Here is a 72,089-nt window from a genome sequence, read left to right as displayed (position 1 = left end):
GGTAAATTTCGCGGCCATCGCGCCCTTCAGCTGATTTCGCGATTATTTTGCAAATCGCGAAATCGCGAAAAGCTGGAGGGTCTGACTAAAAGCCTGCCTCAACGCAGCGGCAAGACTCATTACGGGAACGAAGAAATTCGATCATATATCTCCTCACCTGAAAGCACTAAACTGGCTACCTTACGAGGCCAGAATTCAAATGAAGATGGCCTGTATTACACATAAAGCGGTTCACTACAACACGCCTAGATACCTAGCCAAGAAACTTAAGCTATCAGGAGGTAACAGAACAACTAGAAGCGCAAAAGAGTTGCTATTGCGACCAGCCTTTTTCCACAAGATAAAGACCTACAACCGAGCATTCTCAGGAGCTGCCCCCAGAATCTGGAACTCACTCCCGCCAAACATCAGGAAGATTCATAATACAGTAACATTCAAACGAGAACTTAAGAGCCACTTGATGAGTAAATACCCTACATAGAGAAACCTACGGATTACTGAGATGATCATTTACGCTAACAGAGGATTGTCCTCTTCATGAAAATTGGAAGATCAATACCTGACAATTGACTGTTGCCTTGTTCAAGCCGAGGCTAGACACATTACTGCTACCTCATATACTTGTGAACTTATAACTATATCTCACAGACAAAACTATATAACCTCTACCTCACTTTATTTATTTATCCATATTATCCTTGATATGCACTGGAATGCCATATAACCCTACCTCACCGAGCTTGGTTTGATACCATGACACAAGCCAAGCCTTGCTCGCCATCTAATGCTAATTGCACAGACATTAGGAATTTATATATCTAATCACGTCCATACATTATATTGCCTTCTACCTCATATCTATTTTGTTGTTATTACTGCTATTATAATGTCTATATGTTATTCTTTCCTTGTTAAGCGCTCTGATACCCACGGGTCTTGTCCGCGCTATACAAAACACTATAAATAAATAAATAAATGTGGCTTTACGGCTCACCTGCAGTAGTCCTGGGTTCAATATTCTGAACTGTTATTAGTATATAGAGCTAGCACTCCTGGAGCTGCCAAAACCAACCAGTGTAAGCCTATAGATCAGTAGAGGATGGCCTCTGATGGAACAATAATAATCCCTCACATTTTGGAGAACTGAGCACCCTGAGGTGTCCAGGATGGTGCAACTTTCATTGATTACACTCACTTTCACACAATATCCTGCAAACTTCAAAGTTTGCCTAAATGGATAACATCATGCAATTTCCTTGGACTTCCATTGACCTGGTTTTGCACCATTCTTCTCGGGTAATAGTCCCAGCAACACAAATTGGGGCAGAGGTTTTATCAAGACAAGTGGGGTAGTTCTGGTTGGTAGGAATTTTGTGGATTCCTGCTGATTCTGGAAGTTTCCATCACAGAAATGTAATGAAAATGTGTGATTTTAGGCAAAGTTTGAGGTTTGTAGGACATTGTGGGTAAGACAATATTGTGAGATCCATGCAAGGCACACTACCCCGGAATTCCCTAGGTGTCTAGTTTTAGAAAATGTCTGTGGTTGTAATCTTTCCATGGGTGGCTGCTGAGCCCGGCGGCATATACCACAGCTACCCACATCACCTTGCTCTCCATGTAGAGATTTAGCACTGTTTTTTGTCATGGTCTCTTGGCCCATCCACACAAGTGGAGTACCGTTGTTATCCAGACATGTGTGGGTATGCTGGGTGATAGGAAGTTTGTGAATCCCCTCACATTCTGGAACTCTCTAGCACAGAAATGTGAGGAAAATATGTGTTTTAGTCAAAGTTTCAGGTTTGCACGGACTACAGGGCAAGAAAACCTTGTGAAATCCACACAAACAATGCCACCCTGGAGTCCCCTTGTTTTATATTTTTCAGAAATGTGTAGGTTTGGCTGGTTTCTCTGGGATGCCAGCTAAGCTAGGGACCAACATCCACAGCTAGCCAAGTTGCATTTTGAGTGGGATAATTTGGTCGGTACAAGTTGCGTTTTGGACCCTTTTCTATCTTACCAATAAAAGTGCAGCATGAGCGGACAACCTCTCTAACTCTATGAATGAATAGGACACTTGTAAAACCCAGCATCTACCCAAAATAGGCAGCCCAGCGCTACAGTAAGTAGGAAGAGGCACAATGAGAGCATGTGAGCATTGGTTAAGCAGATCTAAAAAGCCATGTTTTCAATTATGTTTTTGAAGCAAACTTCGCTGTTAATGCCATGTAAGGTAACAGGAAAATCATTGCAAAGTTTTGCACCATGAGGGGAAGAAACGCCCAACTTTCCTCACCTGCTAATCGTAGGAATTGTTAACTTTCTTCAAATTGACGATCCTAAATCCCTGATGGCACAATAATGTTTTACACGTTCAATCAGAATAGCCCGGTATCTAAAGACTAAAGACCTGATTCATTTCTTGGCGGAAATAAGTCCCCCTTCGCAACGGAAGACCTGTAATTCCACCTACCTAATTTGGATGGGTGGCATGAGAGGTAACCCTGGCAAACCACTACGCTACGCCCGGGTAGTTTGCGAAGTGTGTGCAACTTCGCACTACGCGAACTGCACGTAGTACAGTGCAAACATGCGAAGTGTAGCGTAGTGCAGCGGTCATTTTTTGCTTGCTCTTGGTCCTCAACGTCAAGTTGGCGACCGCGAGCAAGCAAAATTACATTGTTGCGAGACTTTTACCTTGTTCGCGATTGCGAGCATGGAAAATAAACCTTCCGGCGAGATTTTCAACGCGGGGAGCTTAGGTTTCTCATTGCGAGTGGTCGCGCATGCTCGCGACCGCTCGCGATGAGAAACTACCAGTCCGCGTTGCGAAAGCTGCAGCGCGAGTAAAAATCTACTCGAGCAGCAGAAAAGTACAGTTCACACTGTGCAAGAAGCCGTTTTCAATGATTGCACAGTGCCGGATGCTTGTCCGCACTGTGCAATCATTGAAAACAACATCTTGCACAGTGCGAACATGCTACTACGCAGTTCGCGAAGTGCTAAGCGTAGCTTGCGTAGTGCGAAGTGCACTTTGCGTAGCTACGCATAGCTCTACTTCGCGAACTACGCCCACCACTAATTAGAGGTCACTTTTCTCTGCATGTCACTGGCAGGAAAATCCTAGCTGTAAGAGGACATGACTCCAATAGCGAGGGGACCATTTTCTTATTTCTTTTTGAAAAGAAAATTCTGCTTCTGGATTTTTGTCCTGCAAATAAAAAAGAATACAGTTTGTTGCAGGGCTCCGTCATGTTGACCGACCCCTCGACCAAAATGTAAAAAGCATTGACAGGGATTGCAGTCACATCATGTTAACTTGAATTCTTTTGCTCATCAGAAGCCAGTGAAGGGATCTGAGATGGGGTGTTATATGTTGTTGACGTTGTGTCTTCAAAATCAGCCTGGCTGCACTGCATGGGGCTGGGTTGAGGAAGGCTAGATGAACTGAAAAGGGTAGCTAGGCTCCATGGTGCCTGGGGCAGCTGGGGCAGCTGGAGCATTCAAAGTACCCTCGCCGCATTCTTACCAGGTGCATCCTTCTCTTCTTTCAGGCTGTTACTCATGGTTCCATCTGGATCCCCGTTTTAGTTCTGGAAAAAGAGGTAAATAAGAAAAATTCAAAGGGCAAGCAAAATCCAATACTACAGAGCTGCTGATGGATAACTGAACCATGCACACCAACAGAAGCGGGTGCGCTGCGAAAAAAGAGCTGTCTCTGCTGGCAAATGCAAGGTTAAACCTCTCCTCTGAGACCTTAAGCAAAAGGAGATTTGGCTAAAGCTATTACTGATGGATCATCAGCCTCAAACAGACCAAACAGGTCTTTCCCAGGGTTATGGGAGTACTAGTGTTTCATGGAGGGATTTGCTGTAGTTAATGAACCCTTAAAAAGTGTTACATAAGGGAGTGGCATTTAGATAGGGTTAGGCAGAAACATTTGCATTTGAAACAACAAAGTAGTTGATTATTGGTGCTCCAACACTGAATCTGTAGCAAAAAGGCGACTCGTATATTATAACTGTCAATAGCAGTGCTCTAGGCATTAGTGCGGTGCTTGCCACAGGACTCGTATTGGGGGCAGGCTGTGGCGTTTGCCTCCAGATGTCTGCGTAATGGTGAGCTACATCATAGCACCATAGAAAGCAAGACATTAGCCTGTGTTTGGGGCACAAGCATTTTAGAATGTGCGTCTGGGGAAGGAAGTTAATGTGGTGTTTTGATCTTAAGGGGCTACACTAGTTTCTTAGAGATAAAGGCCTGGGGAAGGCTTCACCTCGTTTGGTTAGTTTGTTGTCCAGAATACTGGAGTTTAATTATGAATTTGGATATGTGTCTGGAAGGCATGACACTAGAGCTGCTTTTTTTGTCTGGATTTCCCCTTGCATGGGAAGACGATGAAAAGATTAAGATGATGATACAGAATGTGTGGCCGAAGTGGTTGACACTGTGGGTGACAGGAACTCCATGATCTCTGTAGATAATTGCAGTGTGTGTTCAGGTTCTGCTGAAGTTATATTCGAGGTGAGGAAATTTGAAGTCAAGAGTTGGCCAAAGGAATGTTGTTAGTTAACTTTTCAAAGATTGAATATGAAGGTAATTGTATATTAAGAGCTGAAAAGATTGTTCCTCTTATTCCTTTGAGGCATAGCATATGTCGTTGATACTATATCATGGGTGTCATCACGTTGTGTTTTAAATTAAATTCAATTCAGTTTCAGCCCATCCCTTAATTAAGAATACATACACATACCACTGTAAATGTCCATCAAAGACGTTTTACTTAGCCTTGATTTACATACAGCAATCACACACCAACAACATCAGCAAAAAGATCATCATCCCACATCTGGCAGAAGAGCTCTTCCTCAGAATCCCAGTCTGTCCACAACGATTCCTTTGATCAAGTCACAAGCTCTCCCTACCTCCTCCTCCAAAGGCTACGACCCCTTAGTCACATAGCCTTATCCCTATCTCCTTGTTTAAACATTAACAACATGTCCTTGTCACATCCTCCGCTTTCTTCTTACACAATCACCTGTCCTGCAGATATGTTACTTGAAGTGTAATTAACATGTCGTCGCCACACTCATAGTTTCCTTTGTACACAATCACCTGCTCTGCTAATATGTTACTTTGGTGAGAGTTTAAGCAACATGTCGTTGTGACATATACAATCGCCACCTACTTGCACACAATCCTCCCCTACTTTCCCAAATCCACTCCTGAATAGAGTTTATTTACTCTGCTGTGGCTTTGTCTCCATGACCTTGGTTGTTCATAAATTTATTTAACTCACAATACACATTGAATGAAGGGACTTAAAAAAAGTTTTCATGACTATTGTAGGTGGCCTGCAATAAACAATGCAGTGGAGCTGCATATTGGATCTTGTCATGTCAGAATGATGATAAGACTTTGGTTACAATGAATACTCAACTAATCGTCCTTGGGTTCCTCAAACTGCTTGCAAAAAAGCTGGCAATTGATTTTATGGGTCGTGTTCAGGGTTTGCCGCATGTAAAAAAGTTAATAATTGTAATAGTCAACTCTCATTATAAATGGGTAAACTTGTCAATGGTCAGAGAGACCCCCACACGTTTTTATTGAATTCTTGGCGGGTGTTTTCACAATTGAAAGTTAGAGACAATTTATTGTGCTCGATAATGGGGGTACAGTTTGTCTTCCATTAAATGAAAGGATATGTAGCTTGTTTAGTCATTAAGGAGTTGACGATGGCTTTCTATATTCTGCAAAATAATGACATAGTGGAAAGAGTGAACAGAATTTTAAGAAAAACAGTACAACATGTTTTTATCTGCTTTATTTAGGAGAAAAACACAAGTGCCCTCTCTATACAAATTGTCATAACGATTCATTTATGCAATAAGAGCATAACTGTTAGATAACATAGTTTATATAGTTTCAACTCTTTTCCTGTTTATTTTCCCTACCATTTCCCACCCACCGCCATGGTTCCCCACCCAAACATTTTGCATTTCCCGACTAACAGAAGTGAGAGTTCACAGCATCATCATCAGAGTACTACTAGGACAGGATTAGTTGCAAATATAGAAAGATATTAAATATTACAGGGTGTCTCCCACTACTGCATACATAGGCCTTTTGGCTTTAAACAGTCGATTTCCTCTTACTTCTTAAGGAAACAACCCCAAAATTGATCAAACTTAGGTATTTGATCAGACAGTGTGTTGGACCTGGCCCTTTTTGAAGGGTTATCTTCAAAAGTTTTGCCTTCCTCCTATTTTTTCTGTCCTGTTTTTGTTGGTGTAAGGAATCTTGGCATTTTACCACTGCTAACCAGTGCTAAAGTGCATATACTCTCTGTGTAAATTGTGTTTATCCATGATTGGCATATTTGATTTACTAGTAAGTTCCTAGTAAAGTGCACCAGAGGTGCCTAGGTCCTGTAAATCAAATGCAACCAGTGGGACTGCCGCATTCTTTGTGCCACCCACATGAGTAGCCCTGCAAACATGTCCCAGACCTGCCACATCAGTGTCTGTGTGTGTAAGTTAAGTTTGCCATTTTGACCTGGCAAGTGCACCCTCTTGCCAGGCCCAAACCGTCTCTTTTACAACATGTAAGCCACCCCTAAGGTAGGCCCAAGGCAACCCATTTGGGCTGAATGCAGTGTACTTAAAAGTTAGGACATGTACTGGTGTGTTTTACATGTCCTTATAGTGAAATATTGGTAATTTCGTTTTTCACTATTAGAAGGACTATCCCTCCCATAGGGTAAAATGGGGATTCTATGTCAGGACCGGAGGCTTCAGATTATGCTATATCTTCCTTCGCTTTATTAACATACAAACTCCACAGCAGCTTAGGAAAATATGTAAACAGTGAACAGAAAATGCTTTAAGTCCAAAAGCATTTGAAGGAACGTTTTAACAGTCCAAAAAACCACAACTCCCGAGAGTCTCTCTTGTATTGCTAGTCCATAGTCCTTCCATTATGTCCATCACCGCCATAAAACCGGCCCTCTCTTCATCTTCCTCCTCTTTCTTCGCTGCTCCCGCAGCCAGATAAGTGCTTTTCATGTTTTTCTTTTCTGTGATGTTTACTGGTATATTGTGTATACGATTATTGGGGGCTCGTTACGTGGTTTGTTTTTCCATTACAGAGTCCCCGGTCGCGGGAGCGTCCTAACGTTCCTACGCGACCTTTTCTTCCCATTTGTGTGCGGTGACTGATAAAGCCGCCAGGGGCGCCCACGCGTCTCGCCGGCTCTTTGGCGCGTCTCCTCAGTTACGGGGGCCGCGCTGAGGAGTCTGCCTGCGCCGGAGCCTGCCCTCGCTTACCCCTCTGACACCTGGTCTCCCGGGTCTGTAACCCTTGTTTTGACGCCCCGCTGGGGTCTGTATTGCGGCGTAGACCGCGTGAAACGCCTTCGGGCGCCTTTTTTGTGCACCTCATTATTGTGTGTGGCTTGGCGCGCTTGAGGGGTAGCAAGACTCGGTCCCGGTGAGGAGAGTCCGCGCGCTGGGGGGTCGGTGCAGCCCTACCTGCCACACCTGTTGGCCCACAAAGTGATTGCAGTCGGTTCGTCTGCCTATACTCGAGTGTTCTCTCGATTAACGCCCTCCTGGGTGCCTGTAGGGTTGCTGTGTTTCCATTATGGAAGGGGAATATGAAGAAGAGCCATGCCCCTACCTACAGGACGATGAGTTCTACCAGGCGGTGGATAACTCCATTTACCGCTGCGTGACGGAGGTGGTGGGGCCTATGGAAGACTGCCTCTCCGCACGCATTGTGGAGGAATGCGCGAAGTTAGCGTCCGCGCATTTGGGGGCGGCTGCGGACCCCCCGGGGTCGTCGAGCGGGTTGCCGCCCGCGCCGAAGAAGCCCTGCAGAGAAGGCCCGTCCTCGGAGTCACAGGGAGTGGACAGGGGCGCCTTTGAGCGTCTCCGGGACGCCTTTTTGGCGAAAGCAACGGCGGCGCCCCCTGCTCCCCTAGCGGACCCTGATGCTACGGGGGACGTGTCAATGGCCCCCGCTTCCCCAGTGTACGACTCGCCTGACACTGATGACGACGGGGAGTCGGTACGTTCTTGGCGTCCATCGAGCTCGGCCAAGGAAATGCCGCGGGATGCATCGGGAATGTTGGACCCGGACGAGATTGTTCACCCGCGTTCTGCAGCTTGGACACCGGGTGAGACGGTGGCGAAGTTCGTAGCTGGTCGGCTGCGCAAGCCGTTGGAGAAGGAGGCCAGAGGTTGTCTGCGGGGGGAATGTCCTCGACCAACTTTGGAAGGGAAGGTGGCTATGACCCCCGAGTTGGATCCGAAGATGGCCACCTTCTTGGCAAAATTTATGAAGGATCCCCGGAAGGGTATCGATCGGTCCTGGCGTTCCTGTCAGGATAAATTGCTAGACGCCGTTGGGCCTGCCACGAAGATCCTCGACATGGCGGAGGAGGCGAGAGCGAATGGCACGGTCATTTCCCCGGAGGTGCTTTCAAATTGTGCACAACGGGTCATTGTGTTCCTGGGCAATGCCAATTGCGCCCTGTCCACCGAACGCAGGCGCTCCTTGTTGATTAAATTGGACCCTAAGCTGGGGGACTTGGCCTCGTCGGAGGCGGGCGCGGTGGCCCAGGGAGGCCTCTTCGGCGAGCCCTTCATCAGAGACCTGGGCAAGTTTGTGTCCACTTTTACATCGCTGGACAAGACCCAGTCCAGCATCAAGCGCGTGTTTCACCAGCGTTTCTCTGGAGGGGCCGGTCGCGGTAGGGGCCGCGCGACCGGCCGTGGTCAGCAGACCAATAATAAAGGACAAGGCTCCGGCAGAGGCCAGTACTAGACCTCCGCAAACTTTAATAACTTCTACCCCACCAGAGGGCAACGCTTCGGCGGCAGAGGATTCAGGAAGAATTCCGGACAAGGTAATACCTCCGGTGAGTGTACTTTGTTTAGATCAAGTTCCGATAGGAGGTAGGCTGGCGGCCTTTTACGGGGAGTGGGAGTTGCTCACTGCCGACGCTTGGGTTTTGCAAACCATACGTTGGTTCCACATAGAGTTCTACGACCAACCCACTCAAGCAGTGCCCCCACGTCCGATTGTGTTTTCAGAGTCCGACGCGCGTTTGATAGACGAAGAGGTCTCGGAACTGCTTTGCAAAGGGGCCATTCGTCTATCAACGCGCCACCCCAACGGTTTTCTCAGCAATGTCTTCCTAGTGGACAAGACATATGGGGGAAAGAGGCCTGTGATCAAGCTCAAGGAATTCAACGGGTGGTTGGTCTACCGACACTTCAAGATGGAGGGTATCCACCTCCTTCGAGACGTACTCCTCCCTCGGGATTGGATGGTGAGGCTGGATCTCAAAGACGCCTATTTTGTCGTTCCTATCTATCCGCCGCACCGTCGTTTCCTTCAGTTTGTGTGGAACGGCAGGGTGTTCGAGTTCACCGCGCTGCCGTTCGGCCTTTCATCTGCCCCCTGGTGCTTCACGAAGGTGCTCCATCCGGTGGTGGAGTTCCTCAGGGGTCAAGGGGTGCGGATGTTGGTATACTTGGACGACATCCTCCTTATGGGACAGTGTCCAGTGATCTTGGCTGGACAGCTGCAACAAGCCGTACAGCTTCTTCAGAGGCTGGGGTTCGTTATCAATGGCTCGAAGTCGGTTTTGGTTCCCACTCAGAAAATTACCTTCCTAGGTTTCGTGGTAGATTCGGTGGAGGCGGTTCTAAGCCTTCCGGCCCGGAAGATCGCGAAGATCCGGCACCTGCTTCGGCAGACGATCACCAAGGATCGCACGTCTTTGCGGCATGTCGCCAAGGTGGTCGGGCTTCTGTCGTCCTCCATCCAAGCGATCTTTCCGGGGCCCCTGCATTACAGGGCGCTTCAACGCCTCAAGGCGCAACACCTCCGGAGAGGAATGAGTTACGACCAGTGGGTTCCGCTCACGGAGGTGAAAGAGGAAATGTCTTGGTGGCTAGCTCACATGGAAGCGTGGAATGGTCGGGCGATCTTCGGGTCGGCCCCGGACCTAGTCATAGAATCCGATGCCAGCAGGTCGGGCTGGGGCGCCCGGTGCGGGGATTTCTCCACCGGCGGCGCCTGGTCTTCAGACGAACAACGGTTACATATCAACTGTTTGGAGCTCCTGGCGGGCTCCTTCGCAGTCCGTTGTTGGACCAAGGATTCGGTCAGGGCCTGTGTCCTACTGAGAATGGACAATGTTTCAGCGGTTCGTTATGTGAACCATCTAGGGGGTCCTCGTTCCCACGCTCTGGCGGATTTGGCGAAGGACTTCTGGGACTACTGCCTGTCGCGCCACATTGCGGTGACGGCGGAGTACCTGCCGGGCCAGGCCAATCAAGTAGCGGATTGGCACTCCAGACACCTCAGGGATGCCAGTCAGTGGAAACTGGATCCGGGGGTCTTCCGGTGGTTGCAGGATCTCTGGGGTCCCTTCTCGGTGGACCTGTTTGCGTCCCGTCTGGACCACCAACTGCCGCGTTTTTTCAGTTGGAGGCCGGACCCTCTAGCGGAGGCCACGGACGCCTTTCTACAGGACTGGAGTCGGGAGCGACCGTTTGCGTTTCCCCCGTTCTCCATGGTAGTGCGGACGGCGGCCCAAGTACGCCGCCAGGGAGTGGAGCTGGTGTTGGTTACGCCGCTCTGGAGGTCTCAAGTATGGTTTCCGGTTCTTCTGGAACTTTCTTGGGATTTTCCAATCCTACTCCCCCTGTTTCCCCTGCTCCTGAGGAATCCGGATCAGGAACCGCATCCTCTCATCTCGCGGGGCTCGCTCCGCCTCGTGGCGTGGAGGCTCTCAGGAGACGCTGGTCGCTCCCAGGCCTTTCGGGGTCAGCTGAGCACCTGCTCTCCAAAGCATGGGCCGATAGTACGATGAAGCGCTACAGATCCGCTTGGCTTAAGTGGATGCGTTGGTGTCTACGAAGGGACTTGGATCCCCTGGTCGTGGGCCTCGTTCCCGTGCTGAATTTCCTGGCTGACCTGGCCGACAAAGGCCTTGCCTACAGAACAATTAATGCGATTCGTTCGGCGATTTCGGCAGGTCATGATAACATTGATGGCTCTCCCGAAGGTGAGCACCCCTTTGTTTGTCGGCTTCTGCGGGCTATTAGACTCGTGTTGCCTCCTGAACCCAGGTATTCCGTCCTTTGGGACGTCAATTTGGTCCTGAACTTGTTCCTTTCCTGGCCGGCCAACTCCTATCTGTCTCTTAAGGAGCTCTCGGCAAAATTGGCCATGCTGTTATGTTTGGTTTCTTGTAGGCGTGTGTCTGACGTGCGTGCTCTGGATATATCGGCACGCATCTTTTCCCCGGATGGGGTTACTTTTACCGTGGGTCGACGCACTAAAACGTCGTCGCAATCCATTTCCTATCCAGCTTTTCTTGACACTCCTAAGTTGTGTGTTGTGCAATGCCTCAAAGCATATGAGGATCTGACTTTGGAATTACGCCCTCCGGGCGAACGTCAATTGTTAATTGCCTTGCGAAAGCCACACAAAGCTGTGTCCTCCCCTACCATTGCTAGGTGGGTGCGTTGGGTCATGCAAGAAGCAGGCATCAATACAAATCTTTTTGGAGCACACTCTGCCAGAGGGGCCATGGCCTCTAAGGCGTTCTCTGTGGGTGCTCGCTTGGAGGATCTTATGCGAGCTGCGGATTGGATCTCGGATTCCACCTTTAAGAGGTTTTATTTTAAGCCCATGGTGGATTTGGCCCAGTTGGTGGTAAGTAAGCTTTGAACTACCATAATCTGAAGCCTCCGGTCCTGACATAGAATCAAAATTTGCCTAGCTTATGTAACGGTAAGTTTCAATTCTATTAAGGACACGGAGGCGAGGATTATCCCACCCAGGCTACACAGTGGTTTCTCTACCCACCCGTATGGCAGTAAGTAAAGCGTTTTCCTTTATGTGGTTTCCTGTACTGTGCTAGTCGTTGAGTACTCCTTTGCCTGATTATTGCATTCCTATGCAACCTCGCTTACGCTGTCCCTTTTTTCGACAGGCAACGAGGGTGCTAAGCAGGATCAATGAGGGGAATGCGTGATCTGCGCGAAGAAAGAGGAGGAAGAGGAAGAGAGGGCCGGTTTTATGGCGGTGATGGACATAATGGAAGGACTATGGACTAGCAATACAAGAGAGACTCTCGGGAGTTGTGGTTTTTTGGACTGTTAAAACGTTCCTTCAAATGCTTTTGGACTTAAAGCATTTTCTGTTCACTGTTTACATATTTTCCTAAGCTGCTGTGGAGTTTGTATGTTAATAAAGCGAAGGAAGATATAGCATAAGCCTCGCCTCCGTGTCCTTAATAGAATTGAAACTTACCGTTACATAAGCTAGGCAAATTTCGATTGCCTTGCAATATAATTTAAGTGTAATTTCCCATTGGGAGCAGATGGTGATTTGGAGCTTGGGATCTCTTAACTCACAGTTTAAAAATGCATCTTTTGGTGAAGTTGGTTTTTAAACTGCGTGTTTGAAAAAAAACACTTATAGACGGTGGGCATTTTCTTGCCTAACCATTCTGTGCTTCTACCTGTCTGTACAATACATGTCTGGGTTGTCTGACATTTGGGCTCTTGTACATTCACTCTAGACAATAACACAAAGGGAGCTGAGGTGTGCCCTGCAAATCCTGATGGGCCATCACCAAGCTGATGGGTTTCCTGAGCTAGAGTGGTTGGAGGAGTTGTCCCTGACACCTGAATAAGAATATGCCTGTCCTCACACAAAGCTGCCCCCACCCCCTGTCATGTGTCTGGAGCCTGGTCAGGGAAAGGCAGGGTATTGTGTACTACAAAGACGTTGCTTTCAAGCTTGCCTACCACAAAGGCAGAAAGTATTGGATCTCTGACACCCCAAAATTAGAACACTTCTGGACTGCGGACATTCTTCCAGGATGAAGAGCTGGATGCTATAGGAGGGACTGCAACTTTGCCTGTTGCTTTGTTGTGCTGGCCTGCTGATTGCTGCTTCTGTCCTGGGAATTAAAGTACTGGACTTTGCTTTCTACTTCATGCTTCCAAGGATCTCCAAGGGCTTGTGTATTCCTGCATCCTGTTGGTAAGTCTCAGGGTCATCAAAGACTTCACCTGCCAGTGCCTTTGCTCTTCTGCTGACAGTCCTGATTTTCCAAGTGGTGCCAAATCCAGTTCCTGGGCCTTTGGAAGTGTAGCCTGGTGATATTAAGGAGAAAATACATCCATTGACTCCCAGTGCCTTTTTTCTTGATGCATCGCTGTAAAAGGTTGATGCATCGCCACTGCCTGCCTTAAAGCTTGGTCTGCGCTCAACGCATTGGCCACAGCTTTCACCGCAGGCCCCAGCTTGCCATCGCCGTGCGTCAGAAAAAGTGCTGCATCTTGAGCCTTGATCCCCGTTTCACAGAATTCCTTGGCACCCACTCCTACTCTGACACAGCACCTGCTTCGCAGCTGAGGAATCAATGCAGCGCCTGCTTCACGGATGTGAAATCGATGCATCGCTTGCTTCATCGCTGTCGCATCGACACAGTGCATCTGGATTTTTGGTGGACTGTCCCTTGACACCGATTCGTCATCAATACTGCACCGCTGTAAGGAACGAAGGCTGCCGAAGCATCACCTCCCCTGCCAGTAAGGACCCAATGCATCACCTCCCCTGCCAATAAGGAACCGATGCATCACCTTCTCTTTCTAGCAGTAAGGAACCGACGCATCACCTCCCCTTACAGTAAGGAACCAATGCATCACCTCCCTTGTGTATTAAGGATCCGATGAAACGCTTTGCTTTTCCGACGCCTCACCTCCCCTGCGCCTTGCACTGTCTATGACTTTTGATACATCTAAGGTATTTTGTGATCAAATGAACATATCCATTGATTTCTATGGACTAAACCTGCTGAACCTTTTCCAATTGATATATTGACTTGTGTATGTTGGATTTTTGTCATTTTGGTCTTGTTTTATTTAGATAAATATTGGCTATTTTTCTAAACTGTTATGGACTCCTTTTGCAGTGTTTTCACTATGTTACTGTGTGTGTGGGTGTGTGTGTGTGTGTGTGTGTGTGTGTACAAATACTTTACACATTGCCTCTGAGAAAAGCCTGACTGCTCTTTCCAAGCTACCAAGTGGGTGAGCAGTGGTTATCTTAGCTGTGTGACTCCCTTACCCTGACTAGAGTGAGGGTCCCTTCTTGGACAGGATGCAAACCACTGCCAACTAGAAACCCTCTTTCTAACATAGTTGATATATAATGTTTTAATAGGAGACTATGCAGAACACATTCGGCATCTTCATAATTACCAACTGCCGTTGCGCCGTTCTCCACAGTCTTAGTATACACAACTTGGCCTCAGGCATTGCCATAGCAAACCATCGTCCAAACTGAGTTGTGATCTCATAGTACATGGAGGTGTCATGGAGCAACACTGCTGAGTCTGTTAGTCTTCAGATATGCTGATGAATCTGTCACTATTTCCAAACCCCAGTCCAGAAACTGTGTAGCTGCTGACACTCCCCGAGTATGTGCACTATCACAGTCCGACTGGTCGCATCTCCAACATGCAGGGCTGTGGTACAGTTTCCCTTCCTCTAGCCTCAATAGTGTCCAGTGCCACCTTTGTAGAGCTTTATAATATCCTAGTCTCAACCTGGCATTCCATAGATATTTGTCATGCATCTCTGAGAGTTCTGACCAGTCTTGGTCTGTATATTCTGTGCGGAGTACTTGAGATCACCAATCCCTATACCGAGAGGCTACTAGGTGTCAGAATAGTCTATTTATCAGAATGGAATATAGGCCCAATACTACACCTTTGTGGTTCCCTCATGTCTTTGAGTTTAGAAGCAATCTTGGGTGACATCCAAACATTGTATCAAGACAGTGTGACCATTGTTTGTAGAGCTAGTTCTCGCTCTATGCACACTAAATTCAGTTTGGACGATAACAAAAGTTTTTATTTTGCCGCTATTAGTTGATTGATGGGGTGCACCCCTTTACTGAAAAAGTGTGGCCAAATAGCTTGCTAGTCCCCTTTCCATATCTTGCCATTGCTCCAAAGTGGGGCCCATGTATGAATCTATCTCTGTTCCATCAAGTTATGTGCTGTTCGCCAGGTAAAGGAAATTGCATGTAAGACTGGGTGATCACAAAATATGTTCCTTCTGTCACTATTACAAACAGCCCCCAGGCCTTCACTCCCACCTAGTAGTGCATTTTCCATATTAACCCACTGTGGATTGTCTAGGTTGTCATTTGTTATTATTTATCTGTTTTTTGTTTTTCTACAGTTTTATTTATTTTTTAGTCAACTTTTCAAAGTTCTGTTGAACTCTGGTTCTTACTGTTTTTGTGAGTCTATTTTGTATTTATGGAAAGAAGATGCATTCTTCTGAGATTACTGTATGTTCCGCAATCTGTGTCGCTCAATCCACAAGCCTATTTGCACTTAGAAAGTGGATTCTTTGGCAGTGAGGGAGCAGCGGCTTGGGACGAAGCTGCTGTGTTTACTAGAGGCTACACATAACAACATTGGCAAAGCCAAATGGGCTCAGCAATGCCAGAGCTATTGGTGTTGTCCATGTGAACGTCTTTTAGTCATGTTGTATAGTAGCATATCTGTTGTTCAGCATGGCTGAAAGTCAAGGAACAAAGTACTATAATGCGGCCAGTGCAGGCCACGTCATAGCACTTCTTTGTGTGTCAGGCGGGGTGGGACAATAAATTCAACTCAGGGGGCGAAGAGACAGTGCATGCTTTGTCAAGCTGAGACCTAAAACTAAACTTGTAATGTATTTTTTTTATTGCAGTTTTATAAAGCACAAACTTAATCCGAAGGTATTGCAGCATGAGCACCAGTTATACTACACAAGAACACATTCATTTTTGGTAGGCACAGAGAAATTGGGTGATTAGCCCAGAATCACAGGATGCTGATCCAATGCCAAGACATAAACCTGGTTCCCTACCTCCAAAGTCGGTAGCTCTGGCTGGTACGCTACATCCTCTTTGCAGGAATATGATAGGACTTGAGAGGGCAAAGAAACAACGGGATTAGGGTTGGGTGGGGGGAGAAGAAATTGGGATTGAGAGAGGAAAGAAGCAACAGGGATGGGGCAGGTGGGAGTGGGAAAGAAGCAACAGGGTTGAAAGACCTTCATACAAAGGAGGAAAGGCAATGGGTCGCTAAAAAACTTGAAGAAACCTGGTGAAATCTAAGCCTACATGAATATGATACCCAAGAGGATGATGGACGGAGCGTTTGAGCAAATCAAACACTCACCCCCAGTAAACTGATCTGGTTTTAATCCATCATCATTGTTTAGCTCACTCCACCACCCCAGTTCAGCTATGGCCAAATGCAAATTAGTCTGACCCTGTGCCTCATGGGAACAGTCAAGCCCGAACTGCCAATCCATGTCTTCCCTGGACCGGAAACAAGCATCCTGGGACCGGTTTCTGGCTAATCAGCCGTCATCAGCCAGGCTAACTTGAATCCAGTGGCAAAGTGAGCAAGGGACCCATGTCTGGGCATACCCTGCCAACTTAGGGCTAACAAAGTGATACCAAAGGGGATGATGGACGGAGCACTGGAGCAAATCAAACACTCACCCCCAGTCACCTGATCTGGGTTTAATCCATCATCATTCTTTAGCTCACTCCACCACCCCAGTTGATACATGGCCATATGCAAATCAGTTTGACCCTGTGCTTCATGCCTCCTGTGTTGTGGTTCATTCAGAACTGCAGACACTCCTGCTGTGACTGAGTGTCTCTTTGACAAAGGATAGGACAGAGGAGAGGGCACTTCAAAGGAATCAACACCCAGAACAAGAATTTCAAAGGAACAGACAATAAATCATATCTTTGTCTAGATATGGACAATAAAAGTAGGAGCATGAGTCCCACAAGTCGTTCTTCAGTGTGGAAGGAAGAGTACCAAACCTTTGCGCTGCTGTGACCTGGACTGGGGACCAAGGTCTACTATTCTCCCTGCTAGATGAGGGACCATCACCTAGGAAGTCAAGACCACTTGCCCTAAGCCTGGAGCACCAGTCTTCTGCCTCCCAGACCAGGGGACCCTGTGAGGATGAGGACAGCTAGGGCCAGAAGGTATTGTGTCGAGTGAATCCTGGTGAGTGAAGTGTGAGATGTCCAATATGATCTGGACAGTTGTGAGAGTGCGGGCTGTCTGCCTCTCTAGTGGAAAGTCAATTACCCGCATGTGTCATTAGGGGGTCGCCATGAAGTTTAGGTCTGTCACCTTGCTGGAGTCATTTGGATTCCCCAGTATTCCGGATGAGGGCCACCCTCGTATGCTAGATGGGGGCGACCATGAAGTTTAGGGCTGTCAGCCTTTGTGTTGAAAGTCGGCGACCCCCATATGCCAGGTGGCCTACTGTGAAGTGTAGGGCTATCGCCCTGGATTACCCTGCAAATCCCTGATGAAGATCAACAAAGAGAGAGCTGACCTACAGACCACCGCCAGTAGTAACACTTACTAAAAGCCAAGGAAGCTGCTGAGGAGACCTCCAACACCACCGCAGGCTGTCAGATACTGTGATGGCACAATGCATCATCCAGAGGAGACCTTGAGATGCTGTGGCATTCCTGCCTAATGAAGCCGTAATCCTAGATGATGAGCCTCCTTGAACTCACTGGCTGCCCATGGTCAAATAAGACTATTGCCTTCCTGGTTTTCCTGGGACTTGCACAAACGTAGCCTGTAGTACTGCTTAAACTGACTCTTAAGCCAAGAAGTAGTCTTTGTAAATCTGAAGTCACTTCCATTATTAAATGGGGAGTAACCCTCCCCATTAAAAAAGGAGTACTTGGTGACACAGTGCAGGATGACACTAGTGTGCCGATTTTAAGAGACGTGTGAGTATGTTTTAGTATGCCGTTGACACACTTTGTGTGCTTGTGTTAAATGCTACTATTATCACAAAAGCGATTATTTGACAAGCCATTCAGCTTATTGAGGTGACTGTACATACTTTTTGAATCTTATGTCTGTGTGTACTTTTTGAGTCTAATGTCTGTGTGTGCCTTGCACCTACCTCCTCCAAAGAATCCTCGTACTGATCACCTCACACTACCAATGAGAGTCAAGCCCCTAATGGGTAGTACTTGGCCCAACTGTTCAGGGCCCATAGCAAGTCAGGCCCAGGGATAGATGGAGTAAAAGGCACAACCCCCACGGTTGGACCCTGTAACCCCTGTGTAAGGGTTGCTGTTGCTAGGATGGTGAGCAAAGAGGCAAAGTCACAAAAGACGGGTGAAGTGGTACTGGGGTTTATTGAATATACAAAGGAAAAAGGCTGTATGTTGGCGTAAAGGTTCTTCTTCTGTTCTACCAGGGCTCCCCAGGTGGACGTCAGGTGAAAGGTCTTCTCACTCGAAGGGGCGTTGTGCGGAAAGGAAAAGAGAGAAAGAACACGCCATATTACTGGACTGCACGTTTTATCTGATACGGGCGAGGGTCGGGGAAAGGACGTGAGGGGGATCACCAGGGACCATCACCGGTGGCTGTGTTTCCTTAACGTGGAATGCACTCTATGCGTTCCCGTCCCTTATCCACCCAGCCGCCCTCTACCCGTTCCCTCCCTCTGACTGAAAGAGCCCCCGTATACGAGCCCGTACCTTGCGGTGCCACACTTCTCCAGGTGAAGTGTGGCTGGGCGGAGCGTGGTCCCGTTGGCCTCCTGGCTGTAGTGCTGTCGGTTTCTCCTCGGCTCCTGTTTCGGTCTCCCTCAGCAATCCGGCTCCGGGTTCCTTCCGTCCCACGGCGAAGACGTCCGATGCTTCCTGCTCTGCTCCGGCGTTTGCGCCCCTCTGTTTGAATTCTCGCGTTATCAGCGCTGTTGAAAGCGATCATTGGAGATCAGGGGATGACGTCACTGACGAAGGCCCCGCCTCCGGGTAAGCCCAGGCGGCCGTAGAAGGGTTGCGGACATCGTGTGTGTGCCGAGGCGGAAATGAAGAGGGACAAACATCAGCAGCAGAGTCGTGGCATGTAGGGACCCCCTGACACATCCCCCCCCCAGGATTTCCCCGATCGGGGGAAAGAGGGAACCGGGACAGGAAGTCAGCGTTACCCTGGTCAAGACCCTTATGATGACGGACCTCAATTTGGAATGGCTGAAGAGCGGGAAACCACCTAAGGATGCGGTCGTTGTGGCCACTGTTGCGTTGCAGCCACGTCAAAGGGGCATGGTCCGTATACAGGACAAAAGGACGACCCTCCAAGTAATACCGGAGCTTGTCCACACTCCAGCGGACAGCCAAACATTCTTTCTCAATTGTGGAGTAAGCCTGTTCCCTGGGGAAGAGTTTGCGGCTGATATAAAGAACCGGTCTTTCTAATCCATCGGAGTCCTCCTGGGAAAGAACCGCGCCAATACCCACCCCAGAGGCATCAGTCTGGAGAATGAAAGGTTTCGTATAGTTCGGTGAGACTAAAACAGGTGACGTGGTAAAAATAGTCTGCAACGCCTGAAAAGCTTTGGTTTCTTTAGGACCAGGGGCTGACAACCTAGGGGATGACTGAGATTTCTTCAACAAGTCTGTGAGAGGACTGGCTATTTCTGCAAACTGCGGGACAAACCTTCTGTAGTACCCCACTAGCCCTAAGAAAGCCCTCAGCTCCCTTTTGGTTTTGGGATAGGGAAGTTCTAGGATAGCCTTCACTTTCTCTGTCTGTGGTTCAATAAGGCCATTCCCTAAAACGTAGCCTAAGTACTTAACCTTTTTGAAGGCAACTCTGGTTTTCTTGGCATTGATGTGGAAGCCTGTGGTTCTTAGGCTACAGAGGATTTTCTCGAGATGCACTTTGTGGTCTTCCCATGTTTTACTAAAGACGACGATGTCGTCCAAGTAAGCGGAAGAATACTGTTGGTGGGAGGATAGGACGAAAGGAAGAACAGTGAACTGATAATGGCCTGAGGGGGTAGAGAAGGCTGTTTTCTCTTGGTCTGCTGGGTGTAGGGGAATCTGCCAATACCCCTTGGTGAGGTCAATAGTTGTAATATATTGAGCCTCACCAAGACGCTCCAGCAGTTCATCCACGCGAGGTAGTGGATAAGCATCTTGTTTTGAGACCCTATTGACGGCTCTAAAGTCAATGCAAAACCGGATACTACCATCCGGTTTGGGAACAAGTACAACCGGAGAACACCAGTTACTTTTAGAGGGTACAATCACACCGGAACGTAACATCTGGTTGACTTCTTCCTAAAAGGCTTGTCTTCTGGCCTCAGGGATCCTATACGGTTTTTGTTTCACTACAGTTCCGTGTGGAGTGGGAATGGTGTGAACCGCTATGTTAGTTTTTCCGGGTTGGTCTGAGAAAACATCCTTATAACGGAGAAGTAGAGTTAGGATCTCTTCTCGTTGAGTCTCCGTTATTTCTGGGTTGATAGGAGTGTTGTGCACAGTATGAGATTCGGACTCAACTGTTTGCACCAATTGGGGAGGTTTTCCCAGCCATTTTTTTAGCAGGTTAATGTGGTACATTTGGGTTTTGTTTCCTTTTACAAGTAAAATATAGGTGGTCTTTCCTATTTTTCGGAGAATCTCAAAAGGTCCTTGCCACTCTTTCCTGAGTTTGTGTGTAGAGGATGGTAACAACACTAAAGCACAGTCACCCACATACAATTCTCTCCATTTTTTCCCTTTATCATAAAATGTCTTTTGTTTTTTCTGGGCTACAGCGACATGCTCATGGGCCAGTGTCCTTAATTTATGGAGCCTAGTCTGCAGTTGTCGTGTATAGTCCAAGAGAGCCTCCGCCTCTTGGGCCCCCTCCTTTTCCCAACTGTCCTCTGTGATCTCGAGAAGTGTCCTTGGAGCACGACCAAACAGTAGTTCAAAAGGTGAGGTACCTAGACTAGCTTGTTTTTGGCTTCGGAGGACAAAAAGGGCCAAAGGTAACAACTGGTCCCAATTCTTGCCATCCCCGGACAAAAGTTTCTTCAGGGTGAGTTTTAGGCTACCATTATACCTTTCAACAAGGCCATCTGTCTGGGGATGGTATACAGAGGTTTTAATGTACCTGATTCTTAGTTGTTTACAGACTTGGGCCATCAAACGAGAAACGAATGGGGTTCCTTGATCCGTGATAATTTCACGAGGAAAGCCCATTCGAGAAAAGACTTCTACTAACTTCTGAGCGATGGCTGTAGAAGTAGCTGCTCGGAGTGGGAATGCCTCAGGATAACGAGTGGCATAGTCCACTAAGACCAGAGCATACAAATGTCCTCTTGTTGATTTTGGCAATGGACCGATAAGGTCCATTCCCACTCTGTCAAACGGTTGCCCGATGATGGGTAATGGGTTCAGAGGGACCGGTGGGGGAACATAAGGATTCCTACGCTGGCAAATTTGACACTCCTGAGAATAACGTTGTATCTGTGCGTATACTCCAGGCCAAAAGAAATGTTTTAAGATGGCCTGCCCTGTCTTTTCTGCCCCTGAATGACCCGCCAGTATGTGGGCGTGTGCAAAAAAGAGTATCTGGTCCCTAAAGTCGACAGTAACTAAGAGTTGTGGTATATCATCAGGCTTAGCTAATCTGTACAATAACCCGTTTTTCTCAAGAAATGTCGGAAATGTCCTCTGCGAGGGATCCTGACCAGAACGGGCTATTTGCCAAGCGTTGGCAAGTGTGGCGTCATTCAACTGTGCTGTTCTGAAGTGGGTGTCTCTTGCCCATGGCTCAGGAACAAGCAGTGCGTTACGTGGATCAGTTTGCAAGGCATCCTTTAATAGGGCAGAAAATCCCGGGTTATCGGTGCCTATGATCACGGGCTCTGGTAGAGTAGGCATGACTCCTACCACCACTTCCGTTATGGTTCCTGCAGCGGTACATAGGCTAACGGTAGCTAGGGGGTACTCCCTAACGTCCCCATGAACACAGCGTATGTGGACAGTTTTGCCAACCATTAGACATGAGGGAGGTACCAGTTCTTGTCGCACAACCGAATGTCTGCACCCAGAGTCTAGTAATGCCCTTACTACTTTCCCGTGTATGGTCACACTCACATAAAATACCGGTCCTGTTTCTTCTGCAAACAGAAGGGAATATGGAGCATAACTGACGTCCATGGGCTCTTCATCCCTCTCTTTCGGTTTTTCTCTGCAAAACCTCGCTATATGTCCCCACAGTCATAACATTGTGGACCAGGATTAGGTTGAACCTCAGGTTTGGGAAAACGTGGGCGTGGAGGTTCACACAGAGGCTTTGAATACTTTTTCTCGACCCTCCCTGGTAAGGGTTTCTGAGGTTTTTCTGGTTCCTTCACAGGGGGACGTCCCTGGGCGCGGGCATAAGAAGTGGCCATTTCAATGGCATGTTCCAGAGTCAGCCCTGCGTGTTGTTTCAACCAACGTTGCGTGCCATAGGGGAGGGCCTCTAGGAACTGTTCAAGGTATATTTTATTCATCACATCGTCTATGTTCCCTTCCTGTGGTTTTAACCAAAGGTCTGCGGCAGCCTTAAGTTTGTAAAACAGAGTCTTTGGGAGATCCCCAGGGGTTCCTCGTTCCTGCCGGAATTTGAGTCCGTGGGTCTCTTCATCTACACCCAACCGGTCCAAAATATATTTCTTTACAACGGCATAAACTGCGGTGCCATCTCTGTTGATCATTTGGTAAGCGGATTGGGCTTCACCTGTTAGCAGGGGTGCAAGATAGAATGGCCACCTATCCCCAGGCCAAGCGCTGGCCCTAGCAGCCCTCTCAAAATTAAGGAAGAAAGCTAAAGGATCATCACCTGGGGTAAATTTTTGAAGTGGTACAACGGTACCGGGGGCATTTGTTCTACCTTGACCTAACACAGTCATGAGTTGGTTCTGACCCTCAGCCAATTTCACAAGGTTATCCACTTGAGCCTGTATGGCGTTGGAAAATGTCGTACGGTCAGTGTCGGCCTGCGTAGCTGTTTGGCCTATTGCCCACTCGAGTTTGTCCTGGGCCTCTTTCATTTGCTGTATCAGAGCTTCCATCTTGTATCAGAGGACGGTTCAGAGGGGGAATCCGGGTCACAGCACCACTTGTAAGGGTTGCTGTTGCTGGGATGGTGAGCAAAGAGGCAAAGTCACAAAAGACGGGTGAAGTGGTACTGGGGTTTATTGAATATACAAAGGAAAAAGGCTGTATGTTGGCGTAAAGGTTCTTCTTCTGTTCTACCAGGGCTCCCCAGGTGGACGTCAGGTGAAAGGTCTTCTCACTCGAAGGGGCGTTGTGCGGAAAGGAAAAGAGAGAAAGAACACGCCATATTACTGGACTGCACGTTTTATCTGATACGGGCGAGGGTCGGGGAAAGGACGTGAGGGGGATCACCAGGGACCATCACCGGTGGCTGTGTTTCCTTAACGTGGAATGCACTCTATGCGTTCCTGTCCCTTATCCACCCAGCTGCCCTCTACCCGTTCCCTCCCTCTGACTGAAAGAGCCCCCGTATACGAGCCCGTATCTTGCGGTGCCACACTTCTTCAGGTGAAGTGTGGCTGGGCGGAGCGTGGTCCCGTTGGCCTCCTGGCTGTAGTGCTGTCGGTTTCTCCTCGGCTCCTGTTTCGGTCTCCCTCAGCAATCCGGCTCCGGGATCCTTCCGTCCCGCGGCGAAGACGTCCGATGCTTCCTGCTCTGCTCCGGCGTTCGCGCCCCTCTGTTCGAATTCTCGCGTTATCAGCGCCGTTGAAAGCGATGATTGGAGATCAGGGGATGACGTCACTGACGAAGGCCCCGCCTCCGGGTAAGCCTAGGCGGCCGTAGAAGGGTTGCGGACATCCTGTGTGTGCCGAGGCGGAAATGAAGAGGGACAAACATCAGCAGCAGAGTTGTGGCAGGTAGGGACCCCCTGACACCCTGCCTGGTTCATGGTCCTCAGAAAGAGGTTTTAACAGCAGTCTACCAAATATTTTAAAACTTGTTGTTTCTTGAGAACAAACTCCTAACGTGAGAGTTTGTTACTGAAAAACAAAAACTAAGGACACCCATAGTCAGGGAGTTTTAGTCCTAGGTGTAGAGGTCATTAATGTGTTTTTATAGCCTATCACCACCAGGTTTTAGCTAGCCTGAGCAGTGGGGGACAGAAAAAAAAGAACATGCCATCGGCCACCCTAAATAGGGCTGGCAATGTAATGCCTTTCCTCTGATTGTCCCTACTCCGTGGGGGAATCAGAAGAGCTTTTTGTCAACAGAGCTAAACAAGCATTGGCTTAGCCAATGGGTCTTTCCTCTGGGACCCTATAAGTGTTTAGTCAGAGCTATTGGTTTTTTAATGTATTTAAGATGTGGTGTAGAGCAATGTGGCTGCTGTGCAGAATGTTGGAAAGTTATAATAAAAAAAGTGTTATCAGTATGTTTGTTACCTTATGTATAATTAAGATGAGATTATGTCTATTTGAATTACCTTATTGAAAAAATGTATATACAAATGTGTAGTGATTTGTTTGGGGGAATGTTGGCAACTTTCTCCTGCTTTTTCTAATGTTTATTATAGGTTTTTTTAGTTTTTGGCTGGGAGATCTAAACAACTGGGGGTTAGAGGTTGTGAAATAGTACATGAATTATAATTTGAGTAACAGACGGATATTAGGGAAGAATTAACAGATGACAGATTTTTGAGGGTACTATGGCGCTATAGCAAGAGGCAGCAGTAACTAGCTCTATGAGGCCATGTCAGTCACAGAAGTGAGTTATGTAAAAAGTGAGTAATATAGCAAAAAGTGCACTTTTAGCCCTTCTTTACTCTTGTATAGACCCCGCCTTCCTGTTTGCATCTAACTTAGATCATCATTGAACACTAAGAGGGAAAATAAGGAACCGGGGAAAGAAGGAAGGACAGACTGCTAATATAATATAAATAACAACAGAGAAAGAAAAGAACAGAGGATGAGAAAAATTTAAAAAAACTGACAAGAGTCGGTAATGGCAGGAAAACGGAAAGGAGATTGAAAGAGTTCAAGAGGAAGAATAAATAAGTAAGAAAGAGGGCAGAAGAGAAAGGGGGAAATGGCACTATGAGAAAGACAAAGGCGGAAATAAATAAACAAGCATTTACAATGCAAGGGTTTCGCCTTTGAAAAAGTTAGAGCTGTTGGCATTGTAAATGACAACATTTTTATGTATGTGTTGGTTTTGAAAACAGATAAATAAATGGTACTGTCATTTACAATGCCAATAGCTTATTCTCTCACAAATGCCACACACAAACACACAGACCCACACAGAGTCCCACACACATACATACCTACAGAGCCACACACATAGCCACACACACACACACACAGAGCCACACACACACATACACAGAGCCACATACACATACACAGACACACACACAGCCCCCCCTCCCACCCCCCCGTCGGGACGCACCCTCCAGGGCCAGCATGGACGGGAAGTCCTTGCAGTTTGAGATGCCGGTGGAGTCGGTGATGCAGGTCTTCCACAAGTTCGACCAGAAGGTGGCCGTGGTGATGACCGTGCCGTCGATGCTCGACACCTTCTAGTAGTCGGTGGGCAGCGTGGAGCAGACCAGCACCCAGCCCGACAGGGCCAGCAGGAAGGCCATGATCTCCCCCGCCATGCTGGACATGGTCACCGGCAAGGGTCACAGGGCACAGGTGTCAGAGCTGAGGGCATGGGTGAGGGCAGAGCGCACAGGGGTAAGAGCTGAGGGCAGAGGGGTGAGAGCTGAGGGTACAGGGGTAAGAGCTGAGGGCACAGGTAAGAGCTGAGGGTAAAAATGTAAAAAAAAATGTAATGTAATTTGACTTATATAGCGCACAAATCACCCGAAGGTCTCAGGGCGCTTGCTTAGGGAACCCGTCCTGGTATTCCCTTGTGAGATACCCCGGCAGGGTATCCACAAGGTGAAAGCCAGGCATCCCGCCGTGAGGGGCCGTAGTGGAGATTAAGCAAGCTATTGCCCAGAGTCGCAGAGTGTGACCCCGTGAGTTGAGTAGGCACCGGCGCAAGAATTATCGAGTCCGTGGAATTTTTGAGCCCGAGACCCTGCTGCGTCGGGAATCGAACCCTGGTCCACGGCCGCTCTCAGCCTCCGGGTCTGCCGCCTCTAACCACTGAGCCACACTTCTCCACTGGGTACAGGAGTCCGAAGCGAGGGCCTAGGTAGAGCTGAGGGCACAGGGCAGGGTAAGAGCTGAGGGCAGAGGGGTAAGAGCTGAGGGCACAGGTAAGAGCTGAGGGCACAGGAGTCAGAAGCGAGGGCCTAGGAAGAGCTGAGGGCACAGGGCAGGGCAAGAGCTGAGGGCAGGGGGGTAAGAGCTGAGGGCACAGGTAAGAGCTGAGGGCACAGGGGTAAGAGCTGAGGGCACAGGGGTAAGAGCTGAGGGCAAAGGGGTAAGAGCTGAGGGCACGGGTAGGAGCTGAGAGTACAGGGGTAAGAAGTGAGTGAGGGCCCGGGATGAGATCAGATGGCAGAAGATTTAGAGCTGAGGGCACCTGCGAGGGCAGAGAGCAACGCGGTAAAGCACCTTTACCTGCGCTCATATTTACTAAATTATCTTATCTGAATACTTTATAACTCATATTGCACAGGTGGAATTTGCTCGTCCTTCACAGTATGCTTAGCAGGGGTCAAATCTGGTAAATGGTTCCGGTGCTGGGTAATTGTGCACAGACATTAGTAGCGGCCAGCGAGTATGAGAAAGATATTCACACTGACCTTCCGGTGCGAAAAATACATTCATGACGTGTGTTGTGCAAAACTCTATTGCACCATTTCAAACCTCCATAGCACTGACGCCATGACCACAATCAGATCACCAGATGTTTATCACATTGAGTAAGTGCAAGAGACGTCACACCCGTCTCCGCCTCTCTGGGTGGAAGGTACAGAGTTAATGTTTCACCTGCTCTGCACTTCACCCTTCCTGGTTGAGGAATGCGACCAGCAAGTGAGATCAAGCGAGGCCACCCTTCGAATAATGTGAAGCAAGCCAGACCGACCACGACCGGCGCCAGAAGAGATTAATCATTTTCTGAGAATGGGGAAGCTGATCTGGATCTGCTCCCCCTTACGATCCGGGGCAACAAGTGAGTGCCTTCTTATGAAAATCCTGGGCCTGCTGAGGAGTGGTAAAGACATAATGTTTTTCCCGGTGTATGACCCGCAGATTGGCCGGATATAGCAAGACATAAGGAATACTGGTCTGCTGCAACTTTCGTTTTAAGGTTACGAACGTCTTGCATAAAATCTGGGAAAATGGAAATGTGGGGACCGTCATAGTTTAGATCTCGCTTTTCCTGTGTCATTCGGAGGATAGCATCACTGTCATTGTATTTCAAGAGAGAAGCACTTATGGGTCTAGGGGTAGAGCCCGGAGGGGACTAGCAGTAAGCGAGCAGTGGGCTCGCTACACTATCAGGACTTTAGAAAAGACAGAGGCAATTTGGCGTTAGTGTGAGTGGTCCCTGAAGGAATCGCTCCGTGGACTCCAAACCCGTGTGATGAACTGGGCCTAGTCCAGCCGGCTTCTGCATCGTATAGAGAGAACGCTGTGGAAGATGAGGGGGGCTGACAGCCCATAGCCTACAGATTTAAACTACAACTACAACTACAAACCGATGACCTACGATCGGCCAGGCAGCGCCGAGGTGAGGTAAGGTGAGGTACACAGCAAGGTACGTGAAGGGGAGCAGTCTCCAATCCTCTATCACCGTCTGAACTCGCTTTCACCTTCTAAACCCGCCGCTGCTATTTCTGCTATTGCTGCTATTTCTGCTTCTGTTGCTGCTGCGGGAGAAGGCATGAAGGCATGAAAGCATGAAAGACTCACCCGACAGAGCGGCCTGCAGGATTGGCACTTTAGCGGGATGAAGTGCATGATGAGTGCGGCAGTTGACTAATGGGTGCGAAAAGACCGTAAAATCCCGTTAAAGTACTGACTAAGCTCATGCAAAGTTATTTAAGGCTATTTGGCGCCCTCAAGTGGAAACAAACATTTACAGGACTTGCCCTGGCTGTGACTTAAGGTTAGCTCTGCTCTGTTCAAGAAACCGATATAGATGGTTTCTGATGGTCGTAGCGCAAGTCTTGTGGCCGTGGCCATGGCTGGATCAGTGGGGTCGATGAGTCGATGAGTCATCCTGAGTGTAACATCTGCTCAGCTTGCAAACAGTAACATTGTAGCGCTGTAATAATTTCAATTACCGCAACATCGTGAGGGGGGTGTATTCGGAAAACGATAAATTACAACAAACACAAACATAAACACTTACTCAGCTACTGGAAAAAGCTCTGCCCTCTGCCCTCCTCTGCTCTGCTCGCCAGCACTGTACCACAGCCATTTTCTCTTCTACCTCCGAGGCATCGATCACAATCAATCAATCACTCGCTCTACAACTCTGCTGATCTATTAAACCCCTGCCGCTCGGCTGGTCTGTCTTCGGGCCCAAGTCTGACGATCTGCCACGCTACTCGACTTTCGGCAGGGAGTCCAAACTACTCGGATGTCAGAGGAGGCTGTTGCGGGAAACATTGAGTAGCCAGCAGCGTGCAGGGTGCGATAGGTTTGGCATAGTCAAAAACAAAAAAAAACAAGCATTTACAAGTGGGGCCGGAGACCCGGACAGCGGGAGGGGGGATGGGAACGGGCACACAGACAGCGGGAGGGGGGCGAGAACGGGCACACGGACAGCGGGAGGGGAGCTCTCACCTGGACTTCTTCCGGCGGCGGTCGGCCTGGAGAAATGACCAAAAAAAACCTTAGATGAAAAAAAAAATAAACCACCGCCCACCGCTGCAATGACGTTCTTAAAGGGGCGGAGAGCGAAAAAAATCGCCGGAACGCCCACGAATCTGCTCCGACAATGACGGACAGATCTCTCTTAATGCCTAGCCTCCATTTATGGAGCTAGCCAATGGAAGAGAGAGGCGGGACAAAGCCCCGTACTGGTAAAACTTAAGATTTCGCCTGCGCGGGCACTGCTGCGCAGTGCTACGCCAGGCAAAACCTAAAAAGACTACTTTCACAGGGGAACAAATTAAAGGAAGGAGAGGAGAGAATAAGGGTGATTTGTTGAAGGCATGGTTTTCTGCAAGTGAGAAGAAGCTAAACAGAAAGAGGGAATAAGAGGAGCTAGCTTCTCAATGTTGTCAAAGCTATGTGATCTTGGCCAAATCACTTTATCTGTGTGCCCGAATTCTAGTATCTTCCAAAACCGAAAGTGCTTAGAGACATAATAATTACAGTAGCATGTGTATGGGTGCGTGGAGTTTATGGACCCGCTTGTTTTTGTTTACAGTGGGTTAATTGTGGGCGGTTGAATCAAACACCTGAGTTATGATCTCGGCTCTCAGAGTTGAGCTTCACGTGTGACCCTGGGCAACATTACTCCATCTCCTCGTACCTTAGTTCCCAAAAACGACAGACCAAATGCAGTCTTGAACGGCAAGGGAAGAACGACATTTATTTATGCATGTTTAAAACAAAGTTACCCAGCGATGGCCACACAGATGTTAGAGCAGGTTAAAAAGAGACAGCTTTCTATATAGCGCCCACTCGCCATTCTGGTGTCCTAGTGCAGCAAACTAAGGTTCTTGAAATGAATAATTGTTTGGGTGAGATATTGGTGACCAGTTGTTTTTCTCTCCTAATCTCCCATTTTTCATCGCAGAGTGGCGATTTGCTGTGATCATGGGATATTGTTTTTAATGTGCCCCTAGCAGGGCGTATTGCTGGAGTTAGGGGCAGGAAGGTGGGTGCAGGGTCGGTGCATGTGAGAGTTCTGTGACATGTGAACTGGTGAAACCGCCTCACCCCCAACCCGGTAGCCTGAGGATGCATGAGATGTACTGTGGAGTGTGGAGGTCACTGGTGCCCTTGATTGGGTAGTTTAAGCTTGTGTTTCAGCGCTTGTTTTATGACCAATTGATTTGAGGCAGAGGTGATACTGGTTGATCTTGGATGTTGATGTGGCATCAAATTATAAAGGTGGCTAGGCGCATCGGGTGGAAAGCCTGCTCTGCTGCATGGGTGGGTATTGTTGCTCGTCTACATCTCCGGAGTAGTGGACAGTTAGCCCGTTGCTTTGGGTTTACAAAACGGCTTCCGAGGAGGTCGGGTTGCCGTGCCTTCAGCTAAAACACCTGCGCCTTCTCGTTCTGTCAAGTGCCGGTAATTAGCTGTCTGGGCAGAGATGGGTGGGAGACTTTATTGCATGGCTCCTGTAATAATGTGTGCAGTCTAGATGTTGGCGGGTGGAGTTAAAGGGGACACAGGAAGAGGAGGAGCGGCAACAGGAAAACGTTAGATAGAGCAGGGACAGGGAACAGTGAAGACGTGATAATAAAGAACTCGTCAAAGATAAAAGTGTGCAGCGTCGTTATTAGTAGCACAACGCTACAGCTGGCGACGAGGGTGGGATGGTGCAGTCTGTCACCCTCAGAACCCTGACGACGAGCAACCCGTCCCAGACAGCACACCGTGAAAGTTGCCGTCACGACACGTGTGCTGTGCAGGAGACCGCCGTCGAGAGTGTACGGCCAGCGGTAAGCGCCTGCTGCTCCGCGATCAGCTGGTCGCGTGGAGCCCAGGTGGGAGAAGCCCAGTTGGTGAAGAGCTGTCGAGCGCTGGAATTGCCCCGTCGGAATTGCGCGGTCGAGCGCTGGGACCAGGTGCCCACCCCGGATGCGCGAGGTCGCAGAGAGTGGCCGAAGAAATGAAGATCGGGAGCCCACCCTGATCTTACCTGCCGATCTGAGGTCCAAGGAGCGTGTGGAGGTGCTGCTTGCTGCGGGGACCGACTGCCGGTGAGTGCCGGTTGAAGCGTGAGCCTGAAGGAGTGAATGAGCCCAAAATCTCGTGGGAAACGAGATTTCCATAGCGGCGGCCATTTTGAAGTCAGGCGGTGAGTTCCAGTCCCTATTAAAAGCATAGGGCAGCCATTTTGAAGACAGGCAACAGACAATTGAGCAGCAAGCACAAGCAAATACAACAGCAAAAGAAAATAAGCACAAGCAAATGCAAGAGGAGAAACAGAAAATAAGCACAAGCAAAGGCAACAGCAAAAGGAAACAAGCACATGCAAACACAAAAGGTGAAATAAGAAGCACGAGTAAATACAAGAGTGATACAAACAAGCACAAGCAAATGCAAGTGATGAAATAAGACAAGGATAACAACAAGATAAAGAAGCACGAGCAAAGGCAGAGGAACCAAGACATAAATCAAAGATGTCGACGTCACTGCGCCAGAACGCTGCGGGCACGGTGGTGACCACGCCAAACACAACTGGTGTCTCATATCTGCGCCCACCAGAACCAGTGGCCCTGATAGCTGGAGGGGGCATGTTTGAGGACTTTGAGGATTATATGAAAGGATCAAAAGTCACTGATGGAGAGGAAAAGTTAATTGCATTACGCAATCTGGTTGGGAAAGAAGTCAGTAAGTTAATCAAGGAACTGCCGCCTGCCGAAACAGGATCATATGTCAATGTGCGAGATGCTCTAAATAAAAGGTTCTTACATAAAAGAAATGTGGATTATGAAAGGTACATGTTTCACCAAGCCCGTCAAGAAAAGGAGGAATTGATGAGTACGTTTATAATGAGACTACGACGACTGTCTCGGTATTGTGAGTTTCATACGTTTTCCACGTAGGATGCCATAAGATTGAGAATAATTGAAGGTTGCCAATCGGAGACTCTCAGAAGGCGGCTATTACGGAAGAGTCATAACCTTGACGAGATTGAAGAGATGACGCCGGTACATGACCAAGCAGAGGAACACGCTAGAAGAATGGAGACGGGACGTGGTGAGAGGTGGGAACAAGCATATCGCGTACAAGCTAATAACACTCGCAGACACTCTCGAGATCGACAGCGACAACCAGGCCGTCTTCCCGCCAACACTACACAGGGCGCAGACGCCATGAGTCTGGCCGATGAGGATTATATGAAAGGATCAAAAGTCACTGATAGAGAGGAAAAGTTCATTGCATTACGCAATCTGGTTGGGAAAGAAGTCAGTAAGTTAATCAAGGAACTGCCGACTGCCGAAACAGGATCATATGTCAATGTGCGAGATGCTCTAAATAAAAGGTTCTTACATAAAAGAAATGTGGATTATGAAAAGTACATGTTTCACCAAGCCCGTCAAGAAAAGGAGGAATTGATGAGTACGTTTATAATGAGACTACGACGACTGTCTCGGTATTGTGAGTTTCATACGTTTTCCACGTAGGATGCCATAAGATTGAGAATAATTGAAGGTTGCCAATCGGAGACTCTCAGAAGGCGGCTATTACGGAAGAGTCATAACCTTGACGAGATTGAAGAGATGACGCCGGTACATGACCAAGCAGAGGAACACGCTAGAAGAATGGAGACGGGACGTGGTGAGAGGCGGGAACAAGCATATCGCGTACAAGCTAATAACACTCGCAGACACTCTCGAGATCGACAGCGACAACCAGGCCGTCTTCCCGCCAACACTACACAGGGCGCAGACGCCATGAGTCTGGCCGTGGAGACAAGAAACAAGATCGCCCACGAAAGTGGTATCGGAGCGGATACGACTCTCCGCACACAGATGTTTGTCCGGCACTTGGTCAGCAGTGTCGAAAATGCGGAAGAGAAAATCACTTTGAGGCTATGTGTGGAGAATATCGTAAAGAAAGGATGAAATAGACAACGAGATCGTCTTGCTCTGACACACGGTGGCATCATGCGAATGCGGTCCAGGATCGGCAGGAGTCATCCACTGTTTCCTCACACTCTAGCAGAGAGTCTCGCAGGTCCCAATGGGTGAGAAGGTCTCCATCCAGAGAATCCAGGTCAGCATCTCTGGAATCGGTGTACACTGATGAGTAGGCCAGCATGGTAGCTGATCCAGACCAATTAAAAAAATACCCCAGATTGGACATAGGTGTGGGAACCCATGCAACCATGTTTGTACTGGATAGTGGGGCATCACTGAACTATATCCCTGTAACTGAATACAACAAAATGAAGCCGCCACCCACCTTGAGCCCGGCCCATGTCAGAGTGTTCACGTGGATGTCAAAGAAACTTCTCCCATGCCTGGAAAAAATTGCAACTACACTCAAGCACAAAACCACCTCTGTGCCGGCCTATGTACATGTAATTAAAGGCCCGGAAGCTGACTGTCTCCTCAGTCTGCCCACTGCAGAGCGTCTTTGGCTGGTCGAAATTTTGTACAGGGTAAGCGATGATCCGGACATTATACACAAGTTCCTTAAACTGTTCACCGGACTTGGAAAAATGAACAAGTGCCAGATCCGGTTGCACATTAATGAACAAATACGTCCTGTCGCACAACATCACAGGCGAGTGCCCTTCCACCTTCAACAAGCTGTGGAGGATGAAATTCAGGAGTTATTGCGAACGGGCATTATCGAGCGGACAGACACGATTTCACCAGTGGTTATCGTGCTAAAGAAGGGCACACCCGAAAAGGTGCGCCTGTGTGTGGATATGAGGCTTCCCAACACCGCCATCGAAAGGGAGTGTCATCCAGGACCTCTTAAGTGACATGATTTCATCTCTAAATGGTGCCAGTCTTTTCCAAACTAGATTTGAATAAAGGATACCACCAGCTGGAACTACATGAGAAGTTGCGCCATATAACAACATTTGCCACTCATCTAGGGCTGTTCCGCTAAACACGACTCAGTTTTGGAATTTCGTCTGCTGTGGAGATTTTTCAAGAAGCCATCCGCCAGACCATACACCACATACCAAATACACCAAATTATAGTGATGACTTTCTAGTGTACGGTTCGAATGTCCAGGAACACGATAAAGCACTAGACTGGGTGTGCCATGCTCTCCTGGAGGCCAACCTCACCCTCAATAAAGACAAGTGTGAGTTCCATCAGTCCACTCTTAAATTCTTTGGACATGTGTTTTCTGGAGCCGGGATGAAGCCTGATCCTGAGAAGGTGACAGCCCTAAATGATACCAAAAGTCCACAAGACGTGAGTGACATTCGATCTTTCCTGGGCATGGCCAGTTATTGTGCCAGGTACATAAAGGATTATTCCACCATCAGTCACCCGTTACGTGCCCTTACCAAACAAGGGCAGCCATTCATCTGGACTCCCCAGTGTGAGCAGGCGTTCTAGGAAATCAAATGAGCCGTTGAGTCAGCGGACAACTTGGCATATTTCAGCCCCAAGAGAAACACCGAGATCACCGTTGATGCTACCCCGGTGGGACTTGGTGCAATACTGGCTCAATTTGACAACGAGACAGACCAGAGGCACATCATGGCCTATGCCAGCTGAAGTTTATCGGACACTGAAAAATGCCTATTCCCAACCCGAAAAAGAAAGCCTTGCTGTTGTGTGGGCCTGCGAGCATTTTCTCATCTTTATATATGGCAAGCACTTCACGCTAGTGACCGACCATCAATCGCTAGTTACCATTTTCGGAAACCCCAGAGCCAAAATGCCACCTCGAATTGAGCGCTGGGGTTTGCGTCTACAAGAGTACATTTATACAATAGTGCACAAACCAGGACAATCAGCGAATCCGGCTGATTACATGTCGAGACACCCTCAAGCATCACAGGCGTCACGTCCATCTGTGGCAGAAGAGTACATACACTTCGTAGTGGACCGAGCAAGACCACCGGCGGTTCCTTTGAAGGCAATATGTGAAGCCACAGCTCAAGATGAGATCCTTCAAAAGGTGATGCGCCGATTGCGGACCAATCGATGGCGCCATGACAATGAGGAGGAAGGGTGCGATCCACACATCCGCCAAGAGATGCAGGCCTTCCGGCATGTGAGTGAGGACCTATCTGCCACCTCAGAGGGGCTCCTACTGAGGGATCAACGGATCGTCATTCCTATGCAGCTCTGCCAGGGCGTCACTAATCTAGCCTATGAGGGCCACCGTGGAGTGGTCGTTACAAAAAGAGCGCTCAGAGAGCGAGTATGGTTCCTGATACTTGACCAGATGGTGGAGCTCACTCTAAAAGATTGCCCCCAGTGCCAACTGGTCAATCAAGGAGATCCTCCAGCTCCTCTACAGATGTCAAAGCTACCTAGTAGTGTATGGCAAGAGCTCTCCATGGATTTTTATGGACCGCTTCAGTCGGGCAAATATGTCCTAGTGATAATGGATGAGTACTCCAGATTTCCGATAGCACAGTTTGTATCATCTACCAGTGCCACCAGCACCATTGCTGTGTTGGATGAAGTGTTTGCTGCCTGGGGCATTCCTAAAGAACTCAAGACGGATAACGGCCCCCCTTTTTTTATGGACATGAGTTTGGAGAATTTGCGAAGCACCTCAATTTCAGGCATCGCAAGATCACTCCCCAATGGCCTCAGGCCAATGGAACGGTAGAGAGATTCATGGCAACATTAAAGAAAACATTCCAGCAGGCCACCATCGACAAGAAGGACTTTCAAGTGGCTCTCAATGAAGTTCTGAGAGCATATCAAACGACACCCCATGCCACTACGGGGAAATGTCCCGCTACACTCATGTTAGGACGACCAATCAGAACACGGATACCTACGTGGGAAGGGGCCCTGCGACCGGTGTCGCCCACAGGTGCACATAAGGAGCTGGTGGTGGCCGACCGCGAGCGCAAGAACAAAATGAAGTCCTACGCTGACACTCGGAGGAGAGCCAGATCTCCATCCCTTCATGAAGGGGGCAGTGTAATGGTCAAGCAGGAACAAAAGAAAAAGACAGATTGCAAGTTTAGAGACGAACCTCTAGTGATCACTCAACAGAAGGGTACAATGATAACAGCTGAGTCGGAGAACAAGAGAATTACCAGGAATGTCTCGCACTTTCAACGGTGCACTCCGGCTGTTAAGGATGCCTTCAACAAAACGACTGAGCGACTGTGCGCTGAGAGACCTGGCAGTGCAGCTGCAGTACAGAGACTTGAGACTCCGGCAGAAGCTGAATCTGAAGAGGGAGGTGTAGTCCTGCGACCCAGGCGAGATATTCGATGACCTGTGCGGCTGATCGAAGAACTATAACCAAGTCAGACTTTTGTTTCATCATTTTTGTTAACAAAGGGGGAGATGTAGTAATGTGTGCAGTCTAGTTGTTGGTGGGTGGAGTTAAAGGGGACACAGGAAGAGGAGGAGCGGCAACAGGAAAGGTTAGATAGAGTAGGGACGGGGAACAGTGAAGACGTGATAATAAAGAGCTCGTCAAAGATAAAAGTGTGCAGCGTTGTTAATTGTAGCACAACGCTACAGCTCCTTAGCCATGGTACGGTTATTTAGGAGATAAAAAGTGGTCATCCTCAGATACTATTGTCCCAATTGCAATAACGCACCTGTGTCTTCCGTCTTTGTGGGAAAGAGGCTATAGTGATCGGCTGATCACTGTGATACCAAAGAGGTGTTGTACGAACGCATACTCGTGTTCATAAATCCAGTTCCCCAAGGGAGGTCAGTACTTCGATTTGTGAAGTCTATGTCCATAAAGCCCCTTAGATGCTGTATCTTGTAGCGCAGCGGTGGGACTGTTGTTCAAGCACAGATGGACGTGCTCTGTGATCAGTCCTTATTTATTCGAGGGAGACACGACACACGTTCCTATGTCACCATTGCAACTATAGTTATTGGAAGGTGACTACTGTCCTTACAGTGACATGTGCGTTGCTATATCTTCATAGGAGATGTATGTTTTCCTGAAGGTGGCACATTGCCACCATCATTGATACGCGCGGTCCTCATGCAGTTATTTCTGCTGCATCCTGTTTATGGAGGAGAGGACGGGGGTCTTCTGGGTATGGAGGGGAGCTATGCAGAAGGGTATGAGCGGGGGAACTCTTCTGGGCATGGTGTGGAGCTACATAAGCGCACAAAGAAAGGAAAGGAGTGAGCGAATGGAACTCGTGGTAGAAAACTCACCAGGGGGGACACAGAGCGGGGGCACTGAGGAAAACTCTCCAGACGGAGCTCGGCCAAAGAGACTTCCCTGAGACAGTATGAATCTGGAGCTCGGAGGGTCGGGTTTGCAAGGAAAGCCAGGGTGGGGGGGATGTGCAGGGGGCGCTCAGTGGTTAAGACTCCTTTGCTAGAGGTATGAACACAGAAGGACGACCTCCTCATGCTGGACATCGAGGCCGGAACTCTGCAGAGGGAACACAGGGTGGAATGGCGGGGCCGGGGCTGCAGGTGAGGGAGTGCACTGCAGAGCGAACTTTGAGGAAAGTACTCAGCTGCGGCGTCTCCTCTTAGTTCTTTTGTGATCTTAGAAAGTGAAAGCAGTGATTGAGGCTGTGTGAAGGGGAACATTTTTTCTCGGTCTCCGCATAAAACAGGGGATCGTGCTCACCGCGTGGGAAATCAGTTTGGCCACGGTTCAGAAAGCGTTATCAGCAGCGCCCGGAAACGTGCCCTGAAATAACTAGGGGTGGGCGGAAGTCACGGAAGGGACTATCGCGGAGAGGCGCGGAGATTGCACCAATCTCCGTGCCTCGCCGCAATATTTCCGTTTCGCGACCCACCCGCGAGCACCCCTGCCGCCCGCCCGCCGCCCACCTCCCTCCTCCCGCCTTCCGTCCGCCTTGTAAATTAAATTTAAAAGCTAAATATAAGTTTAAATGAAACTTACCTTATAGCGCCCGCAATTTTCTCCTTCCCGGCTTCATCTTTGGAAACTGCGCATATGCGGGAGCATGCGCATGCGCAATTACTGCGCATGCGCGGGCGGGAGGTGGGCGGGAAGCGGGAGGCAGGCGGGCGGGAGGCAGGCGGGCGGCCAACTTCTGTTCCGCCCGCGAATGGGTGGAAATTAACCCCGTTTTTCCGCCTTCTTTGCGGAAGGCGGAAAGTGCAAATTTCCGCCCATTCCATGGGCGGAACGGAAATGTCGGCCCACCCCTAGAAATAACATTACATAATGCAGATAGCTCTCTTCCGAGTTCGTTTGGGAATCATCTTAAAAAACACTACAACTTAGAAAATGTTGACTCAAGGTAGGTCGAGGATATGCACTTGTGTTAATGTAAAGCAGCTTAGGGTTGGTCTATTTTTTAAAACTACAACGGTGCACTTCAAAAGAAAAAAAAACAAGCACGCGCGCCCCACGCTAAAAGGAGGCAGCAGGGGGAGGGGACAGAGGAGGGGGCGTGCGCCAGATTCCCTTGTGGGGAGCTTTAAAACCATCTGTTAATTTCAAACAGATGGTTTGAGATGCTCGCTCCCACAAGGGAATCGCCAAACGTGCACACGTTGCCATTGAAAGCAATGCAACGCGTGCGCGTTTTTGCCTGCAAGAGTGAAGCGATTGCTAAAGGTCTTTTTCCTATGCAGCGCATTAGCGCAGCGTAGGCAAGACCTAAAAAGACTTTACCAAAAGAAAGCTGATGGAACTCCCAATCTTAAATAGGCAGATGAATGGTCATTTTGGTGACAGAGTACTCTGTCTGCCATACTCTCAATCACCGGCTAAGTCTCTATGAGATATCTGAGCAGAACCAGTTGTCAAACACCAAGAATGCGCTCTAGGCAATTGTGACTGACCCTGTAGTATCATTTACAAAGGTAAAAAATCAAGCCAAGAAGTAAAAAAAAACAAATCACAACATAGATGCAGCATCCAATGTAGTTCAGATAAGGCAGCTTCATATAGTCATTGCACCTCAGTTGAGAAAGAAATCCTATTGATTGTTATCAATGTAATGCTTAACAACAAACCAAAGGAGGGACAAAAAAGAACTGAACGTAGAAAGTAATTGAATAAATGTGGCACAGATTTGAAGACCGTTCCTTTGAGTTACTTTCGGCCTCGCCGTAGTGCGTATCAATGGATGGAGGCCCGTGTATAGTAATATTCCTCAATATTGCAATGGCCGTTGTCAAAGATGAAAGGACTATAAATTACCACTGCCCGCACAAACAAAATGGAGAACATGAAATGTTTTACACTGTACTTTCTCTTCTCATAAATAGTATAGGAGTTTACACACCACACAGCCATTGCATTTTGCACCCACTTCAAAATCAATAACATTTTACACCAACTCTTCTTCTAAACCTTGGGTACTCTCAAACATTTGCCCAGGGGCCACAAAGTATGGTCTGTGGTGTGACCGAGGGCCACACTGATGCCAGCAAGGTGGCGGTAGGGGGTCTGGGTGAGTCAGGGATTGTGTGAAGAGGCCTCAAAAAATGTAAAGAAGCGGGCAAGCATTTATTTGCAGGTTAACTAAAGTTAAGCGTTGCAGTATACCACTGTAGTTACTTCATAACTTCATTATAGTGCAAATGAATGCCTGCCTGTTTATTTAAAAAAAAATTCTGACTGTTAATGCTCAGCAAGTAAACAGCAGCTCAGGCTGCTGTTCACCAGTGGGGCTGCATGTAAAGGTCTAGAGGGCTGCAAGTGCCCCAGGGCCGTACTTTGAGTGTCACTGTTCTAAACCAAAAGAGAGCGCTCGTCTTAGTGTCCACGTAGAACTACTCATGAGCATCCATCACCTTGAGCCCCCTAACTCCCCTCACCCTCTTACTCCGATCTTTCTATTTCCCTACAGTGGCACTTGGGCTTTTGTGCTTTTCTTTAAGTTGAGCTTCTGCCTATTCGGACTTGCCTCTGGCAGAAGGGTCTTATCATCAAACAAAATCCATGACACCATTGAGCCACTTTTTCTGATTAGGCAGCCTCCATCATAAACAGGGTGAGATACCCAGGCGAAATATGAGGGATTAGCCATGGCAGTGGGCAGTAATTACATCTAAAATACTATTCACACCCCCTGAAGCCCCTCCATGCTTCTCGGCACAGTAATCAACCATCACCTGTATTGCATCTACACCTTATTCCCTGTTCTGCCTACAGGCCAAATAAGAAGACCACAAAACAGGATATATCATTTTAAGATTAAAAAGACCCAAGCCTTTTTCCAACCTACTAAGACGCCGAACCGGCCAGGCTGTCCCTTACCTGCCTTGTTACTCCTGCTGGCTCCCTAAAGAAGACCCCCATCTGGGCCATTGACACAGAGAGGACTGGTCTGAGCCTTCCAGTCACATAATGCGGCTATCCCTTCTTTCCAAGATGTCACTGTTTGCAGTGGTCTAAGTGTAGAAAATAAGTACGGAAACCCTGATGCATGACACATAGACATGAGGGACGGTGATGGCAACCGTGGTGAGCTCAGTGTGGACAAGGTGGGTCGAAAGAGCCATGAGCCTGAATGACTATTCACCACTCAATCGCGACAAATGACAGCAAGCATTGGCATAGCCAATAGGTCTCGCCTTTGGGACCTTATAAATGTTTAGCTATGCAGCATATTATCTATTACATTACATTAGCCATTAAAGACAACAAAGTGTGTGGTAAATAAATGGCGGGAGACATAATTAATATGACGTTGAAAAAAAGTAATCAAATAAATGAATATGTAAGCACATTAGTAATAATTAGTATTTTGTCAGAAATTGTTTGATACCTTGATTGCCAGAAGGCATTGGACCAGGTGTATGTGCAGATTTGTTCAGTGTTTTGTCAACCTCACGCTGCCTGGAAGACACAGACACACCAGTTTATCACCAATTACTCGCCTGTTGGACTTTGAAGCATTGCCAGAACATCTATAGCACACAGAAGCAGCCTCTCAAGCGCTTTGCAGACGGCTTGAGCAAGCACATTTCATCAGCCTGGGCACTGATGCACTAATGTATTATTCTGTGGATGAATACGCTTAATGTACTGCTTTAACATGATAATTTTCCAAAGCTTTGACAAGATCATTTTCCCTACTGACAGGTCTATAGTGGACAATTGCATGCCCTGAATGACACATTTTGCAACAGAGTTCTCGGTGTCAGGCACAATGCGCAATTAAGGCTTCTCCCACACTCTAATCATGCTGAAAGGTTGAAATTACCAGGAACAGGGTGAAACAGCCATAAAAAAATCAATGTTGGACATGATTTTAAATATAGTAATTTATGACTAAGGTAAATATTTTTAGAACTGTCTCAAAAATGACTCGGCTGTGCCAACTGAATATTGCATGCATTGAAAAGTAAAGGGAACTTCTGCGCTTCTCCTGTGTCCATCAAATGTATGCATTTGAAGCTGTTGCACTGGCCTACACGGAATGTGCTGACCTAGCATTCTAAAACACTATAAAACACATGTAAATCCAAAATAAATGATAGCTGGATATACGAGGTCCAGGAGGGGGCCGGCGAGATGTCCCACGCAGGCCATCCATCTCGTTCACAGGTATTGATCTGCTAGACTGTCCTTTACGTGTACACACACACATGAACACTTTTCAGGCACCTGTACACAGCGAGGCACGGGCACCTGTGCACACACAAAACATGCATGCGCACTCTGCATCACCTCGGCTTCTGCTGATTTACACTGAGTGGATGTTTTTGTTGCGATGGCTATATTAGAGCAGGCTCTGCCTGAAGCTGTTTTTGAGACTTTTTGAGGGCTGAGCGGTACTCACCAGTATACTCCGCTCCGCCGGCGGTTGACGGAGTTATTTTGCTGAACTCCGTGCTTGAAGCATAGGGCAGAGTGGCAAAACTCTGCATACCGCTGGAGTTGAAACCTATAGCCTGAATACAACATGTCTTGCAGACAGTGAATGCATGCTGCCTAGGCTCGACCTAAAAAACAAAAACTACGTGCTGCTTTTAGCAATAAATCCTTATGTGGAATCCAGTATCACACACGACATGGCTCCTTCTAGCAGCTTACATTTATCTTGCAAGTGAAACAAGCAGTCACTTGTATCAAATGGAGGATCGCATTCTTGGAGGAAATCGAAAATGTTTCAGAGTAATAATATAGGAGAGGGCAGAGAAGGCCTTTCAAGTTCAGAAGTGAGCATCAAAATGCTACAGATCAACCATTTATACTCAGCTGGAAAAGGGGCTGGTTATCAAGCTGCATTAATGAGCACATCAAGAGCCCCAGGGGCTTGGGTCTAGGATAGGAACCCACCGAAGGATGCTCTACCATTCCGGTGATAAAATTAGCAGCAGAAGCAGTGCTGTCTGGAAAAATGGCTCCTGGAGAGGATTTGCAGTGAATTCATGAGCTGTTCATTCAAAGCCGTTTAGGAACACCTTTAGTGCTTTGACAAAGTATAGGAACTGATTTGCAATAAAAAAGTTTAGGAACAACAATACCGGTAGTTGTCACTGACTTCGACCTCTGACTGTTGAACTCATATTCCTCACCCATGTAGGTGTGCTAGAACATCACTTCTGGCCTTCATGGCCTCACTCTGATGTCTTCAGTCAGTACAATTGGGATAGACGTACTATTTTCCTTGCTAGGATTTCCTGCTCTGCATCAGCATTAGAACGCATACCCGGCTTGTGTGTTTGAATTCTCTTAATTGTGCTATCTTGGTTTCTGTTCCTATGCCCTTACAAGAACATTCTTACATTTCTAATTCATATCACTATTTGTCCAGTTAATCTTTCAGCACACTGATGGTGTCAAAGTCACCTAGGATTCCCTGCCCTCCAAGATTATTCAGAGAGTGCCCCCCTTTTTGAGTCGTGCATCAGTTATTAATCACTGTGTGTATAACAAATGTCTTACTCCTCTGTGTGAGGACTACGGCTGCTCGACCACACTACCACAAATAGAGCACTTTGGATTTCCATAGAAGCACTGTACACTTCTGGGGGAGTCTCTGGACTCTTAACAGGACATAACCAATTCTTAGTATATCACATAAAGAGCCAGCTTCCTACACTGCCTTACTCAGTTAGTCCCCCTCACTACTTTTTTAGGACTTGTGCTCTACACCAGTGTGACTGAAGCCCATTCACAAAACTGAATGCCAGGTGGGCTGCATTGTCCTTGCAGCCCACTTAGCATTTTAGTTTTGTGTCTCATAAATTAAAACCCCAGATCGCACAAGTGATTCGGAGAGAGGCGGTTTGGAGTGTTGGGCGTGGTGAGTTAGTTTGGAATTTTTGCACTCTCTTTGAGAAGTTTGTTTAAGGCAGATACCCTGTTTGATGTTCTATTACCTGAATAAAAGATACACCATATTTCATGGTGTTGGCTCTGTTGTTCACCAGTGTTTCTTCACTGGCGATGATGGTGGGAAGGGCTGACATCCACCTCTACGCTGAGCATCAAGGCATCTAGTCACGGCTGTCTGACTCCTGAGGGCCAGTCAGACACTGGCCTGGATTTAGGAAGCACCAGCAGTAGCTCTGAATTGTAAAAGTTTCCCACTGCATATTTCTCACAGGTTTAGCTGGTATGACTACACTCCTTGGTGGTGGGCTGGTTTGCTTGTTGTGCCCCTTCATATACACTTATAGACATTTCTAAACTGACACCATCTGAGGGTACATGAGATTTTTAAATGAATTTGACTTTCATGATTACAGATGGGGTTAAAGAGGAATACAGAGATGGGCTCACAGACTAATAAATGGAAATGGAATCTTAATGCAAACCTCCTTACTACACTTCCATTTGTTTGTAGTGATGCCTCATCCAAGTTGGCAGTCGCTATGGACAAAGATGCTGCAAAGTGAAAGTGAAACTGAAAGAAAATATTGTGAGAATGGGAAATCTCATTCTGTGAGATTTAGTGGCAGCGGCCATCTTGAATTTTCAGTATAAAAGAAAAACGTGAAATGAATTAAATTGCTTCCCAACTTTACAGCTGGAGAATTTGTAGCCCTTGGGTATTTAGAGCCACGCTTTGTTCTTCATATTTCCTTGGATTTCGGCTTCTCTTGCTACGACTACTGGTCTTGGGAGACTGGTAGGACGGTGTTCTTTCACCCATGGCTATCTTTTCCTAAACTTTAATAATCGCTTGTAAAGATTTGCTTGCAACGCTCTTCACATTACATTTGTGTTGGCCTAAAGTGCCTTTTGGGAGAGTTGAGCAAGTCTCAGTGTCTTCATTTTACTTCCGCAGAACAAAGACTTTTGGTTAGTTCTCAGAGTTCAGAACAGATTGGGAAGCACACAACTATTTTCTGTGAGGAGTCTGCAGAGAGTGAATGTCCTGTTTGAAGCTCTATTACCTGAAAAAATTACACACCTACTCTTGGCTCTGTTCTTCACTGCTGCCTCTTCTGGATATTAAATTAAACAGACATTCAGAGGCATGCTTAGCAGTTCTAATAACAGTGGCGGCTTTAAATAAGAGAAGCAAAATAATTTTCAAACTATACAAATATTTTGGACAAATTACCAACAAATTCAAAAAAATATGAGATGTTTTAGAGTGTGTTGCAGGTGTTTTTCGGCAATTCTACCTTGGGAGGCAGGGGTTGCATCTTCATGGGAATAGTCCCAACCTCATCCTAAGCATATATCTTTTAATGCCAAGATCAACCACACAGAACTGATAGCTGCTGACACCAATACTTCTTTATTCAATACTAAGTACAAACTAAGATGGTTTTGTAGCTTCTATCTTCACTTAAGATTAGTCTTATATAGTTCTCCTGAATTACATTATTGCCAAAAAGAAAAAGACAGTTTTCAAAACAATCTATTAGGAGATAAACTAAAGTGAACTTTGTTAATTAAATTATTTAAAAAGAAAACTTTTTACGAACTCAAAAACTTCTGCTCCTTATAAAAATCAGTTGTGGTTGTAGACGTCTCAATAACTAGCATTAGATTACAAAAAACCGAATCCTGATTACTTTAACTTCTTTACTTAAACTACTCAGTCCAGACGAAGATGGATATATTCTAGCCGAGCTTCAGGTATTACTTTCCAGCCTATTATCACTGAATTGCCCCCTATAGCTGGCAGAGGGAGGGAGGGATTTCAGCCATATGGAGCAAAAGAGCAGTTTTTTTCATCACTATGCTCTCATTAATGACCTCTTGAAAATACCTCCCTTCAAAAGTAGAACCTCAGCAAACTGTGAATGCCACCAAACTGTTAGTTTCAGGCATGCATAATGAGTGTGCCAGTTAACGTTGGACCTAAGCAGAACAAACACAAAAATATTTGTAACTGTTACCAACAGTTAGATGATAGTTACCTAAACTCCAATTAGAATTCTAAGACATTGAACATCTCGGTATTGATATAAGCGGGTCAGCTATCTCTAGAATCGTATTGCTGTCCTAGGAGGGATAACTAGTTTGTCTGCCTTATAAAACAAGCATTTTCAATGCAATGGTCTCGGCTTTATTAAAGGTAGAGCTATTGGCATTGCAAATGGCATTTTTTTCATTTTTTTTTTACACATAAATAAATGGTATTGTTATTTACAATGGCAATAGGTGAGCATTAGAGAGGAGTAGTGAGTATTAGCGGACACAGAGCCACACACACACAGAGCCACACACACACACACAGAGCCACACACATGCACAGAGCCACACACACACACACACACACACAGAGCCGCACACACACACAGAGCCACACACACACACAGAGCCACACACACACAGACAGAGCCGCACACACACACAGAGCCACACACACACAGACAGAGCCACGCACAGACAAAGCCACGCACAGACAAAGCCGCACACACCCACCCACAGACAAAGCCACACACACACACAGAGCCACACACACACACACACACAGACAGAGCCACACACACAGACAGAGCCACACACACACAGACAGAGCCACACACACGCAGACAGAGCCACACACACGCAGACAGAGCTCTCTGCCCTGTACCGCCCTAGGGAACAGAGGCACGAAAAACCGGATCACAAGCAGGGCACAGAGGCACAAGCAGGGAACAGAGGCACAAGCAGGGCACAGAGGCACAAAAATCGGATCACAAGCAGGGCGGCACAGAGGCACAAAAACCGGATCACAAGCAGGGCACAGAGGCACAACAAGCAACGAGGGGGCAGGTGCAGGAGAGCAAGCACAAGCAACGAGGGGGCAACAAGCAAAGAGGGGGCAGGGGGGTACGGAGGCACAAAAACCGGATCACAAGCAGAGCAGAGCACAGAGGCACGAAAACCGGATCACAAGCAGGGCACAGAGGCACAACAAGCAACGAGGGGGCAGGGGCAGGAGAGCAAGCACAAGCAACGAGGGGGCAGAAAGCACAAGCAACGAGGCGGCAGGGGGGCACAGAAGATCAAAAACCCGATCACAAGCAGGGCACAGAGGCACAAACCCCGCATCACAAGCAGGGCACAGAGGCACAACAAGCAACTAGGGGGCAGGGGCAGGAGAGCAAGCACAATCAATGAGGAGGCAGCAAGCACAAGCAACGAGGGGGCAGGGGGGCACAGAGGCACAAACCCTGAATCACAAGCAGGGCAGGGCACAGAGGCACAACAAGCAACGAGGGGGCAGGGGCAGGAGAGCAAGCACAAGCAACAAGGGGGCAGCAAGCACAAGCAACGATGGGGTAGGGGGGCACAGAGGTTCAAAAACCGGATCACAAGCAGGGCACAGAGGCACAAAAACCGGATCACAAGCAGGGCACAGAGGCACAACAAGCAACAAGGGGGAGCCACACACACACACAGACAGAGCCACACACACACACAGACAAAGCCACACACACACACACACACAGCCACACACCCACACAGACAGAGCCACACACACACACAGACAGAGCCACACACACAGACAGAGCCACACACACACAGACAGAGCCACACACACGCAGACAGAGCCACACACACGCAAACAGAGCTCTCTGCCCTGTAACGCCCTAGGGAACAGAGGCACAAAAAACCGGATCACAAGCAGGGCACAGAGGCACAAGCAGGGAACAGAGGCACAAGCAGGGCACAGAGGCACAAAAATCGGATCACAAGCAGGGCGGCACAGAGGCACAAAAACCGGATCACAAGCAGGGCACAGAGGCACAACAAGCAACGAGGGGGCAGGTGCAGGAGAGCAAGCACAAGCAACGAGGGGGCAACAAGCACAAGCAAAGAGGGGGCAGAGGGGTACGGAGGCACAAAAACCGGATCACAAGCAGGGCAGAGCACAGAGGCACGAAAACCGGATCACAAGCAGGGCACAGAGGCACAACAAGCAACGAGGGGGCAGGGGCAGGAGAGCAAGCACAAGCAACGAGGGGGCAGCAAGCACAAGCAACGAGGCGGCAGGGGGGCACAGAAGATCAAAAACCCGATCACAAGCAGGGCACAGAGGCACAAGCACCGCATCACAAGCAGGGCACAGAGGCGCAACAAGCAACTAGGGGGCAGGGGCAGGAGAGCAAGCACAATCAATGAGGGGGCAGCAAGCACAAGCAACGAGGGGGCAGGGGGGCACAGAGGCACAAACCCTGAATCACAAGCAGGGCAGGGCACAGAGGCACAACAAGCAACGAGGGGGCAGGGGCAGGAGAGCAAGCACAAGCAACGAGGGGGCAGCAAGCACAAGCAACGAGGGGGTAGGGGGCACAGAGGTTCAAAAACCGGATCACAAGCAGGGCACAGAGGCACAAAAACCGGATCACAAGCAGGGCACAGAGGCACAACAAGCAACGAGGGGGAGCCACACACACACACAGACAGAGCCACACACACACACAGACAAAGCCACACACACACACACACACACACACACACAGCCACACACATACACAGACAGAGCCACACACACACACACAGATCTTTCTGCCCAGTAACGCCCTAGGGAACAGAGGCACAAAAAATCGGATCACAAGAATGGCACAGAGGCACAAGCAGGGAACAGAGGCACAAGCAGGGCACAGAGGCACAAAAACGGGATCACAAGCAGGACACAGAGGCACAAAAACCGGATCACAAGCAGGGCACAGAGGCACAACAAGCACCGATGGGCCGGGGCAGGGGCAGGAGAGCAAGCACAAGCAACGAGAGGGCAGCAAGCACAAGCAACAAGGGAGCAGGGGGGTGCAGAGGCACAAAAACAAGATCACAAGCAGGGCAGGGCAAAGAGGTACGAAAACCAGATCACAAGCAGGGCACAGAGGCACAACAAGCAACGAGGGGGCAGGGGCAGGAGAGCAAGCACAAGCAACGAGGGGGCAGCAAGTACAAGCAGCGAGGGGGCAGGGGGCACAGAGGCACAAAAACTGGATCACAAGCAGGGCACAGAGGCACAAAAACCGGATCACAAGCAGGGCACAGAGGCACAACAAGCAACTAGGGGACAGGGGCAGGAGAGCAAGCACAAGCAATGAGGGGGCAGCAAGCACAAGCAACGAGGGGACAGGGGGGCACAGAGGCAAAAAAAACGGATCACAAGCAGGGCAGGGCAGAGAGGCACAACAAGCAACGAGGGGGCAGAGGCAGGAGAGCAAGCACAAGCAACGAGGGGGCAGCAAGCACCAGCAACGAGGGGGAAGGGGGGCACAGAGGCACAAAAACCGGATCACAAGCAGGGTGTACTGAGGCACAAAAACCTGATCACAAGCCGGGCACAGAGGCACAACAAGCAACGAGGGGGCAGGGGCAGGAGAGCAAGCACAAGCAACGAGGAGTTAGCAAGCACAAGCAACGAGGGTGCAGGGGGGCACAGAGGCACAAAAACTGGATCCAAGCAGGGCACAGAGGCACAACAAGCAACGAGGGGGCAGGAGAGCAAGCACAAGCAACGAGGGGGCAGCAAGCACAAGCAACGAGGGGGCAGGGGGGGCACAGAGGCACAAAAACCAGATCACAAGCAGGGCAGTGCACAGAGGCACGAAAACCGGATCACAAGCAGGGCAGGGCACAGAGGCACGAAAACCGGATCACTGGCAGGGCTCAGAGGCACAACAAACAACGAGGGGGCAGGAGAGCAAGCACAAGCAACGAGGGGGCAGCAAGCACAAGCAACGAGGGGGCAGGGGGGCACAGAGGCACAAAAACCGGATCACAAGCAGGGCACAGAGGCACAACAGTCAATGAGGGGGCAGGGGCAGGAGAGCAAGCACAAGCAACGAGTGGGCAGGGGGGCACAGAGGCACAAAAACCGGATCACAAGCAGGGCACAGAGGCACAACAAGCAACGAGGGTGCAGGGGCAGGAGAGCAAGCAGAAGCAACGAGGGGCCAGCAAGCACAACAACGAGGGGGCAGGGGGGCACAGAGGCACAAAAAACGTATCACAAGCAGGGCAGGGCACAGAGGCACGAAAAACGGATCACAAGCAGGGCAGGGCACAGAGGCACGAAAACCGGATCACAAGCAGGGCACAGAGGCCCAACAAGCAATGAGGGGGCAGGGGCAGGAGAGGAAGCACAAGCAAGAAGGGGGCAGGGAGGCACAGAGGCCCAAAAACCGGATCACAAGCAGGGCACAGAGGCACAACAAGCAACTAGGGGGCAGGGGCAGGAGAGCAAGCACAAGCAACGAGTGGGCAGCAAGCACAAGCAATGAGGGGCACAAAAAACAGATCACAAGCAGAGCACAGAGGCATGAAAACCGGATCACAAGCAGGGCACCGAGGCACGAAAACCGGATCACAAGCAGGGCACAGAGGCATGAGGGTGGGCAGCAAGCACAAGCAACGAGGGGGCAGGGGTGGCAGGAAAGCAATCACAGTTCCCTCCTGCCCCAACTGGACCCCACTGTGCTCTCAGCAGTTGCTTTGCAGCTGGAGCAAGGTGTGGGTGCAGTGTGCGACCCCCGCAGCTCAAAGTTTGTGCTCCGGCACAGTATGCCAACAGCAGTTGCTGAGTCCCTGAAAGGGGAGGAGGCCACGTCATCCCGCGCAGGTCCAATATTGGAGGAGGACTTCTCCCCTACTGGTGCAGGCGTTGTCTCCCAGCTTCTACAACCCCTGGGGACATCGGGTCTACCCCTACAGCCATGGAGGCTCGATCCTCAAGCCACCTGCGCAGCCAGCAAAGCGAAAGCGCAGGGTCTGCGGCCTCGAAGTGCAGCAGCCAGCGCTGACAGTCAGCCCGCCTTGGCATTCCCAGCCAGCCACCCAGGCTCACTGGCGGTCCCTGTCACCACGAGGCCTCCAGGGGGAAAGCAGGCTGTGCTTACCTTGCCTCAGCAGCTTTCAACCTCCGGCGGTAGTGCTCTGTCCGCAGGCCTCTTGATTTTCCTCCACGCCGCTTACAGTCGCACCTCTACCTTCAGCAGCAGTCGGGGGCTGGAAAGCAAGCACAATGAGGGGGCGGCATGAGGGAACAGACACACAACCAGGGGGGACGGAAAGCACGAGGGAACAGACACACAATGAGGGGGGGCGGAAAGCACGAGGGAACAGACGCACAAAGAGGGGGGGGAGGAAAGCATGAGGAAACAGATGCACAACAAGGGAACAGAGGCCAAAAAACATACCTGCTTGGGGGGTAGAGTCTCTGTCTGTTGCGCGGCCAGACAACGCCATGACACCAACATCTTTCTCCGAGGCGAAGCAGAAATGCCTCAGAGATAGCACGGTCATTTTCTGATTCGGGGCGTGGTTTTCTTTCTCTCCTCTTCCCATTGGCTGGAAGGTAAAATTCCAGCCAATAGGAAGAGGAGAGAAAGAAAACAAGAAAAAAGTGAAAAAAGATGCCCCCGAATCGGAAAAAGACAGGGCTTGAACGGAGTGACGCCCCTATCCTCCAATGGCTGGCCTCCATTTAGGAAGCCAGCGAGTGGAGAAGAGGGGCGGGTTCAAGCCCCCATACTAAAAAACATTAAATCTCGGAGCGAGACTGCGCTAGCGCAGCCTACGGTCCGAGACCTAAAAATATATTAAGGGAGGTTCCTGGCTGTTTGAAGGAAACTGATAGTCCGCGACAGTTCTTTACAAAGATCAACCAAAAAGAGGACAAACAGCAGACATGCCAGCACGCAGCCAAGCCACGGCCCATTAAAGATTTTAATATTGCCTGTTTCTGGGTCCATTTTATCTCAATATACTCCAAGTATGCATATGAAAGCACTTAACTAATGTGATTAAAGAAATTGGGTGTTCATGGGATTCTAATATGGACCATAGACAGCTACAATTTACTTTGTACAATGCAGCTCAAAAGCCTACAAAGAGGCATGTAAATTATCATCACATGTAAAAACTCGTGCTATTAAGCACAAATAAAAGATATATAGGGTAAGATGTATAAAGCCCTTTTGTGGATGCAAACTCTGCCGTTTGCAAAATCACAGGGTTTGCAACCACAAAAGAGCTTTGTAGAATGTACAAAGCTTCTTTACAAGTCAGAAAATCTATCTGGATTTATAAAAGGGATTTTTCGATCATTTGTTGATTGCAGATAATAGGTATCCTGACAGCGGCTATTTCTCATTCAGGATAAATGAATGGGTTCTGACCACAGTTAAGGTTGTAAACCACTGAATAGTTACCGACCCCTGAGTTAGGGTGGTAACTGATTCGTAAAGAGGAAGCCATCCCATGCAACATTTATCCCTTTGGGATTCTTGTCAGGCAACATTAGAGGGAGCAGGAAATGTGTTTTCTCCATTGTGGTCCGAAACAGAAAACATTTTTTAAAGAGCCACCTGTCTAATGATTTTATGTTTTGTAAAGTGAATGCAGGCCACTATTCCCTGCAATCACAGCCAATCACAGGTGGTTGCGAACTGTGGCCTCCCTAATTAATATTTACTAGCAGCTTATTTTGCAATCCCACGCACATGGGCAATTTATGATGCGACCTATGGTACATAGCTTGCATCACACATTTTATTCACATTCCCAAGCCAGTCGGTGTGCAAATTTAACACTCCTTGTTTCGGACAAAAAATGGTAAATCCAGTTTTTAATTTAAGCCCGTGGTTGCATATGGGGCCACCAGCACTTATTGTTGAAGAACAGCACTTATTTTTCCACATCAGACCTTGACCCAGAACTAGAGCATGAAAAACATACACAAGGGAAAGAAGAAGAAAGAGAAAGAAGGAAAAACATGACCTAGAGAAAACAAGACCCTGCAAGAGGGAGATAAATGGGCAGAGTGTCTGCGGGTGGATTAAAGAAGCAAGTCGTGGAATTAAATCTATTGGCAAGCCAACATTCAATAGCCCCAGCCACTGGTGAATGATTCATTTATACATAACATTTATACATAACAAGCTGTCATTAAGATACAGAAATATAGAAATACCACATAATTGAATGTAGCAAGGACAGGCACAGGTACGTTGGTAAAGACCCTAAGGGGTGTTGATTGCCAAACTGCAGGGTTTGAAATTGAAGGTGATGATCTCTGGCTGCAAAGCGAAGGTACTGCTGATTAGAAGGGTGAATCGGGATGTGGAAATATGCGTCCTGATGGTTTAATGTGACCAGGAAATCATCTTGCAGCAATATTAAAGGAATGATTGAATGTAGGGATATCATCCTTTGGGAATGAATGACTTTTTTATTAGACTCAGGTTCAAAAGACATGAGAATATTTTGTTCATTCACAGTCTTCTGCGCCATTTTGTCGAGATCAGCGCCACAGAATTTTGGCCCCACGAAAGGCAATTTCTGTATGAGGACCCTTTGGCTCTACTCCAGCTTCCATGATTTCATGCTTAATAGTCTATGTCCTGCTATTGCAGCCCTCGCTGAGGCAGTAGCTGCTGAAAGACTGTCCAAGGTGATGTCAGAGAGAAACTTAGACAGGATCAAGTCAAGTCTAACAGACTCCACTCTTTGACACTCTACACCACTCCACTCCACTCTATGACTCTTTGCTCCACTCTACACTGCGTCACTCCACTCTACTCTACTCTACTCCATGGCACTCTACTCTATTCCACTCTACGCCCCTCCACTCTATGCCACTCAACTTAATGCCACTCTCCTCTTGGCCACTCTACAACACTTTACACCCCGCCACTCTATGACACTCTACTCCATTCTACTTCAGTTGATGTCACTCTACGATGCTCTATGACATGCTACGCAACTTCCTCTATGCCATTCCAAAACACTTTACTCCCCACTACTCTAGGCACTCCACTCTACTCAACTACTCCACTCTATGACACACTACTCCATCCTACTCCACTTCGCTCTATATCACTCCACTCTATGATTCTCCCTGCTACTCCACTCTAAGACACTCAACTACACACTTTGCCACTACACTTTATGACAGTACTCCATTCTATGCACTCAGTTCTATGGCACTCCACTCTATGATTCTCCCTGCTACTCCACTCTAAGACACTCAAGTACACTCACTCTTTGGCACTAAACTTTATGACAGTACTCCATTCTATGCACTCAGCTCTATGGCACTCCACTCTATGATTCTCCCTGCTACTCCACTCTAAGACACTCAACTACACTCACTCTTTGGCACTACACTTTATGACACTACTCCATTCTATGCACTCAGCTCTATGGCACTCCACTCCGCTCTACGCACTCTACTCTGACACTCCACTCCTTGCCATTCCACTCTACAACAATCTACTCCTCTCTGTGCCACTCTACTGTATGACACTGTATGTAACTCTCTCTATGACACCCCACACCACTTTATTCCACTCTACTTTATTTATTTATTGTGACGTTTTATATAGCGCTGGCCAGACCTAGGGTATCGGAGCGTTTTACAACAAATTTATTGCTTTATGACTCTCTATGACACTCTACTCAACTTTGCGACACTTTAGGACACTTTACAATCCTCCACTCTACGACACTCTACTCACTCCATGACACTCCATGACACATTACTCTACTCCGCTCTAGGATACTCCACTCTACAACAATCCACTTTATTCTGTGCCACTCTACTCTACGACACTCTACTCCACTCTATGGAACTCACTCTTCGCAATCTATTCAACCCTGCAACAGTTTACTCCACTCTACACACTCCCTCTAATCCAGTTTACTTCACTCTACTCCACTGCACTCTTCTCCACTCCTCTCTACGGCACTCTATTCAACTCTATGCCACTCCACTCTACAATGCTCTATGCCACTCCACTCTATGTCACTCTGCTCCACTCTACAACACTCTACTTCACTCTATGCCACTCTATTCCTCAACACACTACATCACTTGAAGGCACTCCTCTCTACGAAAATCTACTCCACTCTACACCACTTTACTCTGCAACACTCTCCACCACTGTACGCAACTGCCTCTACACCACTCCACACCACTTTACTCCACTCTATGCAACTTCACTCTACTCAACTCCACTCTACTCTAAAACACTCTACTCTACAACACTCTACTAGGCATGGGCGGAAAATCCGTTCCGCTCGCAGATTTTGCGGATTTTGGGGAAATCCGCAATCCGCGAGATTTGCGAATCTCCCGCAAAATCCGCAAATCCGCGAGCAGCGGATTTTGCTCGCACTGCTCGCACTGTTCGCGTGAGTTCGCGTGAGTTCGCGCCCCGCGAATAAGTGCAAAATTGCAGAAATACGATCTTAGCAAAACTGAAAGTAACTACTTACCAGGTTCAAAAGTTCAGGCTCATCATTAGTAGCCATTTCCTGTAGTGCTTCCTGAGGGGCCCCTCCAGAGTTCAGTTGCCAGTTGAAACTATTATGTGACCCTGCTCTGAACCTCAGAATAGTTACACATATGCCACAAAGGTCCTGAATTACAGCTAAGGGAGACAAGCAGGAGCCAGGTTGGAAGTTAAAATCCATTAATCAGCCCCTAATTCATTATTGTCAGTTGGGGCAGGGCAGGTGTTGTAACTAATTTTGCAACAATTAAAGCACTTAGCAAGTGCAAAAGATCACTAATCAGGGCGCACTAAGGAAGCAGGTGCCAGCTAAAAAAATATTCTGTGACACATTAATCAGCCCCAAATTAATTCAGGTCACTTGAGGCAGGGAAGGTGTGCTTTGCTTTGCCGAAAATAATGTACACTGGACAACCAGAGGGTGTGGTGATGAAACAGAGGGTGGCATGGGTGGGCCAGAGGGTGGCATGAGTAGTCAGAGAGTGGCAGTGGTGACAGAGAGTGGCAGTGATGAAGAAGAGTGTCCCAAACAGGCTGGACACGTAGAAACAACAAGTTCGCGAAACTTGCGACCCGACAGGTAAGTTCGCAATTTGCGAAAGTGTACAAAACCCTCGCGAACTGGCAGAAACACGGGCAAACACAAAAAAAAAAAATCCGCAAATTCGCGGGAATTCGCGGATTTTGCGGATTGAGAATCCGCAAATCCGCAAAATTCGCGAACGCGAGATCCGCAAAATTCGCTCATGCTTACACTCTACTCTACTCTGCAACACTCCACTCTATGCCCCTCCACACCCTTCCACTCTACTTCCTCCACACCACTCTACGCCACTGTACTCTAGACCGCACCACAACACTCCACTCTATGACAATCCACTCAATGCTACTCCATGACATTCTACGCCACTTCACAACATGCTATACCACTCCACTCTACTCCACTTTACGATACTACACTCCACTCCACCCCATACCACTCTCCTCTACGCAGCAGACGAAGAGCATAACAAAAATAAGGGAACTGTGATGCTATGCACAATGGGGGCAGGGCGAACAGGCATGGGGCAGGATCCAAGACGTGGCTAAAAAACTGAATATGCTGTACATTTTGTTGGTCTTTAATCTTCAGGTATTCACATCTAAAATAATAATACAGCTTAAATGTAAAATAAATGCAAGCTAAGTTAATGAGTAGGAAATGCACTATTGTACTTCATGAAACCTCTATTAGTTAATCCACTGCAGAGGTCTGTGTCTGTAACCAGACAGCCACAGCCTTGAATCCTGGTTGCTGCAGTGGAGAATAGTTAGGGGCTAACAAAGACCCCTGCAGGCCCTGTGGTGCAGGGGCCTGTGTTACACTCCTTTAAAAAGCACACACTTCACAGCTCAGCTGGTAACTCCTGTCTAATACCGCTCAAAAAGAATTAATCTGTGTCATCAGGAAGAGTCATGTGATTCCATTAATCAAAGCCAACACACCTTCCTTTAGAATACCACTGGGTTTAGTCTCTCTCGGGACGCTGCGCCACGTCACATGTATCCACCTCGCTCCGACCATTCCTAGCTCACTGCATGTATGCAGCATGTACCGTACCCCGTTACTGCTGTCACCTGGGCATGGCATGAGTCTTGTACAGCATATATAGTTGTGTTAAGGGCCTGTTTAACTGACATGGGTTATCTTTTTATGTCTCCCCTTTTCTTTCATTCCCCTGTTACTGTATGGTATATGTATTCCCACATAGTGGGTTGAAGTGAAAACTGCTATTTCTTTAGGCAATTATTTTTCTGTCCTGAGGATGAACCGATATTATGCATGGTTCGAAACGTCGTCGACCTGAGTGCACTAAATGCATAGCTGACAATAATTGTTTCATGCATATGTATATATTGTGAATTATCTGCTTATGATTTATGATATTCAGAAGACCATATTTTGCCTACTATTTTTGTGTTCTGTTTTTGTCCCTTCAGTGGGTTAGTCGGACATCGGCTGGTGTCCTACTTCCATCACACTCTGTGTCTTATTTCTTTGAGATTATTATTTTTTTTAATAACATTTTTATTTTTATTTTGCAAGGTTTTAAGTAGAAGAAAGAGAGGAAAAAAAGGGACAAGAAAAGAAGGAGAAGGAGAATAAAGGAACAGGCGACATTCCGCCATATAACCCCACACAGGGGGTGCTGAAGAACATTACTGCAAAGAAGAAGCCCAAAATTACATCAAAAGGGACGGCAACTAGCAGTGTCAAAAGCAATGCAAGCGATATTGTTCGCCAGTCTCCATCGATCAGGAGGCGCACCCATGTCTCAGTGGCTAGTGCAAGGTTCTCAGAAGTAAAGGGTGTCCCAATCATGATCACAATCATAGAGGAAGGCCAGGCCGTCCGCCTGCATATGCGATTCGTGTCGCAACTAAAAGAAGATCAACAATCCCAACTCAACACCCCACCCACCCCACTTCCCCCCTGAGGTTCCGTGACGATTTGAACCCGTGTTTTCAGCATTGTCGCAAATACATAATTTTGGTATCAGAGAACCGCAAATGGTCCATTTAGCATATCCTGGTGTTTTCGCTATGCTACGAGTAAGAGCACTCCTGTTACAAACACATTTCTGATCTACCCATGGCATCCATCTTAGATTATGGCAGCCATTTTGTGTTTCTTGCCCTCACATAGACAATGGACACGCAATGACCTCTGATTACTTCATTTCGATTAAGGACACGTAGGCTTTAGCCGGAGATTCACCTCTCCAGTGACACGTGCACCTTAGAACAGAACACGCCATGGCTGCATGACTCGGCAGAAGCTGCCTCCTCTGCCCGAGGCCAGTCCTGCTATACTGGTTCTCGTGTTCGTTGGCCTGATCATGATTAGGCGGCCGAAGCTGGTAGCCTTGCCCATTTACGACCCACAAACATCTCTTATCCTGCTTTTCTATCTTCTGCACCTGGCTCTGCTCCTTTCCTTCTGGGCCTTTATTAGGGGGAGGTAACGAAATTTACGATGAGGCGGTCCGGGTCTTGAATGAAAAGTTGACATGAGATTATGATGGAAAAGTGGGAACCCCTCGTTCGTAATGTTTTGACATCAGATATTGTCGACGATTCCTGTGCAACGCCAAATATTTATTGTTTAGGACACAAAGGTTTGGGAATGTACTAACATATAAAGAATTTGCCTCGAGCCCAATTTTTAGTATATAAGGAGCAACCCTTTTTGTACAAATCGAACAGGCTCCTAGACACTGCCCGTGTGTAGTTTCTGTGACTTCTGTGTCCCTGCAGTAATAAACCTTCGGTCTTTGACGCCACCATCGAGAAGCCCGTGTTTCTGTTTATTTGTGCACCGAGACAGGTAGAACTCCGGGGTCTTCGGGTGTTATCCCTGACACCTCTGGACGGAACCAAAAAAGTCCAGAACTCCAATTGGCGCCCAACATGGGGCGACGTCATTCGGTACCGGTCCAAAAGCCTGAAGAGTTCGAGAAGCTTCGTGTGAAGATTCCTGAGGGAGGCGCCCCACTTCATCGATCCCGGCATATCGCAAAAGTGGCCCGACGTTCTCTTCCACGAGGGTTCCCGTTCAGGACGGCTGCAGTGGTCCGTTGCCTTGACCGTCGCCCTGTCTTGGACCCGAGGTGCAGTCCTTAGTACGGCGAGACGTGACGGGTTTCTCCTTGGTGACGTCTTCAGTGCCTCAGTTAAGTATTAAGTGGTTGCTAGTTGGTTACTTCGTAAGGGTTGTTCCTGTTTGGATAAGATCCTTTTAGTTCTTGATTTGGTTTGGTTTCGTAAGATTATCACTGGTTGTTCAGGTTACGATAATCATTTGGTTTAGTTTGGGTATCGATAAATTTGTTCGCTTTTGGTAGGCCTAAGTTCTTAGTTCGAGTGCACATTTCTGTTCGTGTTTTTGTTTGTTCTATGTTCCGGGTTATAAAATGGTAAGTCGGAAAAATTGTATGTTGTCGTGTTTTGGTTGCAACAGTGATTCCCGGTTGGAAGACTCATGTCTGGTTCCTCCAATCGGAACTCCTCTTTATGATCTATATTGTAAGTTTGGAGTGGGTCCTATATCTTATAATGAGGTATGGGTCCGATATACAGAAAAAGACGGTGTCCTTAGTTGGCCACTGCATGGTAGTTTTGAACCCCAAGTCATTGATAATTTAGAAACGAAATTGATCAAGAAGAAAGCCCGGCCGGCAATGTTTGATTCTCTTCGTTATTGGCGAAAAGAATCTAAACAGAGAGAAATTAAAAAGTTGAAGAAAGAACAGAAAGAGCAAGAGTTGACTTTAGAGCAGTCTGTCAAGCAGCTGCAAGTCAACGAATCCGAGAAAGCAATGGAGGTGGCCAATAGAGAGCGTAATTTAGCGATAGACAAGTGCTATCCTGCTTTGCCATCGAGTACAGCTAAGATAGTAGAGGACCCCGAAAATGATCCTCTGTTGTCTTACTTGTTACGGTCACCCCCACCGTATGCACAGGGTGCTACGGCTCCACCTTTACCGAATGTTCAATTACCGGTTGCTGGTCAACCTGGTATTCCTGCTCCTGCTCCCCAGAATCAAGCTCCTGTACCTCCTGTTGTCAATGTTAATGTTCCTTCGGCACCCCCTCTTCCAGGGTTGCCGACTTCTTTGCCTATACCTGTGCCACTTACACCTGCTAGTTTACAAGCTACTTTGCCTGATACTCCTACTGTTTCTGTTCTATCTGTCCCAACTGCTACTGTGTTCTCCGCTTCTGCCAGTATTATGACTCCACTTTCTGTTCGTCGGAGAATCACTGATTCTGTCTCGAATATTCTATCTCCCTTCTATAAAAATCTGATTAAGACTCCTACTTCTGACTCTGTACAGAGACGCAGTCAGCTTCCCAGTACTGAAGAACGGGGAATATTAGATTCCACAGCTCTTAGATGGATTTCGAAGAGTAGGAGATATAGTACGAGAGATGTATTAGATACATTTATGCAATGGAAAGAACCAACGCAACGATATGTGTTCGACGAAATGTGCTCCCTTTTACGTGAGGAATTAGAAGAAGATGACTCTGAATCGAATTTAGAAGAATTAATTAGTGTTCAGAAAGAGTTTGCTGCTGGTACGATAGTTGGTCAGAATATAAAAGAAGCGATGGAACTAATTTTAAGTTACAGGAATGATCCATCACTTCGTTCACCAAGGGAGTTAGAGAAGAGTAGTACGAAGCAGAATCGCCAATATCCAATGAGGGAGGTTCCTCCAATTTGGCGTGAAGCTGTGCAAGCTAATGCAAACCTTGGTATTGTTGCCGCTCCGGCCCAATTCCAGAGAGTGTGGATACACATTCCGTGGAAGCGAGCCGAAGTGTTAGCAGTGAAAAAGGCCTTGCCAGATCCGCGTAAAAATCCAGCCGGATATTATAAGGAATTAGCACAGACAGTTGAAGCTTGCGTGATGAATTTAGCGGACATTGACATGTTATTTGGGAATGTAGTTCCGCAACCAATTTGGGCTAAAATTCGTAAAGAGAATCATCCAGTTGCTCTAGGTGGTGATTGGGCAGCTATAATTGCGGCAGATGGTCAGCAAATAGGTGGTTCCAAACCCGAACCTCTGATTGCCAACTTACCAGGTAGAATAATTGACTTAATGAAGACTCTGATGTCAGCATTGCGCGTTAACTGGGACAAGTTGTCCGCATGCAGGCAAAAGAAAGACGAAAGTGTTTCCGACTTTTTCACAAGGTTCGAAGAGACTTTCGTAGATCACAGTGGTCAGGATATGAGCACAGAAGGAGGACAGAGACTATTCGTTGATAAATTTGTACACAATTTGTTGCCAGAACTTAGTAATAAATTAAAAGATTCCGAGAGTGTGTGGGCTGTCTCTACTACTGCGCAAATTCTTGCAACTGCCCAGTACTATGAGAATAGGGATAAAGAGGAGAAGGAAAAGTCAGAGAAGAAAACGAAAGATTTAAAAACTAAAGTTCTTTTACAGCAGGCATATCCGCCTCGCACAAATCAGACTAATACACAGCAAGGGTCATATCAAAGGACAGATTATGGTTCTCAGAGACCGCAATACCAGTGGAATCAATGTGTGTATTGTAAGAAAGAAGGTCATTATAAAAATGAATGCCCAGTCTTAGCACAGAATAACGCTGCAGCAGCTCAGAGAGGTTGTGGTGGTTTTGTGCAAAATTCTAGGGGTCAAGGACGAGGTGCTATGCCTCCACAGACAAATGATCGCCCTTCTAATCATTTTGATCAGCGAAATGGACAGTCTGCTCAACAGAATAGATCTCAGCAATATCATGTTGAAGACTATTGTGAAAATGATGAGGGATTTCAGCAAAATGAGTACTAGGACAGCCATGGACAAAGAGAGGGAGTAGTATCAGTTCCAGTGGATCAGAGTGGGCCTTATGTCGCAGTAGCAACATCAGGTGTAGTCGAACCGTTTCTGTTGGATACTGGTGCAGCAAAAAGTTCTATCATACATGAGAAACTCCCTGGCGCACCTTTGTCTGGCTTAACAAATGTTTCTGTAGGTTTTTCAGGCGCCCCTGTTTACAACCCCGTATCTGGTCCTTTGTCTATTTCTGTTGGACCCCGTCAATTGAAAGCACCTTTGATTTTGACGACAGGTTGTAATGAAAATCTGCTTGGTTTAGACTTGTTAAAACGCCTATATGCGACATTGTACTGTTCTCCGGAAGGAGTACAGCTTACATTGGGTAGAAGAATCACCTCTCCAATGTACTTGTCGATGGATGCGCTCCCACCAGAGCTGCGTTCTCTCCCTGATACTCTTTGGGCGACTGGTCCTAACGATGTAGGTCTTCTAGAAATTCCACCATATGTAGTCACTTTGAAAACAAATGTAAAATTTCCACGAATCCCACAATACAAAATCTCTAGTGAAGGTGAACGTGCGCTTTTATTGATTGTGCAAGATTTGATTAAGAAAGGCGTGGTTGAAGAAACTAGAGGAAATGTCTGTAACAGTCCCGTATTGCCAATTTTGAAGCGTACTGATCCTTCAAAGCCTCCAGTATATAGGTTTGTTATCGATCTCAGAGAGGTTAATAAAATTGTGATTCCACAGTTTCCTGTGGTTCCAGACATCACTGCATTGTTAACGTTGATTCCTGCAACAGCCACATGGTTTTCAGTCATCGACTTGAAGAATGCCTTTTTCAGCATTCCGATAGCCGAGGAAAGCAGAGATATTTTCGGCTTCTCTCTAGGAGGTCGAAGCTTCAGGTTTTAACGTGCTCCACAAGGCTATTGTGAGAGCCCATCCATTTACAGTCAGGCATTAAAAAGTCAGTTAGATTCCTTTGTACTTCCTCCTGGTTCTGCTTTAGTGCAGTATGTAGATGATCTTCTAGTGGCTGCCGATGGCAAGGAAACTTGCAAAGCAGCCACAATTTCCTTATTGCATCATTTGTCTAGTTTGAATCACAAGGTGTCACCTTCGAAAATGCAATATTGTTGCCAAGAAGTAACCTACCTAGGTCATCTCTTGTCAAAGGAGGGAAGGAAGATGACCCCAGAGAGAATAAAAGCAATTACGCAGATGAATGTTCCTCGCACACAGAGAGAAGTACGTGTCTTTTTAGGTATTACCTCTTACTGTAGGCAGTGGATCCCAAATTTTTCTCTTTTAGCAAAACCGTTGGTAGCTTTGACTGGGAAAAATGTTCCGAGTCCGGTGCCATGGTCTGCTGAATGTCAGGAGAGTTTTTCTGAGTTACGAAATGCACTATGTTCAGCTCCTGTATTGGGTACACCCGATTACAGCAAGCCATTCACGCTCTATGTTCACGAGAGAGAAGGTTGCGCGTTGAGTGTTCTGACACAGAGATTTGGTGATAAACAACGCCCTTGTGCGTATTTTTCATCAACACTAGATCCGGTAGCCAGAGCGTTGCCTAGTTGTTTGAGAGCTACAGCGGCGGCTGCGGCTTCCATTCGACAATCTGCTGGTTTGGTGATGAATAACATGCTAGTGGTCATGGTTCCTCATGCTGTGGACACACTCATGAATCGAACTAAGACGCAACACCTTACCAGTGCTAGATTATCAGGCTACGAGCTGACACTGCTAGCAAGTCATATACAGATCAAAAGATGCAATGTATTGAATCCAGCAACGTTGTTGCCGACTAATCAGGAGTCGAGTGATTCTGAACCCCATGATTGTTGTTTCAGAACCGAGGAAGAGACAAAAGGACGAATTGATTTAAAAGACACTCCGTTGTCAGATCTAGATGGCACGTTGTATGTTGATGGGTCATGCTTTAAATTGGAGAATGGTGATGTGACTGCTGCCTATGCAGTAACGACTTTGAGCACGATTGTTGAGACTGCAAGAGTGAGTCAGAATTCTGCCCAAGCTGCAGAATTAATCGCTCTAACAAGAGCGTGTGTTTTAGCAAAGGGAAAGAGAGTGAATGTGTTCACAGATAGTCAGTACGCGTTTGGCGTGGCCCATAGTTTTGGCCGTTTGTGGAAAGAGAGAGGTTTCATTACGTCCCATGGGACTAAGATTCAACATGGTCAACTAGTTAACGACTTGTTGGAATCTCTAACCTTGCTGACTGAAGTTGCGATTGTGAAATGCAGCGCTCATAAAGCAATCACGGATGATGTTGGTCGTGGGAATGCTTTTGCTGATGAGACCGCTAAACAGACAGCTAGGAATGTGATGAGTAGAATGTATGTTGCTACGTCTGCAAGATGGATTTCTGAATCTGGAATGTGTGAGGACACAGTGGAAAGCGTGAAAGAAATTCAGAAGGAAGCGACTGAGGAGGAAAAGCTTGCATGGAGAGAGAGTACGGGTAAATTGGACTCGAGTGGGTGTTGGATTGATTTGTCGGAAAAACAGCGTTGGATGTTGCCTGATGCGTATGTGCTTGCAATGGTTACAATGGCGCATGGAGCAGCGCACATTAGTTCTAAAGGGATTTGTAAGATGTTGGCTCCAGTTTGGAAGAATGATGGGATTAGTAAGTGTGCAGAGAGAGTGGTGAAAAATTGTATGGTATGCCTGATGCATAATCCTGGCAAGGGAATCCCTACACCTGCTGGTCACTTCGCTCCCCCTTCTTGCCCCTTTGAAGTGATCCAGTTAGACTTCATTCACATGGATCGTTGCAACAACCTAAAATACGTCCTAGTGGTAGTTTGTGCTTTCTCCAGATGGATCGAAGCATATCCACTGAAGGACAACACTGCCTTGTCAACTGCCAAAATTCTTCTCAAAGAATACTTCCCTAGGTATGGAATGCCACGGATTGTATGGTCAGATAACGGAAGTGAGTTCGTAAGGAAAGTTATGCAGAGTGTGTGTGCCGGTCTAGGGATCAAGCAGAAATTTCACAGTGCGAACCATCCCCAGTCTGCTGGTTTAGTTGAGGGTTACAATGGCACCCTCAAACTAAAACTTGCTAAAATACAGCCATCCACGGGTTTGTCCTGGCCAGATGCACTACCCTTGGCTTTGTTATCCACGAGAGCAACTGTACATTCTAGAGTAGGGCTTAGTCCTTATGAAATAGTCTTTGGTCGTCCGGCTAATATTTGGGGAGTGCCTAGGCCAAAAGAATTCTGTTCTCTGGAATATCCAATGTTGATTGATTACCTTTACGACTTGACTGCTAAATTGAGTCTTATTCACCAACAGGTTTTCGATGCATTGCCAAAGCCACCGGAGAGTCCAGGTCATCAGCTGAAACCAGGGGACCACGTTGTTGTACGGAATTTTGCAAGAACGAAAAATCTTCAACCCAGATTCATCGGCCCCTTCCAGGTGCTGCTAGCGACGAGAACTGCTATTCGTGTGGCTGGTCGGAAGAACTGGATACACACGACTCACGTCAAACGTGTGCCCCTGCCACTTCCTTATGATAACTGGGTGAAGAAGGGAATTGGTGCCTCTGAGTTTGAACAGATTCCTAGGATTATCCCTTTCAGCGATGCCGAACTAATAACTGACACATCGAACTCTGGCTCTCCTCCTGAAATTACTCCTTTGAATTCTGAACATTTGTCCTCTGCATCAGAAGAAACTTTGCCATCTGCAAACTTAAACATTGCAACGTCTGCTGAAAATACACTGTTTCCAGATCAAATAGCTCCTGCAAAACTGAGATATAATTTACGGTCTCGCAATATGGACAAATAAAGCAGGAAACTGCCTATTTTACACATTTGAAATTCTAACACTTTGCCTCCAGCCAGGAAGTTTGCTATTGTTTTGTTGTTTTAAAATTGCCTTGCCGTCTGGGTAGCCGTAGGGTCGTGGCTGTGTGCCTAGTTGAATCTGCGGGGGTCAGACACAAGGTCGATCTTTCTGTTAGTTCTGGGAACTCCCAGGGCTGATAGAGGCATTTTCATCTACGTACACATCATCAGTGGTCGCGAGCGGATTGTAGAAGATGGAGCTTCCTGAGCTGCAACGAGAAAATGTAATTTATGTTTGCAGAAATAGACTTTACAGAATTCTTCATAGCAAATGTTTTCTGATGCAATGTGCTATTACATTTTTAATTGTTTTGATAACGTTGGTGGGTGGAATCGTTTTTGGTGTAAGTTTAATTTTTATGCCGATAACTACAGTACCTCCCCTTGATCCTGCTACTTCTACTGTTTCTTCTATGCATTCTTTTCACTCATTTCCTGAACACGAACAAGCTCGACGCTCAGAGTTTATCAATAACACATTTGTACAACTCTTACACCAACACCAACTGGTAGTCAGCACTACAGACTGCTGGGTGTGTGGCTTGATACCCCACACTATGGATAAAGGCATACCCTATCTGGTTCTGCCTTTTAGCTATAATGGATCATTTCAGGCCCTTCAGACCATTTTTGCCTATGCCCTTGAGACCTATCCTCCGCGTCCACCACGTTCCACTAAATACAACTCTGCCAACAAAGCTTTAGTCCAGGGAATTATTGACATGATAAAAGACGTCAATAATACTCCATCTTACCCTAGGGATGAATTACGAGTATATTTGAGTTGGAATTCTACAGAGTATCGCCTTAGTTTGGGGGAAAGCAAGCGTAAAAGCTCCACTCCAGTCTGGGTCGTGCCTCACCGAGGTCAGATCTGTTTGCAAGGAAATGGGAGAAATACGAGAGCTCAGCTAGGGAGGAGTGAGTGCGTTGAGACTTACGTGTTTCCGTCTAACTCTTCCCCTGCCTTTCTTACTGCTAGGGGTACCTACTTCATTTGTCAAGACAGAGCGTATACATGGTTGCCTGCTGACTTTTCAGGTTCATGTTATATTGCTCGACTGTTACCTCCAACGTACACTGCTTCCTCAGACTATCACAAGACCAGAGTAGCAAGAGGTGTCTTCAGTAAGGAAGATACCGCCGGTCAGGAAGCTGGAGACTTCTTCAAAGGTTTCCTTCCGTTCTGGGGGCCTATGGCCAATAGTAAAAATCTACGTCAGCTAACACGGGTAGTTGAATCTACTATTACCGAAACTGCTGGTGCCCTTAGCAACTTGACAGCTGAGCTTCAGGCGGATCGACTCATGACGTTGCAGAACCGTATGGTTCTAGACGTAATACTTGCAGATCGAGGTGGGGTATGCAGAATGATCCAATCGAGCTGCTGTGTCTTTATTCCCAATAACGCTCCCACAGTCTATGAGGCGATCTCTAAGCTACACAAGATTTCCGACTCTATACACGTAGACAAGGGAAACTGGTCCTTCATGGAGTGGTTTTGGACTCTGATATCAGCGTGGGGATGGAAGGTTCTGATGGTCATTGGTGTCATCTTAGTATTCCTATTCTCATGCTGCCTGATTATCCAGTGTGGTCCAGCTTTGTGTAGTCTCTGTGCTGCAACCTGTTTCAGAAAACCACCTGCGTTCGGAGAAAAGGCACGAGAGAGGATGATGATACAACAGCATGTCACTGACCTGATGAGCATAGAATTAGACTCTGACATAGACTGAGTAATTGCCTATGTAAGGGCAAAAGGAGGGTCTGAGGTTCCGTGACGATTTGAACCCGTGTTTTCAGCATTGTCGCAAATACATAATTTTGGTATCAGAGAACCGCAAATGGTCCATTTAGCATATCCTGGTGTTTTCGCTATGCTACGAGTAAGAGTACTCCTGTTACAAACACATTTCTGATCTACCCATGGCATCCATCTTAGATTATGGCAGCCATTTTGTGTTTCTTGCCCTCACATAGACAATGGACACGCAATGACCTCTGATTACTTCATTTCGATTAAGGACACGTAGGCTTTAGCTGGAGATTCACCTCTCCAGTGACACGTGCACCTTAGAACAGAACACGCCATGGCTGCATGACTCGGCAGAAGCTGCCTCCTCTGCCCGAGGCCAGTCCTGCTATACTGGTTCTCGTGTTCGTTGGCCTGATCATGATTAGGCGGCCGAAGCTGGTAGCCTTGCCCATTTACCACCCACAAACATCTCTTATCCTGCTTTTCTATCTTCTGCACCTGGCTCTGCTCCTTTCCTTCTGGGCCTTTATTAGGGGGAGGTAACGAAATTTACGATGAGGCGGTCCGGGTCTTGAACGAAAAGTTGACATGAGATTATGATGGAAAAGTGGGAACCCCTCGTTCGTAATGTTTTGACATCAGATATTGTCGACGTTTCCTGTGCAACGCCAAATATTTATTGTTTAGGACACAAAGGTTTGGGAATGTACTAACATATAAAGAATTTGCCTCAAGCCCAATTTTTAGTATATAAGGAGCAACCCTTTTTGTACAAATCGAACAGGCTCCTAGACACTGCCCGTGTGTAGTTTCTGTGACTTCTGTGTCCCTGCAGTAATAAACCTTTGGTCTTTGACGCCACCATCGAGAAGCCTGTGTTTCTGTTTATTTGTGCACCGAGACAGGTAGAACTCCGGGGTCTTCGGGTGTTATCCCTGACACCTCTGGACGGAACCAAAAAAGTCCAGAACTCCACCCCCACCCCCCGCCCTGTCCCTAGTGGTGGCGGCCATCATGCATTCAGAACATCATCATACAGACAGGTGATTAAATTTGGAAGAGGTGTAGCGCACGTAGTGCCGAAGGGCAAACAGCTGACGGCAAACCTCGTGACAAAAACCTAACCAAGGGTCCCCAATTGAACATGAAGTTTTTAAATTTCCCCATAAAGATATCTGAAAGTCGCTCCATACTCAGTAGTCGCCATAGCCGTGCATGCCATAAAGAAATGGCCGGAGCTGTCGGGCTTTTCCAAGCGGCTGCCAAAGTCAGTTTGGCCGCCCCCAGGCACAGCCACATAATGCGTTTATCAGCTCTCGTTTGATGTTCAAGCTGCGGATCCCTAAGTCCCAACAGGACAAATTCCATTGAGTCCGGGAGTGGGTAACCCAGCACATCCTTGATGTGGGAGAGGATCTCGGACCAGAATGGCCGGATGGCGGGGCAGTCCTACCAGATGTGGCTGAAGTCACCCAACATCCCGCAGCCTCGCCAACACTTATCTGAGGTCGTTGGGAATATCCGATGTAATTTGGATGGATACAGATACCAATCGAATATAAGCTTCATATGAGCCTCTCTAAGATCAGTAGAATGGTTATGTGCCACCACATCCCGCCAGAGGCTCCTCCATTCATTGTCGGAAATGTCCCTCCCTAGTGTACTCTCCCAGTGGTCCATATATCGAGGTCGAGGGGACACCGCGGTGTCTAGTAGCAACCCATACAGAAAGGAGATCGTCCCCTTCATGGTGGATGTCAATCAATCAATCAATCAAGGCATTTATTGAGCGCACTACTTACCCGGAGGGTCTCAAGGCGCTTGGGGGGGGGGGGGGTGCAGCTACTGCTCGAACAGCCAGGTCTTGAGTTTCTTCCTGAAGGAGAGGTGGTCTTGGGTCAGGCGAAGGTCGGGAGGGAGGGTGTTCCAGGTCTTGGCGGCCAGGTAGGAGAAGGACCTTCCTCCTGTTGTCGCTCTTCGGATGCGGGGACGGCGGCGAGGGCGTGGTTGGTCGATCGGAGGTGGCATTTGGGAGCATAGAAGTTGAGGCGGTTGTTGAGGTAGCTCGGGCCTTGGTCGTGTAGGGCTTTGTGTGCGTGGGTGAGGAGACGGAAGGTGATTCTCTTGTTGACGGGGAGCCAGTGCAGGTCTCTCAGATGTCCGGAGATGTGGCTGCGTGGGGGGATGTCGAGGATGAGTCTGGCTGAGGCGTTCTGGATCCGCTGGAGTCTCTTCTGGAGCTTGGCGGTGGTTCCGGCGTAGAGGGCGTTGCCGTAGTCCAGTCGGCTGGTGACGAGGGGCTGGGTGACCGTCTTCCTGGTCTCGGTGGGGATCCACCGGAAGATCTTCCGTAGCATGCGCAGGATGTTAAAACAGGACGCAGAGACGGCGTTGACTTGTCTGGTCATGGAGAGGGAGGAGTCCAGGATGAAGCCCAGGTTGCGTGCGTGGTCTGTCGGTTTGGGTGCGGTGCCCAGGGCGGGGGGGCCACCAGGAGTCGTCCCAGGCGGAGGGCGAGGAGCCCAGGATGAGGACTTCCGTCTTGTCTGAGTTCAGTTTCAGGCGGCTGGTCGTCATCCACTCGGCTACATCTTTCATCCCTTCGTGGAGGTTGTTTCTGGCGGCGGCGGGGTCGTTGGTCAGGGAGAGGACCAGCTGGGTGTCGTCGGCGTAGGAGATGATGTTGAGGTTGTGTTGGCGTGCGATGGCCGCAAGGGGGCTCATGTAGACGTTGAAGAGGGTGGGGCTGAGCGAGGAGCCCTGAGGAACGCCGCAGATGACTTCCGTGGTTGCAGATCTGAACGGTGGTAGGCGGACTCTCTGTGTCCTTCCAGCGAGGAAAGAGATGATCCACTCCAGTGCCTTCTCCTGGATTCCGATGTTGCTGAGGCGCTGCACTAGGGTGCGGTGGCAGACAGTGTCGAACGCCGCAGAGAGGTTCAGGAGAATGAGGGCCGCTGTTTCACCGTTGTCCAGCAGGGCTCGGATGTCATCGGTGGCAGCGATGAGGGCGGTCTCGGTGCTGTGGTTGGCTCGGAAGCCAGACTGTGAGGGATCGAGGGATCCATTTGTCTCGAGGAAGGCGGCCAGCTGCTTGTTGACGGTCTTCTCGATGACTTTGGCTGGGAACGGGAGGAGCGAGATGGGGGCGGTAATTCTTGAGTTCGGTGGGGTCCGCTGTTGGTTTCTTTAGTAGAGCGCTGAGTTCGGCGTGCTTCCAGCTCTCAGGGAAGGTGGCGGTGTCGAAGGAGGTGTTGATGATGTCCCGCAGGTGGGGTGCGATGACAGCGTCGGCCTTGTTGAAGACGTGGTGGGGGCAGGGGTCGGTCGGAGATCCGGCGTGGATAGAGTTCATCATGCAGATGGAGTCTTCTGTGTTGATCTGGGTCCAGGCGCTGAGGGTGGTGGTGGGGGGCGTTGGTGCGGTCGTTGGGAGCGTTGTTTGTGGGCTGAAGCTGTTGTGTATGTCAGCGATCTTGTTGTGGAAGTAGGAGGCGAGGGAGTTGCAGAGGTCTTGCGACGGGGTGATGTCGTTGTTTCCGGCGTTGGGGTTGGAGAGCTCTTTCACGATGTTGAAAAGTTCCTTGCAGTTGTGTGCGTTGTTGTCCAGCCGGTCCTTGAATGCTGTTTTCTTGGTGGCGTGGATCAGTTGATGGTGCTTCCGGGTGGCGAGCTTGAGGGTGGTCATGTTGTCCGGTGTTGGCTCCCTTCCTGTGCGAAGAATAAAGGTTTCAAACTTCGTCAATGGTCTACTAGCGGCATCTACCACCCCAGGTGACGTCGCCCAATGGAGGAGCTGAAGATGACGAAAGCGCTCAGTAGGCATAACACCATAGTCCCGCATACAATTATGCAAAGTAAGAGGCGTTGTACCGTGAAACAGGTGGGTGAGGGCCCTACCGCCACCCTCTCTCCAGACACCAAAGGGTCCATCCGTCAATGCCGGAGGGAAGGCCGGGTTGAAACGGATAGGAGTAAATGGGGACGGGAATGTGGTCCATCGATCATCGCCACTGACCGTGTCCCAGACTTTCAACACCGTGCTGGTGGGGGTGCTAATATACGCGTTTCTGGGCCGGTCCGCCTTAGGTTTCCAGGCTAGGTCCCAGATGGATCTTCCAGCCACACTCCGATCCATATGGAGCCAGTGCTTCTCTGAAAGCTGTTGGGACCATTCCACCATTACTCTTAATTGGGCAGCCTTATAATACAAGTGCATTTCCGGGAACCCCACCCCTCCCTCCAGTCGTGGACGTCGGAGAACCGCATAAGAAAGTCGCGCCCGACCGCCTTGCCAGACATATTTCAACATCAAGGTCTTAAGCCGGTGGAAATAATCCACCCCTATCGGAATGGGCAGTGCATGGAAGAGGTATAGGGGTTTAGGTAGGAGGACCATTTTAAGCGCATGAATCCTACCCAACCACGAGATACATTTCGGTTTCCATCTCTCCAGTTCCGCACGTATCGCCGCCAGCATCGGAGGGAAGTTGGCCTGAAACAGTGCGCCCAGGGTAGAGGTCAATCAATCAATCAATCAATCAAAGACATTTATAGAGCGCACTACTTACCCGTAGGGTCTCAAGGCGCTGGGGGGGGAGGGGGGGGGCGTTACTGCTCGAACAGCCAGGTCTTCAGCTTCTTCCTGAAGGAGAGGTGGTCTTGGGTCAGGCGCAGGTCGGTCGGGAGGGAGTTCCAGGTCTTGGCGGCCAGGTAGGAGAAGGACCTTCCTCCTGTTGTCGCTCTTCGGATGCGGGGGACGGCGGCGAGGGCGTGGTTGGCTGATCGGAGGTGGCGTTTGGGAGCGTAGAAGTTGATTCGGTTGTTGAGGTAGCTCGGGCCTTGGTCGTGTAGGGCTTTGTGTGCGTGGGTGAGGAGGCGGAAGGTGATTCTTTTGTTGACGGGGAGCCAATGCAGGTCTCTCAGATGTCCGGAGATGTGGCTGGTTTGTGGGATGTCGAGGATGAGTCTGGCTGAGGCGTTCTGGATCCGCTGGAGTCTCTTCTGGAGCTTGGCGGTGGTACCGGCGTATAGGGCGTTGCCGTAGTCCAGTCGGCTGGTGACATGGCCTGGGTGACGGTCTTCCTGGTCTCGGTGGGGATCCACCAGAAGATCTTCCGTAGCATGCGTAGGATGTTGAAGCATGACGAGGAGACGGCGTTGACTTGTCTGGTCATGGAGAGGGAGGAGTCCAGGATGAAGCCCAGGTTGCGTGCGTGGTCCGTTGGTTTGGGTGCGGTGCCCAGGGCGGGGGGCCACCAGGAGTCGTCCCAGGCGGAGGGCGAGGAGCCCAGGATGAGGACTTCCGTCTTGTCCGAGTTCAGCTTCAGGCGGCTGGTCGACATCCACTCGGCTACCTCTTTCATGCCTTCGTGAAGGTTGGCTCTGGCGGCGGCGGGGTCGTTGGTCAGGGAGAGGATCAGCTGGGTGTCGTCGGCGTAGGAGATTATGTTGAGGTTGTGTTGGCGTGCGATGGCCGCGAGGGGGCTCATGTAGACGTTGAAGAGGGTGGGGCTCAGCGAGGATACTTGAGGGACGCCGCAGATGACTTCGGTGGCCTGTGACTTGTACGGTGGTAGGCGGACTCTCTGTGTTCTTCCGTCAAAGAAGGAGATGATCCATTCCAGTGCCTTCTCCTGGATTCCGACGTTGCTGAGGCGCTGCACTAGGGTGCGGAGGCAGACAGTGTCGAATGCCGCGGAGAGGTCTAGGAGGATGAGGGCTGCTGTGTCTCCGTTGTCCATCAGGGCTCGGATGTCGTCTGTGGCGGCGA

The sequence above is a fragment of the Lissotriton vulgaris genome, chromosome 5, assembly GCF_964263255.1.
Source record: "Lissotriton vulgaris chromosome 5, aLisVul1.2, whole genome shotgun sequence".
Classification (NCBI taxonomy): domain Eukaryota; kingdom Metazoa; phylum Chordata; class Amphibia; order Caudata; family Salamandridae; genus Lissotriton; species Lissotriton vulgaris.
The sequence above is the reverse complement of the archived record's forward strand: the minus strand, read 5'-3'. Positions refer to the sequence as shown.